The following is a 60,948-nucleotide window of genomic DNA, read 5'->3' on the forward strand; positions in this document are numbered from 1 at the left end:
CAGAGAGAGAGCAGCCTGAAAATATCTGAAGATTTTTACTTCCAAAGCCCACTCCCAGTGACATACCACATCCAGCAAGGCCACACTTCCTAAATCTCCCCAAATGGTGTCAGTCACTGAAGACCAAGCATGCGCGTGCCCTACTATGGGGGACATTTTTCATTTAAACTATGACAGGGCTGTCACTTAAAGTTAGTGTTTATTCAAACTTAAAGGAGTTGAGGAAGATTTGGGGATGAGCATGTGTGTAGGAATGAAGTCAAAGAAGAAAGGGAACAAGGCAGGCCCTGGTTGATTTATAGGTAACAACGATTTTTGTTGCCTAGAAGCTCTTTAATTAAAAAAAAACAAAATAAACAAACAACAAAAACAAAAACACCGGGCAGTGGTGACGCACACCTTTAATCCCAGCACTTGGGAGGCAGAGGCAGGCGGATTTCTGAGTTTGAGGCCAGCCTGGTCTACAGAGTGAGTTCCAGGACAGCCAGGGGAACACAGAGAAACCCTGTCTCGAAAAACAAAAACAAAAACAAACCAAAAAAAAAAAAACCAACCCCAAAACCAAAACCAAGATGTATTTATTTTTACTTTATGTGTATGGATATTTTGTCCACCTGTTTGTGTGTGCACTACATGCATGCAGTGCCTGCCAAAGCCAGAAGGGGGCATCAGATCTCCCGGATCTAGAGTTAAACAGGCAGGTGTGAGGCTCAGGTGGGTGCAGGGAGCAGAATCCTAGTCAACTGCAAGAGCAGCCAGTGCTCTTACCTGCTGAGCCATCCCTCCAGCCCCACACCTACGGGTTCTTGACAGGTGCGCTTGAGGGTGACTTTCTAAGTCATCCTTGAATCCTGAACAGGATCCTAATTGGACACGTTATCCAACAATCTGCAGATGGCACCTTATCTGTCCTGGCCTCCAACGGTCTGTCCCATGAGTCTTGCTGAGAGGTGAGAGAGCAACTGGAACACACCCTTCCCCTCCGAACATTCCGCCAGCCAACTGCTTCTGAGTCAGCACATTCAAGAGGTCCTTGCAGTCCTGGATTGTGAGCTCTGGTTTAGCCTATTAAGGACTGTCTTACTTGGCTACTTTGTGACGTCAGCCTTTGACACTCAGTTACCCATTTTGGGGTGCACCATTGGAAAATACAGTCTCATAATTACTTCAGTATTTACATTCTTCAGCGATGAACCACAGCAGTTGAATAATGCTGTTTAAGAATTAATGTTGGTAGGTAAAAATGACAGAGCACCGTGAAGAGACCCAGTGATTTGGAAAACAATTTTCAGGAATCCCCTTGTGCGTGATGACTGGGATGTGGGAGGGTGGGTGGGATAGGGGGTGAGATGAAACAGACAAGCAAAGTAGCTATTGGGTGCTCTGGGCTGCCATGCACTCCCGGAATTTTCCACTAGGTAGTAGGTATTCAGGTCACATAGACAGTGAGATTTCCTGCAGCGTCGGTACAGATAAAAAGGCTGTGCGGCTTGGTAATAATCGTGCTCCATTTAGGCAAGGCACAGAATGGTGCATTTTTACAGCGATTGTCTCCGAAGTGGTGAGAGATGCTTCCCGGCGCAGGTTTTAAGTATGGATTCATTAGTGCCCCGAGAACAACAGGAGGCATCCTGAAATGCATCTTAATGAGAAACGAGGACTGACAGCTCATTCTGAGACCACTTTAAAGCTGTTGCACGGTGGTTGTTTCTTGGTTGAATTTAGAAATAAATAAAACCTTCTTTCCCCCAATATTTTGTCTTCATTTTCTAGGAGTGGCGCTTTCGGACACTCATAACATACACTAAATATCCATCGTGTCTATCACTGATTGCTGGGCTAAAAGAGCAGCCCTCCCTTCCCTTAGAATAAGCTGAGGAGGGATTCATGCAATCCCAGTCTAATGTGTGTGGAGCGGAGGTGAACGATTGTGTCCTATCCGTGGGATGTCTGTGGTTCTTAGGCTCCTGAGCATCCGCACTGTCTAGCCATTTGTAGTTTGTCTGCTGAGTGAGCTCTTAAGCCTTTTAGGAGATACTCTCCTCACTGTGGAATGCTGTGTTTGTAGAAAGCATTTTTCTTTCACTCACTGCACATCAGCAGAACTGCCTCTGAGCTACGCAGGCAGACATACTGGGACAAGCGCAAACAGGGCTGGCTGGTGCAGCGTGGGGCCAGCCTTCGTCAGAGAAGCACATGACCAAAGGATGGAGCCACTAAGGAACTGCAGTCTCTTCCCTGACAAATAAGATAGAGGATCGATTGAGTCCAGTGGAAGCCTGATAAGCTACACCACCCTTCCTGGAAAAGGTCTTTGCAAAAATAAACAAAACAAACGGAACAAAACATGTCATTAAAAATTTTATGTAAATTTCAGAAAGCACGAGTTGGCGCAAATCTCAAACAGTTTTTTTTCTCCATCTTGCTTTGTTTGGTTTTGGGGTTTGGGGGGTTGTTGTTGTTGTTCTGTTTGCTGTTGTTTTCGTGTATTTCTCTTTGTGAGAGAAAGATGGGTCTTGGCAGCCTTAGAAGAGGCTCTAAAACAACAGGAGAGGGTTGGGCTGGGGCACAAATGGTGGAGCACTTTCCCACCATGGGTAAGACCTCAAGTTCAACTCCAGCCATGCAGGAAAGGGAAGGGAGGGCGGGATGCCAAACGGGAGAAATGGCTCTGCAACTGGATCTTCACTTTCCTCCACCCACTTCTATCAGGAACTCCATTCCCTTTGGCTGACAGTACTCGGGGCTCAGAAACCCAAGTGCAGAGGGAGCCTAGCAAGCCTAGGAAGAAAAACGACTGCAAGGCAGAGCTAGGTGGAGTCCCCTGCTGAAGCAAAGCCTGCGGGGCTCAGGGTATGTGAGCTGGGATGTCCACGTGACTGACACACACGGTCAAGATGTATCCTCTGGGATCTGGGTGGAGGTTATCATGCCCAGGGGCTTGAGTGGTAGAAGCTACAGTCTGCAGACTAATATGGTGCGTGCATGCACACTGGGAAGGCTGGGCGCCCAGGTGCACCCACGGTCTCTAGATGACAGCTGCCCGTTGCCCTGCCAGTACTAATCTTAGTGACCTGTGGGGTGGCGCCACTCTTTGGGGGGTTTTTGGTCTTTATGTAGTCAAGCTAAGAATCTTTTCCTTTCTAAATCTTGGCTCCTCCGTGGCAGTACATTTCACCTTCAGGTAATTAATCTCTTTGCTCTAGGATCTTAGCACCAACCGTGAGGAATAACCATAGAGCCTCTCCAGTGCTGCTGCTGCTTGGGTGTGCACCTCACAAGACATCCCAGATTGCCACCATTGAGGCTTGCTTTCCACAGAGCCCTGGCATGAATATAAGACCTTCATTACATCACCCCAGTGGCCTTCCATCCAATCTCCAGTAAGACAGTCTGCTTGCTACCTGAGACCGTTTTGGAATTCCCTTTCCTGTCCCAAGTTCTATCTGCACCTTTTCAAAGTCACTGAAGTCATCTCCGAGAAGTTCCAGGCTGCCCTGGTCTTCTTGTTCTCTGAGACCGCTTTGGAGTTGAACCTAGTGCCCCATTTCCACGATAAACTTCTAATAGCCTGTTCTTCACCCTCCCAACATAGCCCCCTCATGCAGCTCCAAAGCCCTTCGTACCATGTCAGCTGAAGTTCCAGTGGCACATCAGCTGTTGGTGCCAACAGTGTGCCTCGCTTCACTTTGTACTGTAACAAGACAACACCCAAGACAGTAAATTAATAAGAAGAGGCCATTTTGGACTCATGGTTCTGAAGGTTTATACAGGACAGGTTTTAGAAGCTGCAGGGTTCGGTCTCAACACTACATAACAAGCCACTATCCGGGTGATGGGGCTAGTTCCGGGAAAATGAGAAGGCAGGAGAGAAAGACAACGCAGCATTCCCACTTGTGAGACCTCTACCTGTAACCCAAACTCCCACCACGTCCTGCCTCCTAACCACCTACCCCGCTGAAGACTGAAGCTCAGCAGAAATCTTGAACAACACTCAATCCACAGCACCTCCCCTTCCCGGCCACTTCCAACAATCCTGGGTGACAGAAAGGCAATTATGGTTTTCACCTTCATGAGTGGCCAGTGGCAGCCGGAGATGCAAAGGTCACTTAGCACGCAGCCCCAATTCAGTTGTTTCCAAATTCACTCTATTTTGCCTTTGACCTGCTGACTGAAAGGTTTGTTTTCATTTCTCCTTAGAGCATAGAGATGAGAGCTGAGGAGGAATGGGAGGGAGCTGAGGTGCTAGCTCAGGCTACGGTGCTAGCTCAGGCTATGGTGCTAGCTCAGGCTATGGTGCTAGCTCAGGCTATGATGCTAGCTCAGGTTATGATGCTAGCTCAGGCTATGGTGCTAGCTCAGGCTATGGTGCTAGCTCAGGCTATGATGCTAGCTCAGGCTATGATGCTAGCTCAGGTTATGGTGCTAGCTCAGGCTATGATGCTAGCTCAGGCTATGATGCTAGCTCAGGCTACGGTGCTAGCTCAGGCTACAGTGCTAGCTCAGGCTACGGTGTTAGCTCAGGCTACGGTGTTAGCTCAGACAATGAGGCTATTTAACTAGATGCCATTCGGAACAAGGCAGGTGTGTCTTTAGACCAGTGCAGTGATTCTCATCCTGTGGGTTGTGACTCCATTGGAGTTGAACGATCCTTTCACAGGGGTCACCTAAGACAATCAGAAAACACAGACATTTCATTACAATTCATAACAGTAGCAAAAAAAAATAATTTTAGGGTTGGGGGTCACCATAGCATGAGGAACTGTATTAAAGGGTTGCAGCATTAGGAAGGGTGAGAATAACTGCTTTAGATGGTTTCCCTGGCTGTCAAAAGACAACCTAGCAAAATTTCCAGGCTCAGGGAGGAGACCTCCTCGTTCCAGTGTGGCCATGTGGTTTACATAAATTATTAATGATTAAATTTTTCTAAAACTCATCCAAAATGCTGTTACCAGAATGTTTTAGGCTTTGTGTTTATTTTATATTTTTTAAATATTTGTAAAAGCATAAGATATCTTTGCAGAAATGTATTTATTTTTGTCTGACCAGTATTTTGGTGTTATTGTTCTTACTTGAGTTATTGAGACAGGTCTTGTATCTATGTAGTGCTACCTAGCCTTGTATTCATGTTATAGCTCAGGCTGCCCTCAAACTTGGGGCAATCCTCCTGCCAGTAAGTGTCCTGGGGGTTATATGTGTGAACCACTGCATCTGGCCTGTTTATGCTCTCTACACACCCAGCACACAGCACTGGAAGTTAACTTTATATAACACGTTAGTAATTTTATGAACGAAGCAGAGTTTCATGGCATGAAAATTATTACCACCATAGGCATAATGCCAACACCTCACCAGGTTGGGGTGTTTATAGCATTTTTGGATTGGGCATTTTGGTCTGGGATGTTTAATATGTTAGTACCAACCCACTGGACAGGTGGCACCCCTTCCCCAGCAACCCCAACACATCTGCAACCTCTCATTACTACATGATGTATAACCCGAAGCCTAACGCTGGAGCAGCGTGGGTCTCCCAGGGTTCCCTCCAAGGAAAAGCCAACATCTCTGGGTATCAGTTACCATATGGTCTACTAAGCATTTTACATGCAAAGCCGCATCTGTAGACCAAGCCCAGGCACACTGCATCTCCCTCCTCAGTGAGTGCAGGCTGGCTCACTGGTTCACACGAAGACTTAATGTATTAATAAATTATCTATGGTCCCATTAGGACACAGCACGTGAGTTAAATGACCTTGTCACCACTACCCCACCCCCCAGGAGTGAAAGTGAATGCAGGGGTTGAGGCCCAGCATATGAGTGCCTCACTCTCACCCCAGATGGCAAGGAATTCTGTGAGCAAATTTACACCGTCTGCCTCGTTCTACACAAAAGGTGAGCTCTATCAGCTAATATGTTTTGATGATGGGTCACCTCTTTAAAAAATGAGGGGAAGGGATTATGACCACGGACATTTAATGCATCTCAGAATGAACTAAAATGTCTTTCTACGGCTCAATCTGTATTTCCTGAGCCAATTAATTCAACTCTTCGGGCCGACGACACTTGCAGACACAGAAGTAAAGGAGATCCAATAACATATTAATACAATTCCACTCTCCATTAATTTTAAAAGACATGTGTGTTAGCTGCTTATTCAAATATCTTTTTTTTTCCATTTTTTATTAGGTATTTAACTCATTTACATTTCCAATGCTATACCAAAAGTCCCCCATATCCACCCACCCCCACTCCCCTGCCCACCCACTCCCCCTTTTTGGCCCTGGAATTCCCCTGTACTGGGGCATATAAAGTTTGCAAGTCCAATGGGCCTCTCTTTCCAGTGATGGCCGACTAGGCCATCTTTTGATATATATGCAGCTAGAGTCAAGAGCTCCGGGGTACTGGTTAGCTCATAATGTTGTTCCACCTATAGGGTTGCAGATCCCTTTAGCTCCTTGGCTACTTTCTCTAGCTAAAGCTTGCTGTTTTTTTTTTTTTAATATTTATTTATTTATTATATGTAAGTACACTGTAGCTGTCTTCAGACACTCCAGAAGAGGGCATCAGATTTCGTTACGGATGGTTGTGAGCCACCATGTGGTTGCTGGGATTTGAACTCGGGACCTTCAGAAGAGCAGTCGGCGCTCTTAACCACTGAGCCATTTCGCCAGCCCCTTATTCAAATATCTTTCAGGCTCCCAACTGTCCTGCTAATGCCCAGGATTCAAGTCCTATGAGGATGAAAAAGACAAAACAATGATTAGATTATATGAGTGTGACTCATCGTCAGCACGAGTGTGCCCTCTAACTCTGCTTTTGCTCGACAATTGAGGGTCCCTGTTCTTTTGAGGGTGGCATTCTCTGCTGATCCACTCATTTTCCTCATGGCAGCTGGTGGCTACAGCAGCCCTTGGCATCCCATCTTCGGACAATAAGGTGAACACAGCACGGGCGTGTGCCCCAGAAGTCGTCTTATCCGGCTTGGTTATCTCATGTCAAGTTTGGGGTCTTTGCTAATTCAGGAATCAAGAATGAGCTATTTGGATAAGATGAAGCAAGGCGTCTACAGTGGGCCTCAGGCTGAGAAAACCCGGCATTTGAGCTATTGGCTTTATGGAAGTTTGTTCTATTGGAGGAAAAGAAGAAAGGAGGAGGAGGAGGAAGAGAAGGGGAGGGGAACGGAACAGGTAATTAATTATTAGCACCTGATACAGAGACACTCGGTAGGGCAGGTATTGCGGTTTTCCCCCAATTCATAGTTAAGCAGACTACAGTTTTGACATGGTCAAAACGTAGAGGGGCTGCGGTGTGCAGAGGAGCCTGCCTGGCATTTGGTGGCTGCACAGAGCAATGTGCTCTTCATCATACGCCACCTTCACTGAGGTTGGCAGCCTGTGGCTCCGCCTTCCACTCACCAGAGTCTCCCTTATCATCTAAGACAGGCTTCGGTCCTTCCTTGAGTCATCCTGCTGGTCTGAGCGCTAATGTCTAAGCCCAACTTGCAGGCAGCTCCCAAGGACTCTTCCCATCATGATTTATTGCTTGCTGCATTATGAGCGGGGGAGCCTCCTGTGTCTTGTAACTCTCATTCCTTTTGTGTTCTGAGCTTGTGGTTATCTTTAGCCATAAACCTCCTTCCTCCCTCTGGGTGGGAATGTTTCCATTCGTAAAACGTAGCTAAACACTGTTTACTCTGGGTGTATTTTAAGCTCCAGAGACTCCAACTTCAGCTATGTCTGCAAAGTCTTAGAATTCATGGAGTGGGCTGTGACTCAAACACATGTCAAGCCCTTCCTCCTCCTCCTTCCTTCCTCTTCCTCCTCCTTCTCACCTTCCTCCCCTATCTCTTCTTCCTCCTCTCTTCCTCCTCCTCCTTTCTTCCTCTTCCTCCCCTCTCTCTTCTTCCTCCCCTCCTCCTCCTCCTCCCCTATATGAGAACCCAAGGTCCAGCCTAAGGACACCAGTGGTTCTAGAACCCCATAGTTAGCACCCGCTGCGTGGGACAGGGCCATTACAGGCTTCTTGTTGGTTTCTAGAGCAGCCAACGTTTTCTTGTTTTCCAACTATGTTTCTTTAGTTTGAACCTTCTAATAAACATTTGAAAATGTATTGGTTGCAATAGGATTGTAGGATACTAATGAAATGCTATACAGTTTACATTTTAAACTGATGTAAAATATTTGGCTAAAATATTTAAATCAAAAGTAGACTGTAAAAAAAGAGCCCTTTGGGTTAAAAACCAACCATTATAGACCTCCATAGTGACAGGAAGTAATGAATGACCAGAGACAGTTAAGAGCTTGCACTTGGAAAAGTTGCAGGACAAAGAATAAAAGGATAGCAGAAGTTCTAGGTGGTCCTCTGCAAAGTAAATGTGTTCGTGGGTTGAAGTTTGAAGGCATAGACAGGCTCAAGTACAAGGCAGGTTATGTTTCCCTTGTTGGCTTACGTTGGCAAGGCAGGGACTTAGAAACTGCTGACTGTTCCCCTGTAGCAGTGGGCAGCACCTGCCAGAACATGTCCGACCATGTGTTCCTGTACAACTGAAGTTCCGCTAACTTTCTCTAACCCGAGACTGGGGATTAGATATGAAAACGAGCACTCGGTGTTTCCAAACGCATGCCACCATGGCTCGAGTTAGAGGCATCAGGTAGTTTGTCTTAGTTACGTGTACCACTTGAACTGGAATCATGCTTCTTCGATCAGGGAGAAGCACATAGACTGCCCTAATCACCACGAAAGGCTGGGGCTGTTAGCAGAACCCTTACAGCATGTGTCTAAGGAAAAGAGATGTGCTGGTTTTGGTTTAGTTTATATCGACTAGGACATCTCTTCGACAGCATCCCATCAACGGTCTTCCAGTTTGGAGTGAGGCAGAATTGTTACTGCAGATTCTGGGCTCAAAATCTAGGCTCTGGCCTCCTAGAAAGTTGATAGATTTGGCAACGTGCTCACAACACAGCAGTTAAAAAGGTAATGGACTGGAGAGGCGGCTTGCCTGATATAGTGGACGCTAAGCAAACATGAGCAGCGGAATTCAATGCCAGGACCCATATAAAGAATAAAGAGGCAGTCTGCTGGGCAGCCAGGACAGCCACTGCTGAGCTCCAGGTTCAGTGAGGGACTGAGAAAAAAATTGTAGAGGCCAATGGAGAAGTGTGTGGCTTTGATCCTAGCACTTGGGAGGCAGAGGTAGGTAGATGTCTGAGAGTTATGTCGTGTACACAGAAGTTCCAGGCTACAGGAGTATAGAGTGAGCCTGTCTCAAAACAAACAAACAAACAAACAAACAAATGTATACAGATCTACTGAGGAAAAAAGCCCAGTATAGTGGGTGCACACATATATGTGCATGCTAGTGTAACTGCATGCATGCATATATGCATGCATGCATGCGTGTGTGCGTATACAGGTTGCACAGACATGCTTGCACTTCAAGTACACACACAAGCAAGCAAGCAAGCAACAGTGAATAGAAAGCAAAGGCAGATTTATTCAGTGTGGCCACACTGGGAGAGAAACAAAGGGGTCCTTCTTCAGGAAAGTGAAGCGAGGTCTGGGTTTAATGGAGAGCAAGAGATATGCATGGCCACACTGTTCAGTCAAAGGAGCATCTCTGCCATCACTGCCTTAGCTTCTGTCTCTCCTGAAGTCAGTCTGTCAAGTGGTCAGAACTTTGTAAAATCATTTCCTGGGTGTCGAATTCCTCCCCTGACTGCCATGAGGATGCCAGCCTTTCCCTTCCCTGTCGAGGTTTGGTCTCTTGCTATGTACTGTAATGCAAAGTGCAGGCCCCCTAAGATCTGGTTGCCCCGAAGATGAGAGAGTCTGGATGCAGACCCAAGTGATGCTATGTGACCTTGCCCCCAAGTTATTTCTGATGAATAAAGATACCAACAGCCAATAACAGGGCAGAATTGAGATGGGCGGGGCTTGGTGTTCTGGGCCGTGGGGTTCGAGAAGACCAGAAAGGAAGAGAGAAGGTGGAGAGAGGATAAAGATGCCATGGGTTAATATTCAACTTAGCATGGCCCTGAGGGTTGGCCAATTGGAGTTAAGAGCAGCCCAAATGAAACAGAGTAATAGCTCTGGGGTTATCAATAGGAAATAGATCTTAATAGCATAGAGGGTAGATCTCTGCCCAACATTAGTGCTGATAAAGGCTTATGACAAATAAAAAGGATATGTGAGTCTTTTTTCCAGAAACTAAATGATCAAAGGCAGGGTAGAAAGCCTGGATTGCAATTAAATACTTTTTTTTTTTTTTTTTTTTTTTACAAAACTTCTCTCTGAGATTCCTCAGAAATGTTAATTCCTTGGGTCTATTTTTTTTCTTCAGTAGTCTAATGCAGCACACATAGCTCTTTAAAATGTCTCTTCTCCTCTTTAAAATGGCTATGGTATGATCAGGATGTTAAAAAAATTTTTTTTTTATTTATAAAACTACATAAATAGCCACTTAAGCTCTTAGGCTGAGAAAAAAAGAGAATCCTGATTTAAAATATTTGACCAGGTTTATCTAAGCACCTAGCTTCTGTTCCAGTCAAGGAAGAGGTAGAAGCCCAGGGAAGGAACAAACAATCCCATGTAACTGTGGCTGTAAATGGCAGCAGACAGTTCAGTATCTGCCCGAAGTATCCCCCGTGTCACCGGGAGGAAAGCGGAGAAACCAGGTGAAGTCTTCCACGTCCTCACAGGATTTGCCTCCATGATGAGTAGCACTTCTGGAACAAGCGCACACATGCCATCCACCATATTGGTCCATGGCTCTGGTCTTTAGGGCTTGGATGCTGTTTGAACTCTGCTCGTGGCATGTGAGCACCACACAGTCCTGTCTCGGTGTTGTGTATCTTCAGACCACACGTCTTGTTCACTGCCTGTGGAGATAATAAGATAGTCACTGAGAACTGGAAACAAGGCAAGGAAGAGAAATAAACCATGATATCTAAATCAGAGTAGAACACTGAAGTTATCAAAATAAAAATGGAGTCACTTAGACCAAACTAAAAACAAAATGGAGGGAAGCATTCGGGAAGACATCTTATGCACACATAACCTCCACAAGAGAAGACTGCCATACTACGAACATGTACAAGGACTGCAGTAGGCTTTCACAACGAACTGTGTGCTTACAGAGAGGCCAGCTTTGCAGCTACCTGCCAGGAACTGCCTTTCAAGCTGGGACTGATGTCACCCTTGCCACTAATGCTTATGCCAATGATAATTGTTACAAAATAACCCAAGCTAGTTACTTGTAACTGTCAACTTGACACAATCACTGGGAAGGAGCCTTAAGAAGGAATTCTTCAGAGAAGATTGGCCTGTGGCTATGTCTGTGGGACACTGTTCTGTGGTGACACCGTTCTGTGGGGCACCATCCTGTGAGTATGTCTGTGGTGCGCTGTCTTGGTTGTCAACTGAGGTGTGAAGACTTACACTGAGTAGGTGGCTCCTTCTGGTAATCCTGTTAGTCTTCACTCTAACAAGTGAGTTTATCTTTGTTGCTGCTGCTGCTGGTGGTGGTGGTGGTGTTGATGATGGTGATAGTGATGACACATCCAGTCCTGTGGATGGAGCAACCACCAGGTTGTCAGCCTGACTAGTGTAGGGCAGCCACTGTTGGACTATCCAACCATATCATGTAAGCCAATCTGATAAACTCTCTTTGGTATATCCTCATTCTATAAATTCTCTTCTTGAACAGAACCCTGACTACCAGGTAATTTCTGTAACCTTCCTCATTTGGTCTTTGAAATCCTTATGCCCATTTGGCTCCCTGGGGCCACCCCTCCCACTGTTCTCCATGGCACCTATCTCCTGACTGCAAAACTCTGTCACACTCTTCCCTTTGGAGAGACTCTCTCTCTGATGCTCATTTTAAGTTGACCACGTAAGCCTAAGTTATGCACTTGCAAGCAGTGGCCAGAAGTGGACTGTCATCCTCCCTGTCCAGTGTGTCCTCTTAAGCAGGTCAGTGCTGCAGGCTGCTAGTGCCGGTGTCACAATAGCCAATCACGTGACTGGCTCAGTCGTTCTTTCCTAGTCCCCAGAGAAAATGCGAACTGTGTGCTGGTCAGATCGACTGCAACGTGAGTTCTCCTCGACATTTATATTTTCTTTAAAACTTACAAGATTGCCATTCTATGTTTCTTGTCTTTTTCTTTTTTCTTTTTCTTTTTTAATTTTATTAGCATAAGGTAGCATTTCTAAGTTCAAAGAATGCTGGTTAGTGAATGGTTGGAAGTTGATTACATCATGAGAGAAGAACTCTCTTCAGAAACAGATCACTACATCCGGCTCCAGATTCAGTGAAAGAATCTATCTGATGAGGATAGGTCAGAGGTCAGGGGTCGCTGTATCCTCTGTGCATGTATGCAGCTTGCATGTACCATCATACAACATGCACATACACACACATGCAGTATTCACACTCACACATACACACACTCAAATGAGAGAGAGAGAGAGAGAGAGAGAGAGAGAGAGAGAGAGAGACCCAAGGTCAGGCACAGGACCATAATCCCAGAACGTAGCTAAGGCAGGAAGAGAATTAGTTCAAAGTCAGCTGAGCTAAATGGTAAGACTCTGTCTCAAAGGGGAGGAAAGTGGGGGAATGGGACATAGACATGGGTAATGGGGAAGAGGAACCAGAGACAGCCAACCTCCCACCAAGTGGGTACGGGCACGACAAGAAGGTGCCACTGTGAACCAGGAAATCAGCCCTCGTCACCTGCTCTCACTTCCTCTATGGGGCGAGTTTTCCATACTTCACTCTGCTCCTTGTCCACTAACATCTGTAGAGGCTCAACGCTGTGGACGGAGGGCAGCCCCAGACTACCACAACCACAGCAGATTTTGTATTTCAACAGAATGCTTAGAGAACGGAGAGAGGGGGAAGCAATGAGTTAGGCCCACGGGAGTCTTCCTCTTATAGTATTAATGCATAAACAACCTTCTCCTGGCCAATTTCAAGGATGGATAAGCTAACCTGCATGCTTTGGCTGCTTCATCTCAAAGAACTCACCAACCTCAAGATCCCCCCACACCCACGCCTGTAACCCCTGGGCTTTCTTGGCTAATGTAATTCCGTAGCTGTGACACCAAATTCATCTCCGGAGTTAAGAAAGTAGGCTCTACAGGGCCGCAGGAACCATGGTGAGTTGTCTTTATTTCATTCGAAATTGTGGTCCTGCTTCTCAACACTTCCCAGTTGACTAGGAAATATCTCAAAGCGTCAAATGTTCAAATCAGTGTCAAACTTCCGAGTCTGGGGTCCACAGTGTGCGTTCTTGTATGACTTGGGTAACTTGCAATGCAGTTAATGTTAGGTGTTAATGCAGTTAGGTGTTAGGATGTAAAAAAGGGGCGTGTTTATCTCCAGTAAAAATTTTAAAATATTTTCAATTTTAATTTAAATATTTTTAATTTTAATATTTTTAAATTTAATTAATTTTAAATAGTATTTTTTTTAAATAATGAGGCCTAGATGTGGAGGTCACCTACTAGGTGTGTAAGTCACCTAATAGTTCACCTGCGGCAGAATTCCCTCATACAGCACATTCCCTGACTTCAAAAATCTCGGCGCTGTTCCTGACCCACCAATCATTAACTGTCCTTTGAGCTGATGGGTATCAGGCTGACCTGGATTGCCGAAATGATTGATTTCAGGGTAAAGGTGGGGGATATTTGCAAAAATGTTAACTCTCCCAAGTCCAAATAAAATTACTTTGTAACGCTTTGAGACCTGGTATCTTTGCAAAGGTTATCTATGCAGATCCATCAACTATTTGAGACCTTGGGAAGACTAATGTTCAACCAGAGGGACTTGGGCTTCGCCTCTGGCCATCTGCCCTGGCCAGCATGGTGAGGTTTGCTAGCATTTTTTCAGAAAACAATGTTCACAGAGCCCAGGGACAACAGGAGGCCCACAGCTTCCAGTGCCACGGAGGTCTGCCCACCATGGAAGTTTTGCTATCAGACCAGCTCTCCTTGAGTGCTCAGTGGTTGGAGCAGACAAGTGAAGGAACGAAGATAAAGCAAAGTGTAAAAATGTTACTGCTGGCTTTTCCTGCTATGGAATAAATAAATCTCCAGCATCAGAATCTTTCCCACTATTTCTTCACAAGAGTGGCTGCGTGACCAATGGCTCAATTTCTTAGGTGTCACGGCTAGCGGCCCCTCCCTAGTGCAGCACAGGCTACCTCCCCCTCCCCTCTGCGCCACTCACTTCCGTGTGTGGACTAACCAGGTCAGCGCTCACGACTTGGTGAGCCGATTTGTCTTATAAAAATAGCCACCCCGAGCGCGTCCGCAGAAGCTACATTTCAAGGAAGATCGGCAGCGGCCTGAGTCAGCTGCTTGTGAAATGTGAGGAGGCAGGCAGCTGACAGTAAGGAAAGGGCTGATGGGAATCGAAGTGTCCCCATGTCACACTGAGGAAGTAATAAAGAAATAAACAGCTAAGCAAGAAAAAAATGTGCCAGTAGTGCTGTAACCAGAGTAATTACTGCAACTACTGATGGCTTTCTATTTTTAAAAGCGTATGTGCTTTAATATTTATCGGAACATAAATAGGTAAATTAGTTTAATGACTTCGCATATAAGTAACATGGGTTGCTAGAATAGAGTAGATACATTGTCAAAAAAAAAAAACAGCCTTATTGTTACTGTTTGTAGAACTTGCTCTTAGAATTTGATACATCTGTATCAACATTTAAATTCAAGTCTAAAGCTAAAAGAAAAGATCTCTTTTCCCATTGGGGTCTCTGTCTAGTCAGCAAAGTTTAACCAGGTGTGAGAAAGGCTTAGCCGTCTTTCACGCACTTGATTTTCATTTGGTTTCAAGGCCTGAAGATGGTGTCTTTCTTGTTTGCTTGGTGAGAAAGGGTGTGTGTGCATCCCAGGCTAGCCTTTAACTCAGATTATCCTCCTGCCTCAGCCTCCCGAGTGACTGGAGTTCCATCTTTAAAAACTGAGTCAGTTCCCTTGACTTGTAACTGCTTCCTGTTTGTACATTTCAGTCTGCTCCTGTACACACCTGCAGCTGCTTGGTGACTGCATGGGGTCAATTCCCTTATTAGTCCCAGCCAAGAAGTATGGACAGAGAACAGAGACAGAACTCTTATGCTTGGAAAGTAGCATACTGCTTACCAATATGGATGCCAGAGGCTCTTTGGGCTTTCGTCTTTATCTCTTTTGGGGTTTCTCGAGACAGGGTTTCTCTGTGTAGCCCTGGCTGTCCTGGAGCTCACTCTGTAGACCAGGCTGGCATCGAACTCAAAAATCCGTCTACCTCTGCTTCCCAAGTGCTGGGATTAAAGCTGTGCGCCACCACTGCCCGGCTCTTTGGGCTTTCAAATTGGCTTCACTGTGTAGCTGGTTGAAGAGTAACGTCATGCTCTTTTGAGTATGTTTTTTCACCAGTAACGTAAGTAGTTGTGGCTGCAGTACATGTAAAGTAGGTTTGAGAGAAGCCCCTGCCATTCCCGTTGGGAGGGAAGGAGCGTGGGGAGAAGGAGCTAGCCTCAGCTTCTTTTTATACATCTATATTTTTTTGATTATATGTTGCGTCTGCATTGTGTACCTGGATCCCCTGGAAGGGAAGTTACACGTCCTTGGGAGCCACCTGGCGTGGGTGCTGGGAGCCGCTTGGATCCTCTGAGAAAAGAACAAGTACCCTTGGCCACTGAGCCATCTTTCTAGCCCCCTGCCTCAACTTCCTTAAACCTGCTGCTGCAAGGCAGCTCTTCTTCCTGTGCTAACAGATGCCTCTGCCTCAAAGAGCAGATTCGTAGGGTTCACCAACTGTGAGGACTTCCAGGAGAGGGGACTGAAGCACCTGAACCCAAAGTGTGTCCCACGGCCAGCAAGGGTGAGCTGGAGTTTAAGCTGATGTCATCTCTACACCCCAGACACTTTCTATGGATCTCCTGGCATATGCCAGGCAGATGACCCAACGTCTCAACAAACAGAAACAATGCATACCTTGAAACAGAAGTAAAGCCTTCAGCTTCGGGCATCCTCACTGAGGGGCCCTCCTAAGACTTCAGAAAGAGCATCTTCAGACTACAGGTCAGGCAGACACCCACAGGTCTACATGGAAAGGAGCCTTTGAGAGATTAACATGGAATAATATACTTTATGCAGAATAAGAATACATTTTTGAAAGCAACGAATATATGTGAATACATACTACACACAACACATGCATGTGCACGCATAAATACATATGAAAACATTCTCAATGCTGCTTTGGGATCAGAAAGACACAAGAATATGAATTAAAGTTTGGAAAGGGGAGGGAATCTACGAGGATAAATGTTGCAGGAAATATTAAAAAAGCAAACCGGCAGATTCCCACGATGCTGTCGGCACCGGAGAGCCACAGGGCTCTAGCCAGGTAATTTCAACTCGGCGGACTCTCTGCCCACCAACTCTCGGTGGGTAACCCCCTGAGTTCCTCTCACAACCACACAAAGGCCCACACACCCCACAGTCAGCCATCTCAACGCCCATTTACCCGGTAGAATCAAAACTCTTAAAGTTTATCAAATCTTAAACCAATTTTATGTATCAATAAATTCTCAATTTACAAGAAACAATTCAATACTTTCAGAGCCAATTGATAATGATAAAAGCTTTATCCCAATTATTCTAACCTTATAATATCATAACTATGGCTGGTTAAGGCCACGCTGGTTCACGGCCGCCGCCATCTTCCCTCTTCCTCCCTCTCCTACGCTCTCTGTCTCTGCAACTCTTAGCTCCACCTTCCTTTTCCCTGTCCAATCACAGACCTCCTGCTGCCCTAATGTGATTGGACAGGGGAAATCCTGCAACATATAGAGATGTTTGGAGCCTTTGACATGAGACTGGGGAATGGTGAGTAAGACCCGTGGCCCAATCCCTTGCTTACCTGAGGAGTCAACAAATGACAGTCCAAGCGTTGTTCTGAATAGCACAAGCCCTTACCTATGGGTAGTCTTCAGAATGATTTGAAAAAACGTCTTACTTCAAAGAACAAAGAAAATTAACATCAGCTTTTCCTCAAGAGGAGACATGTGTCCTATACTCGCATGTCTGCTCAAACTGTCCTACCAGGAGACGATTTGGGAATAATCCGCTTTTTCTCTCTAAGAACCTCTGTGGTCGTGTTCCAGAGTTCACAAATCATGACGAGCACACAGCTGGCCTGCTTGACTTCTTGGAAGATGAGCAATACAGAATAGATTGAGGAGAGGCAAGAGAAGAGAGGAAAGCCAGTCAGGTGGCCATCACTGCATGCCAGCTGTCCTGGTTGAAGGCTCACTGGGGGTGGCCGGAAGAAGAGAGCACATAGCACACGCTTCTCCAGTGAGAGAAGTCATCCCCACTGGGGAGTAACTACCAAAGACACACTAGCTTCCTCCAGCCACGGCTCTCACCATAACACGGAGGGTGATTTGCTGTTCTCCTTGTTTTCCAAAGGAAACAATCCCTGCATGTAGTCAGTCAGCTTTGTGTAGGCTAATTCTTGCCTTAGAAAGATCTTCATCTCCAAGGAAGACGGGGGGGGGGGGGGGAGGAAGTCAGGAGGAAAGATGGAAGAGAGAGGGAGGAGAGAGGATGTGGCCTTCATGTATCCTGAAGGTTGATGCCTTGGCCCATTACCATGGTCTAGTTTAATGCCTTAGAAGGCCGAGTCCTGAATGAGTCAAATCTCATCTCTCAGAAACAGAAGTTTCTTCTGTACCAGTGTCAGCTCCTTTGGATATCACGGATAAATGTGAATCAGCCTTTCCTTTCCTCTGAGACTTACTCCTGTGTACAGAATTCATCACTGTTTGCTAGAATTTGCCCTCCAAAAAATTGCATTTGCCTTACCAGCTGATACATAATCATAATCGAAAGGAAGCGATGTTTACCTGCAATCCCAGTGGAGATCTTAAAGAATTAAGAAGGAATCAACTTAAGCAATTAGAAGATGGAGGGATGACTAAGGTATGCCTGGGAGTGGAGAGCACTTACTGCTCTCACAGAGGAACCCAGTTCAGTCCCCGACACTTCTCTTGACAGGTTTCCCTTTTATTTTTCCTCCCAACTGCCCAAGAAAATCTTCCCCATTACCTCTTGAGGGTCAGTGGCTGGTACAAGCAACCAACTAGAGTCAGTCAGCATTTAGGGACTGACTCCAAGGTGGAGGCTTCTGCCAAGGGCACACTGAAAGGGGTTTGCACTAAGCCATACTATGGCTCCCTGCTTCCATTTCACCATGAAACACGCAGGAGTTACATTTGACAGGTGTGCATACGGTGTTCTGGGAACTCATGTCTTTGCCTTCCCTGAGGCTGGAATGACTTAGCTCTACTATGTGGAGTGGGCTTCCTCGGTTTCATCGTGAAGCCACGTGGGCCAAGATATCATGCAGCCTCTGTGACATATCTGTCCCACTTATGTCCATGGTGGCTCTCTGTCACTCAGCATGAAGTTACAGCTGTGCCCTGCTGTGAGACCCTTTCACAGTCCAGCATCCCAGCAGTTCTGCTAGACAGCCTTTGAAAGGCAACCTAGACAGGAGCTCCAGCGCAGCCTACCTAAGAAAGCTGGATTTAAGACAGGATTCCCTCGCTGACGAGGGGCTTGCTCTGGGGAGGAAACCAAAGCTTGGAGTGGTTTTAAAATTATCCCAATACTTTAGAAAATGTCAGGGGAAGCAATATTGGAAGGGTCCACTCTGATTTTAGTTTTTATCAACCATAAATATGGATGTATTTCCAGCCAAAAACAATAAAACAAAAAAACAAACAAAAAGATACCTAACCTTTATTCGAATTTCACTGTCTCATTTGGATAGTACAATAATTGAGTCCAGAGTTTTTCTTTTGGTTAGAAAGACTGTTCTTTGTGACTAATGCCAGCCTGCAGTAATGAAAAATTACATAAGGTCATCTCTTCCGGAAGCACTCGGAGTCTGTGCGTGCAGAAGTGACGGAGAAACTGTGATGCGTGGGGGATATTTCTGTTGTGGTAACAGCAGTCCTTCAACACATGCTGACTACGTGACAGACACTTCTAGCTCAAGGCCAGCTAAGGAGAGCAGCACGCAGGGCCTGCCTTTATAGGGATAATAGGTGAACCCACGTCCAGCTCCCAGCCTGCACTCTGGGCAACGTGCACACAAGTATACAAGCTGCATGCTCTGGAAGCATGGAGTAACGGTCACCTGGTACCTGGAGAATCTAGAAACTTCTCAGCAGAGCTGTGCTGTTTCCTGTGCATTGCTGCCCAAGACATGCTCTGAAGGCAAGCCTGCCCCACCTGTGCAGAACCAAGCTGGGATAAATTCCGCCATTCGGTTCTTCCAAAGTTTCTCAGCTGAAGACAGTGGAGGAGAGTGACTCTCTCACTGTGCACCTCATGCCTCTAAGTCATGCCCTGTGCGCTCTCCACAGTCTCTGGAGTGTCTGTTTTCCCGTTTGGGTTTTGGTGGTTAGGTGTGTTATATCTGCTTTAGTCTCCTCTGCCTGTCGTGTGTTCAGGCCCTGCAATGGCCTGGTTCAAATAGGAAGTGAGCCTGGAACCTTAGGGGACTGGGGCACTACAGGGAACCCGGGCTGAGTCCTGGGTTAGTTGGCCTTTGTCCTGGAGCAGTCAAATTACTTCAGCTATTTGGGAAGCCTCTGGCAGCAGATTCTGGAAAGCCACTGGAGCCGTCAGGATGACCCTTGTAGATCTTCTAGTGGCACAGCCAGGATCCTAAATTTAGTACCCTGTACTTTGTGAGGACATCGGGCTCCTGTCAAGTGTCCAGTGTGGCAACACAGTCCGTTTGTGTAAACCGAGAACTGGCAGGTGCTCAGATGTGGAGCCTGGCTCCTGAGGGAGGGATTTGCCAAGCAGCCAGGGCTGTCTTCCTGCCAAGGACTCCTATATTATAACTTGAAGGGTTTTCACTATGGCAGGTTTGCAGTCGACTTAGTTTTCTCTGTCCACCATAAAATGTAAAAGACCGAGGAGCCTTTTGGTCACTGCACAGTCAGGAGATCTTTCTGTTCTTACTTTTATCCGGGACTTATTCTCAGTGTTCTCTTTGTTTGCAGATGGCTCATCTGACCTTCACAGTGAAAGGAGCTTGCTATGTGCAGTGTGAAGGCTGTGATGGAGGCTGAAGACCTTTATCTAATCCAGTGTGTTAAATTTCAAAGCAGCACATATGGCCGAGGTGCCTATTTAACATATCAAAGTGGACCTGGCCTTCAGGATCTCCCAGCATCCCTCAGTCCCTACCTGTTACAGGGTAGTAGGACCAATCTTCAGTCTTCAAGTGAACGGCTCATGATTTTGAGTAAAAGGGACAGAGACGTATTTTCATCTGATGCTCAAGATATTTTACTTTTATTTTATGTATATAGATATTAATCTGTGTGTATATCTGTGCACACTATGTGTGCAGTGTCTGAGAAGGCCAGAAGAGGGCGTCAGGTTCTTTGGAACTGCAGTTGCTGGGCTACCATGTAAGGCTGAGACTTGGGTCGTCCGGAAGAGCAGCAAATGCTCTTTACCAACGAGCCCTCTCTCCAGCCACTTGAGATGCAATTTCAGTATAGCCGGATGCATCCTGTTGAGCCTTTAGTCTCTTCACCCCCTGCATGGCACATGTGATTGGTCCATTGCTGCTTTGGGGACTTGTCACAGACATTCTTAGTTTGACGTGTGGAACTATAGCTTATTTTCTGGGGGAAATGTGGAGAAAGCATTTTCCAGCAAAGTGCTTATATAAAGACTCATCGGGAAAGAGTCAGAGCAGTGCAGGGCGTCTCCCTGCCATGGGTTCCACCTCAAATCAGTGCACACTCGCAAACCAGCCTTGTGATGGATGAGCTCCAACACAGCTACTACAAGCCAGCTGCTGGGGTAGACAGACAGACAGACGTGTCAAACGTATGGTATACAAACATCTAACTTTTGTGTAGCCCACAACAGCTATTTTTAAGTTCCTGTAACTACCTTAGAACCCCATTTCTCTCACCTCCTTTTCCCCCCTCTCTACCTGGATGTCAATCATTCCTGACCCCAGCTCTCTCACCTTTTCCCCCCTCTCCCCAGAGATCGCTCATTCCTGACCCATTTTCCTGCTGGACTGCTTCTGTCTCTCAGAAGACTCTCTCTGATATGGTTTTACACCAGTTTCCATTGTTTCTAGCTTAGGGGGAGAGTTTGTTTTAAGCACAAATTCCTTCTTAATTCTTTGTCCTGCTTAAAACAGACACTCACATATATTGTCTTTCTCACCAATACTATCTCCAAAAATCCATGCAGTTTGACTTGCTTCCCAAACGTGGTCCTGAAATCAGCCTGGTCGTGTAGGCTAAAGGAAGCCTGTCCCCAGTTGGCTCTGATTGGGAAATAAAGTTGCTAACGGCCAATGGCTGGGCAAGGAGAAAGAGTGGGAGTTTTAGGATTCCCGGGCAAGGGATGAAGGAAAGAAGGAATTCTGCCATGAGAGGGATGTAGTCAGGCCATGCCATGAAGGAGCAGGAGGGTGACCCGGTCTAAATGTAGATGCAATGAGAAAGCAGCCCCGTGGGAGGGTCAGCCAGAAGGAAACAGGGAAGCAACGATAAGATATAGATTCAGAAAGTGTTAACTCAGGAATACCAGAGGGGAGTGTGTGCTAGCCACGGGCAGGTTTAGAAGTGCCCGGTCATTGAGCTAGCTAAGGCAGATTAAATATAAAGTGTGTGTGTGTGTGTGTGTGTTCATTCATGAATCCAGAGCTCTGCTAGAAGCTCAGAGTGACTTAACCATTTACAGCTACACCGTGGCTTGTAAACAAATCACCTTGTGTTCAGGAAGCTGCCATCTTGTATGTAGATGGTCACGTTCTTTTAAGAGTTTCAGCTTGAAAAATTAAAACCATACATGAAAGTAGGGTGAAGATGTAATAAGCCCCCAACTGCCTTAAACCCACCTTCAATAACCATCAGTTACCCCGACTCAGCCACCCCAGACAATTTTATTCCCAGGTCTTTGCCACCCTCTCCATTGTCCCAGGATCACTTTAAATATATTTCCATGTGTAAAGTTTTCAGTGTGCATTTCTGTCTGACAAGGATCCCACTTTGAAGCAAAGACATTGCTGGGTGTTGCAGGTGTAAGGTTTTTGTCAACTGTGTAAAGATTATCTTTTTATTATTCAAATGCTGATTTCTGTGCTCCCCACCGCCACTCCCCATATCTTGCTGCCATCCGGACATGGCCTTGCCATGGCTTATTTAAAGAATCTCCAGTCTCAGTGTTGTGTAAACACTGCTCCCCATTTATTCTCTGATAGGCCAATAAAAGCTGATCAGCTAATGGGCTTCTGCCAGCCAGGAGAGAAAGAGGAAGAAAGAATTCAGCCATGAGGGTTCAGGAGATCCCATGGGAAAAACACGCGGAGCAGAGAGAAGCAGATCTAATTCGAGTTAAACCGGAATGGCCTTAGCCAGAAAACAAGATGGAGGAACCTGTGCATCATCTTGCCCTTTTATAACATAGAGTCACGTAAGTGTAGTCTCACCCTCAGATCATCTTCCTGCACCCTTCCTAATCCCGGGGATGACATGAAATGGAGCCAGACCCAGCCGAGAGCTAGGGAAGTTGCGCCACATACAGCATGTCTGGTGATAAGAGGGGGGTGGGGGGGGGTCTACAGTGCGCTGAGAAAGTTCAGGACAGAAAACCCGGGTGTCGTCAGTGGTGGGCCACAGTGCTGAAGGCTCCCAGAGCTCTGTCCACCTTGATGAAAAGTCGCACGGCTCCTCGGGAGAGTGGTAACATTCTTGTGCTAAGTGCTGGCTTCCTGGGGATTCTGCACTGGCTATTTTCTCTACCTCCATTCCGTGCGCAGGCTGAACAAGGACATCCGAGGCTCCCATGCACAGCTTGCGCTCCAAGCCCTGCAATGCCCCGCCCACACGTGAAGCTCACGGCATCACATAAGAGTACTCGGTACACCAGGAGGGCGCCCTCAGAGAGGAGAAACCACTGGTCGAGGACGGAGGCAGGGGCACCCGCGTGTGCCTGATGGTGTACCACAAACAGTGATGGGTGGTGCCAAGTGTATAGATGCCTCACTGCAGTACGACTTTGAGCACAGTAGCTGGGACAGCTTCCACCAAGGCCTGAGGCCCTGCTGGCATGTCTCAGCCCAGTAGCCTTAAATCCCACTGTCTCCAGACATGCTGTGCGGGCACATGGCTAAGTGGGCATGGCAGAGCCAGCCTGGCCTCAAGACGTGCGGTGTGTGCTGTGGCTTCCTCGGTACCACAGCGCCTGCTCTCTCCCTCCTCAGGCATTTGCTGAACAGCTTGCCTGGTCTGTTGATTTTTCTCTCAAACTCTAGTAAAATCATCCTCAAGTTTCCTTCTGAGTCTATTTTAAGTTCTTTTATTTACAAGATGGAAGAGTCAGAAAGGAAGTGCCCCTAGTCGCATCTGCTTTACCTTGCATCCCGCCACCTGCACATGAGCACTCTGTGTCCCCAGTCTCTCCGCCGTTTTCATTTTTTTTCCTAATGATAGCAGTTCTGACTGGAGTGAGATGGGACCCTAATGTAGCTTTAATTTCCAGTTCTCTGATGGCTGAGGTTGAAAACATTGGTCTCTTGTCTCTTCTGTCCCTAAGCTTGCAGTGACATGGAGGGCCAGGTTTTAGGCAAATCCATCTTGAAGTGAAAACTCATTTCTCAGTGAAGTAAAAAAAAAAAAAAAATATATATATATATATATATATATATATATATATATAAGAAGTCAGCAGTCGGTGTGGGAAAGCAACTGAACACCAACCAACGATTCGAAAGCAAGCGTTATCAGGAGAGAGGGGATTGTGACCAAAAGAATCAGGTGGGGAACTCAAGGCAGGAGAGCATTAAAATGGTGCACTCTATCAAAGAGGCCATGGCTCAGCCTTAAGTGGATGGAAAGGACGGATTGCCTTTAAAATCTGGAGAAATGATTTTCATTGCTACTTTGTAGCTGTAATTTTGCTTATTATAAACCACAATGTAAATATCTGGCATGTAGGATTTCTGACTCGTGCCTCTGTGAAAGGCTGTTCTACTCACAGAGGGGTCACCACCCACAGGTTGAGAAACACTGCCTTAAGGTAAAAGAGAGATAGCTTCCATGGGCAACATGAAAGAGGAGGCTCAGAAGACAGCCTTGATAAAAATGCCCTCATTTTCTTAGCCTTCTTGGGGGGGGGGTGGTAGTGGGGAATTTTAAACCACATGATTTAGTATGGGATAGCCTATGTGACAAGGGGAATGGAGGACAAGGAACTGCACAGGGTCATAAGTTAGGGACTGTTAAGTCATAGCACAATGTGGCTTCTTAACTTTCCCAGAGAGAAGGGGGGAGGGGGCAGAGGGAGAGGGAGGGGGAGGAAGAAGAGGAGGAAGGGAGGAAGAGAAAGGGAGGGAGGGAAGGAGGGGGAGGGGGAAGTACAGCCAGACATCTTCAGCTGAACACTTAGGGTGTTCAGTATCATAAAGGACAGATCCAGGATCTAACATAAAACAGGCGACAAGCAGACAGGGAGCCAAGAGAAGTGAGCAGGCTGTTCTTGCAGATGGAGAACTGGCTGTCTTAGCTGCAGGCCATGTCCCCAGGCTTGGTGGATCACAGCCCATAAATCTCAGCCCGGATAGCTGCTGAGGTCAGAGGTGAAAGGGAAAGGAAGATGGGGAAGCTGTCTCTGCTCCTGCTGACGTGTGCTTCCCCTGCTCTGCTAGCTCAGAAGACTGTGGGGAACGAGACTCTGGGAAGAATTGCCTCTCGACTCTCCACAGAAGTCTTCAGACAAGGAACACACTGAGTGTGAGGTTAATTACACAAATGGCCTTGCTTAACTGAGCGGTCTCATAGCTTCCCAGTGCCTGGAGCACTTCACACACAACCCTGGCAACCTCTCTGTGGCAGAGAACCTTCTAGAATGTTTAAAAGGTCGCGAGGCCCACAGTGCTCTGCGGGACAGGAAGAAGCCCGGGTTGCTCCCGGACAGACTTCCTTTCCCATCCGACCAATGCTGAGGTCTCACCTCTGGTTCTTTCCTTGGTGTAATGAACGCCTGGAAATTTTGTCTGATTTGTGTGGGAAAAGCAGAGACGCATCCACTTGGCTGTTAAGACTTCTCTGCTCTTGACCTCATGACTCGTGTCTTTCGTCTGAACCCATCCCTCCACACCATCCAAGCTTCAGCTGTTGTCTATCTGCCTGACTTTGGTCTCTCTCAATGCCCATGTAGCTCACTCCACAAACCTGCAGTGTTCTTCTGCTGCTGAATACCTCTGGGGGGGGGGGGGGACAAGACAAAGAGCTTTGGAGAAAATAGTTAAATTTGGAAAGTTGTGTAAGTGTGTGTGGCTAGGCATCGCTGTCTAAAATTGTCAGCTGAAGTGAATTTTCAGAGCTACTTTTGTACGATGCTTCTGGTTTTTGCGTTCTTGATCTAAGCCATAGATTCTAGGGCATCCACACAACCATGAGTGAGAGGTATTCTGGGTAAGACGTTCTCCCAAGCTCTCTGCTGGAGCAGCGCCTCTGTGTTACTCACAGACAACGTGAGGTAAATTCACTTACCACTCAATTACATCATCAGAGTAAGGGTTTGGGAGCAACAAATAATCTTTAATCCATGCCTACATTTTGGAAAGATACCGAGGAGATCCGTCCTCTGGAAGGAAAAAGGCAGCCACATCTCCATGAAATGAGTGGAACTGGTCCTCACGGGGAATCAACCATGACAGGCTTTGACAACAGTAGAAACTCCAGTCAAGGCTTTGGTGCAAGGGCCCTAGTGAGAGGGGGTGATCTAGTCACTTTGACTTAACCCATCTGAGCGCAGACCTCACGAAGCAAACTAGTTAGTCAGTGTGAGCCGTAGAAAGAGGAAGCCCAGGAGCGCCGAGGCAGGGATGGTTAATGTACGTCCTGTGATAACCTGACTGACAGAGATCAAAGCATTGACATGTGTGTGTGCTCGGCAGGGACCGGGAAAGTAGAGTCTCGTCTCCAGACAGTCTTTCCAACAGTCTAGAATTCCTGAAGTGACCTCCTGCCTACCTCGAAGTTCCCAGAAGTCATCCCAGACAGAAACACATTCTGGTCACTAGAGATAAAAATTCCTGGTTTAATAAAAGCAAGATTCTTGACTGGCAGGTAAATAACAAAGCAGGCACTCAGTGGGTCATGGTGAAGAGAGATGTACTCGTTGGGTTTGGCATGAGACCAGCCCCTAAAAAATCTTTGATGGTTTCCCAACTGTTTCGCCTCTCCTTGCTTCCATTCCCGTAATGACAAGAGATGCAGATTTATATTAACCAGTGGGTAGGGGCACCTGCTCAGCTCTCCGAATCTCCTGATTAATCTTTGGCTGAATCAAGTGGTCTCTATGGAATCATCTAAAGTGAGGATTTAAACTGGACAGTAACTAGCTTCCTTTCTCTCTAATAGTCGAAGAGACTGTGCACTTGAAGGTAGCTCTTACGCTGTTAGGTTGATTCCATTCAGCTGGATTAAAAATATTTTGCTTAATGGACCATTTGTAATCATAAACAGCAGGAAACAGATTAACCTTCCAAGCTGGACAAAACAGAAATCCTAACATACACCCTTCTAGTTTCTCTTGTTTATTATTTATGGCTTTTATTTTATGTGTATGAACATTTTTGCCTGTATGTATACATGCATTCTGCTTGGATGCCCTATGCCCATGGAGGTTAGAAGTTGGATCCCTTGGAACTGAAGTGAAGAGCAATTGTGTCAGAGCCACCATGTGAGTGCTGGGAACCAAATCGGGTATCCTCTGGAAGAGCAGTCAGTGCGCTTAACTGTTGAGCCATCCCTCCAGCCCCTCCTTCTAACTTCTTATTAAAATGCTCGTGAGAATATGCAAAAAGGATAAAAACTGGCCCTGATGCTGTAAGCTGAAGAGGACAGGTCAAAGTTCAGATGGACTTTCCACTGACTGATCACCAACGGAGAATGATAGAGAAACAGGTTCTGGGATGACACAACATGATCATTTGAATCAGACCAGCAAGAACAACTCCAAACCAAGAATAAGGCTGGCTACCCCACTGCCTTTAACTCCAGAACTCCGGTGGGGCTGAGCAGGAAGAACAGCTTCCCACCTCTCTGAGATGGGCTCAGCATCGGAGGCAGCCAACATCCCACCCTCTCCTCTTCTTCCCAATCAGCAGATCTATTTCTATGTCCATTCAGAGATGATGTGCCCCAGTTAAAATTCAACCAGAAGCCGGTGGGGCTGGGTAGCAGTTTAACTAGTGCCAAGGAAGAGTGGGCTAAAAGGAAGGCCTAGAAACTCTGTGTCCTCCCTGTATACAATTTCATGGAGCTTCAAGTGTACAACTGTCAGAAATCTCAATCCCTTCCTGCAGATGCTGTCTCTGAGGTATCACACATGTCGCCTGTGACCTCCTGTGGATAGGTCAGACAGGAAACCTGAACGGTCCATGAGCGTGAGGCACTGAAGGAGGCTGGGGCCATATCACTTGCCTCGCCTCTGGGAAACTCAATTCTCCACCTATGAAATTAGTTTAGAGAATTCCAGAACAAGATATTTATACTGAAGACTCAAGGGAGGGTTTATTTTTCAAATCACCACTGCAAGTGCAAATAGAATAAGCCTTTATTTATGAAGCAATTGCTTCAACATCTTTACTAATGGAAACTTCTCAGGCCGGGTAGGTATTCTAGAGCCATTTCCTGGTTGCATCTTCTTAGGGCTATTTTGATTATGGCTTTTCACAGTAATTCTCCTATATACTAGATTAACCAGCTTGACTGCATCACCTTTGATAGGTCCTGTCAACTGGAGAGCTGCAGAGGTAATTTGTCAACTGCATGATGGAATGCGTTTTTAATTTGAAAGTAAAAGCCAAGTGGAAATCCCAGCCGTGTTCCATAATGCATTAGACACAGCACGGGCTGTTACCAGAGGGCTTTGTCCTGCTTTCTCCTCCATACATCATGTTGGAAGAATGGCTGTAATTTCCTAAGCTGTTATATTTGATTGTTATAGCAATCAAAACTGGTGCTACAGAGGCCCAGGGTCTGATATTCCCTTATAACCAAGAATCTGAACAAATGAAAAGGGATTCATTGGCCATGCTTACTTTACAGGCAACAGCAGCTCAGCTACAGTGTATGTACAGTTTACACACACAGAGATACGCACACAGACACACTGAGAGAGAGACACGCAGACAAACACAGACACACATACAGAGACATACAGACAAACACACACACACAGAGACACACAGATTTATACAGATACACACACAGACACACAGATACACAGAGAGATACACAAACACAGACACACACACACATACAGAGACATACAAATATATACACACAGAGAAGCACAAACACACAAAGACACAGGCAGAATACACACAGAGATAGACACACATGAACATATATGTACACACACAGACACACATGGACACATAGATAAATAGGCACATAGACACACACACACAGACACAGATAGACACACACATACAGAGACACACAGACAAACATACACACAGAGAGGCACACAGACACACACACAGAGACACAGGCACACACACACACATAGATAGACACACATGGACACATAAAAACTTTACAAGGTGGGGAAGAGATCTGTGAGAAGTGAGCCTGTGGGCAAACTCCTTCTGCTAGAAAAAAATAAAAACCCAAGTGTTTCATAAAAATGGTCATCAGGGGATTTAATATGTTAGAACTTCAGTTCCTGGGTAGAGGGCAAACTGAGGCCCAAGTTGAACTGGTGAGACGGTTGGGTCCAGGTGATATAGAGAGTGAAGGATGGGGCAGGCTGAGCAGGACCGAACAGGTAGGGTCTGTAAACCAAAATTCCTGGAAAGAGGCTGTGCCTGCAGAAAGCCGGTGAACAGATTAAACCCCAGTGACCGTGGAGAAGTTGGAACAGTGCAACTTTAGAGCCAAACTGCAGTTTCTCTTGGATGCTCTTTAGCCACCAAATAGCTACGCCTTGCCACCTGTGTCAGATCTTGGAAGCAGTGGGTAAAGCTGAAGCTAGCATCCTGGGAAACAGATTAAAAAAACAAACAAACCAACCAACCTTTGGAATGTGATAACTTAACAAAATCCTGATCTCCATCAACCAGGTGGTTTAAAATGCCCGCAGAAGGGCTGGAGAGATGATGGCTCAACAGTTAAGAGCATTGTCTGCTCTTCCAGAGGACCAGGGTTCAATCCCACCACCTACACGGCATCTCACCACCGTCTGTAATTCCAGCTGCAAGAGTTCTGACACCTTCACACAGAGACTCTTGTAAGCAAAATGTTGATGCACATAAAATAAAAATAAATACGTGTTTTGTTTTGTTTTGTTTTTTTTAAGTACAGCAAGCTCATCAGCCTGGCTGCAAGCTGCCTCTTGGATGCACCCACCAATGTATTGTAAAATTGCCTTGAATTGTGGCTTTCTTCATTCTGCAACTATAAAACATAAAGAGTGCTCCCACACTGGTTCACGGGACCTGAGGTGACCGAGCTCCGCATTCCTGGGTCCTGGTCATTCATATTTTTTTCCTTCCATAATAAACTCTCTCTTACTCTCTTTGAGATAAGAGCTGGTTTTGTGTCAACAGGCCCAAGGATCTCTCAGAAGGATATGCCAGTGACTTTGATAAGATGATTACACGAGCCAAAGGTTTCTGGTTCCTGACTTGGTCCAATGGACAAGGGGAAGTGCTGTCACCGGAGAGCACTGGAGAAGAGGCAAGTCCAGGGAAAGAAAGCAAAGGCCTGCTCCCAGTTATCCAAAAAGGATGACAAGTGACCCTGGATGGAGCATGAGAGTTTCCAGTCTGGAATTTAGACATGTGGTTGTGGCCAGTAATATAAATTTGCAAGAAATCTAACTAATAAATTTAGAAGGCAATGTAGAAGGATGATTTCTAAAGCCCTCGTTCATAGTGACAGTTGAGTCGGCTCAACATATTAGCATAGCATTAGCCAGCAATAAAATAGAACTTACGTTTAACATTTTTGTTTAATGAACTCAGCTTGTAGGGCGTTTCAGATCCCATTCTGGGCCTTCTACAAGATGACACGATATGAAAAGAAACTGTGAGGAGGAAAGCATAGTTGGCATGGTTTTCAACACAATCACCATGGTGGAGCGGCTCATGCTCGTGGCTTTAATCACCATGTTAACCATAGAAGCGTCCCTTGTTGGCTTCGCTCGTTTGTCTCCCAGGAGAATGAGAAGCCCACATGGGAAGGACAGGTACAGGGAACAACACTGCATGTCCTCTCAGCAGAGGGTCCTTACTCTCTGTCTCTCTTTCTGAGTGTGTATGAGTGTGCATGTTTCCATGTGTGCGCGTGCCTGTGTACAGGTGGCCTGCAGAGGTGACCTGTAGAAGACAGTCAGGTGTCTTTCTCTATTGCTCTCTACCTTATGCTGTGAGGCTGAGTTTGTCACTGAAAATGGAGTTCATCAGCTCAGCCAGTGTTGCCAGGGAGCTCGCTCTGAAGGCCTTCCCATCTCTGCCGCCTCAGGGTTGGGACTGTGGGTGCGTCTGTCAGGACAGTTTTCTATGTGGGATCTGAGGAGCCAAACTCAAGACCATATGTTGCAGGCTTTCTAGTTTATGGCGCTGGCAGTCTGCTAGAGGATTCTTATCCAAAGGCTGCAGCCCAGATGGTATAGGTTGAGGTGTTGGATTTTGTTCGTTTGTTTTATGTTTTTTTTTTTTTTTTTTTTTTTTTTTTTTTTTTTTTTTTTTTTTAGTTTTGTGTCCTATCTATGCTACATTCATTTTGATAGGATGCTTTAAATACTGTGCAGTGAGGTGAGGTCGAGAAAAGACTAGGTGGAAGAGGGCTGTGGGAGAGATCTGCTTAGTTGCCATGGCTACCCAAAGTACTGACCAGCCTGCAGTTGCCATGGTTACCCAAGGTACTTGACCAGCCCGGTTGCACATACTGGACACTGGCCAGCTCACATGAATATTCCCTCTTTTGTTCCTCGTTTATATTTTCCCCCAGGGCTCCCTTCTCCCACTACAACACTCACGCAAGATGTCATGTGCTAAGCCATCTCCTAGCCCTCTGTTCTGTGTCTCTCTTGGTAAGTACACTTGTTATTGAGGTGGTCATCCATACAGAATACACAAACTCCCAGCTCATGACCAATGGTTCGTCCAATAGACACTATTGGAAGAATTTAAGTCTGGCAGCCTATTTCTTTATTCCAAACAGCTATAAAGCATTTGTCCAAAAGAACTCAGCAATTGTCTCACGGTTTACATAAGTTCAATACAGAAAAAGAATAATCTTTATCAGTTCATAAATTGAGGAACATTGCACCAATGTTGAGGGAGGGTGATGGAAATTATCACCTGCTCTCTTGCTGCGGTTTGCTCTCTTCCCTGTAGTGTCCAACATTCGGAGTTAATGGCACAATCTCATTTGACTGACTCAATGGCCATGACTGTCTTTGCTTGCTATGAAGTGAGTTTTTTCCTTCAAAATTCATATATGGAGGGCAAACCCCTAATGTTGGCCAGTAAAATATGTATGGGGTGGTTAGGTTATGTGAGGTCACATGGTGGAGTCTAGTTTGATTAGGATGATGTCTGGAGAAGACGAGGGAGGAAGAAGAGAAAGAAGAGGGGAAGAAGAGGAAGAGGAGGAAGAGGAGGAAGAAGAGGAGGATACTATTTTTTCTTTAACATTTGAAGACTAGAAAGAAGACATCCATGCAATTAAAAATCAAATCTGACTTAATTTTTGAACTTTCTAACCTCCAAATTATGAGAAACAGATTCTGTCACGTAAGCCAATCAGTCTGTGACATTCTGGTACGACAGCCCAACGAATCGGTACAACCTCTCTCCCATCTATCATGTACCCATTTTAGTGCTATCCCTCAAAGAATATGTCCTTAGTATCCGATGAATTTGCCCTTGGCCTGCCACTTGTATTTCTGACCCATGGAACAGCAATGGTGAGGGCAGGCAACAGGTATGTTTCCTAGAAATAAATACACAACACTTGGCTCATCAGACAAATTAGTCATCATCAGGCCAGACTTCCTTAACAGGACTGTTCACAGTCATAATGTCTATGGTCACGCTCCGTGGGCATCGCGTTTCCTTTTCCTGAGTAAATCCCCTGACCACCGAGGGAGAGTGAGCAGCTCAGAATTCAGCTCAGCCATGAGATGCAGCAGCTGTTCACAAGGCTCTCAGAGCCATGGGAAACTTGGCAGTTCTTAGCTGCACGGCTATGCCTGAGCTACTACTCTGTGTGACTTTCCCATAGGTCACATGCGTGCCCCAGTGTCCCACAGACTGGCATTGTTCTGCCACCTCTGCACATTTCTGCCTCTCATTCCCTCTGCCTCACATGCCCTCCAGCACGGCTCAGATACACTCCTCACATCTCCTCCCTTCACCTCCCACCTTCGTGGAAGGGCTTTGTTGGCTACTCCAGACAATCCGGGGCATTGTGATTGCACACACTCAGAGAACCTAGCAAGGGTAAATGTTTAGACGTATTTATTTACTTAGCTAAAAGTATTGAGCTTAAAGATATTGATCTAAAGGACTATTGATTCTATAATCAGGTGTGCTTAACTCATGCATGTAATTCTACCTTTTGAGTGGCTGAAGAAGAACTATATAGTGAGTTCTAGGCCTGCCTGAGCTATATAGAGAAATCCTGTCTCAAGAAATGAATGTTTTCATGAGAAATGCAGCAGGTTCTTTATAGGAACTCTGCATGTCTCTCTATATAGTGGTTCCCAACCTTCCTAATGCTGCAACCCCTTAATACAGTTCTTCACGTGTGCTGACCCTCAGCAATAAAATTATTTCCATTGCCACTTCATAACTGTGACTTTGATACCATTATGAATTGTAGTGAAGATATTTTTGGAGATAAAGGCTTACCAAAGGGGCTGGGCAGTGGTGGCACATGCCTTTTATCCCAGCATTTGGGAGGCAGAGGCAGGTGGATTTCTGAATTCGAGGCCAGCATGAGTTCGAGGTCTACATAGTGAGCCCCAGGACAGCCAGGGCAGAGAAACCCTGTCTTGCCGGGGGCGGGGGGGGGGGAGCGGGGGGGTTACCAAAGGAATGGAGACTCACAGGTTGAAAACCACTTCATTCCTAAATAAAGAAATAAGGCATGGATCTTCAGAAGATAGCTCATTAGGGCTTGGTTTCCTCTCTCTCTTTCTCCCCCCCTCTCTGTGCCCATGCAACTGATATTTATATTTTCTGTTGTTGTTTTGCTTTTTCTCTCTCAAGTGAACTAAGAAGGAAGCCTCCTGAAGAGCGCTCCCGTGGTTAAGCTACGGATATGGAGACTTAAGTTCTAACCACTGAGTAAGCCACTTACTTCATAGAAAGGTCCGTCTGCAAATGAGAATTGTGATTCCCGCCTCCTAAGATTCACGTGAAGGTTGAATGAGAGACTGCTAGCCTCCTGATGCACTTCCAACTTGAGAGATTTGTTCTGTACCTTACTCCTCCCTGTTCTTCCCACGAGGTAAGTGCTTGCGATACTCTGCCGATGCCGCTTTGTATAGAGATGAAGTGGGAAAGCAATGTCAGGATGAGATGCTGCTTCGGTGTCCCCTCTTTAGCCTGAGATGACCCGATGGCACGAATTTCCAAGTGTGTCAACACTGAACAGAAGGCGACTAGGGGATGAACAGCAATGCTCTCTGTAAGGCGGCCACTGTGTTTCCTACGTCCCTTCATTGTTCAGAGAGTGGCTTGATAAGCCCACGGGATGCCTGGGAATTCTTCCAGGTCTTGTGAGCCCACTGTTTGCAATTTTCTACTGGGCATTTTGCAGTCACATTAGACCCAAAGGAGACAACCGGGAAACGTACTAGGAATGATGGGATTTTCCACTGCTGGAGGAGAACACTCGTCATTCAGAGACAGCCCTTTCTAGCTCTGTTTCTTTCTCTTTCTCTTTCTCTTTCTTGGGCATGGAAGGGTGGAAGATAAGGTCTCACTATGTAGCTTTGGCTGTCCTAGAACTTCCTACATAGACCAGGCTGGCCTTGAATTCATAGATATCTTCCTGCCTCTCTTCCCCCCAGAGCTAGGGTTAAAGGTGTGTGCTATCAAGCCCAGCACTAGTATCTTAAAGATAGCGAAAAGCAGTTTGTCTTAGTTAGGGTTTTACTGCTGTGAACAGACACCAAGACCAAGGCAAGTCTTATAATAAACAACATTTAATTGGGGCTGGCTTACAGGTTCAGAGGTTCAGTCCATTATCATCAAGGTGGGAGCATGGCAGTATCCAGGCAGGCATGGCGCAGGAGGAGCCGAGAGTTCTTTGTCTTCATCCAAAGGCTGCTAGTGGAAGACTGACCCAGGCAACTAGGGTGAGGATCTTATACCCACACCCGTAGTGATACACCCATTCCAAACAGGTCACACCTATTCCAACAAGGCCACACCTCCAGATGGTGCCACTCCCTGGTCCAAGGATATACAAACCATCACACAGTTGTATACAAACTCAATTTTAACTGAGATGATTTTTACCCCCAAAATTGGAGACCCAAGGAATCTGATGTCTTCATTGAAATTTGAACGTGACAATGCTCTTGTTTCTCTCCTTTGCCTGTATTAACCTCACAATGGGGACAAACAGCTTTGCAGAATAGACGTGGCATCCACGTTGGACACAAAGGGAGCCTGGAAGATACGGGGACTCCAGAAAGACCCAAATCCCTGCTTCTTTCAAATATAATCTCTCCTGAGTTTGAAGAATCTACTTTTAGAATCATATTTATAGAAGGAAATGTGTTTTAAGCAGATGTACACTGGAACACAATGCAAAATCTAAAACAGATCTGGAGGTATAGGGGGCTGACATGGAAACCTGAGAGTAGAAAGGAAGAAAAAATTTTAAATACGGTTTGAAATTTTCATCTGGTGTGGATGCGTGTAAAACCCCAAATTTGCAGTCTGGAGAGATGGCTCCATGTTCAAGAGTGCTCAATGTTCTGCCAGATAATAAGAGTTTGGTTCCCAGCACCCACTACTCCAGGGAATCTAACACCCTCCAGGCCCCCAAAGGGCACACACACAGTGTAAACAGACTTACACACGAAAATAAAAACAAACCTGACCAAGCCAGCTCAGTCAGTCAACTGGGTCTCCAGGGAGGGAGTGAGGATTGAAAAGAAAAAGCCAATTAGACAACGCTATAACATGGCTCCAACCACGCTGAGGCTGAAGTGGGTTTATTTTATTTTTTTTATATTTTATTTTATTTTATTCCAGTCTGATTTTATACCATTCTAGGTACATACAAAAAATATAGTCAGTCCTAAGACATAAACAGAGTAGCTAAGGAACAAGCAAGGCATAAACAAAGGTCCCACGATTACTGTACTCAGAGTCTTAACAAGACCCATCCAGATAAAAGGACATAGACCTCAGCAGGATTCATCTTGAGCCTACTTCCTTGTGCTATCCCGATGTCAAAATTCCTGCCAAATTCCTAGAAGGCAGCCCCAAAAGCTCTTCACACAAAGCTTTGAAAAAAATCTTTTGTATCAAACTTCGTTTATGAAACCTAACCCGTTCCCTCACGGGTTTATGGGTTGTGTCAGCCTCACATGGAGTCCCCCTTTAACCTCGCTTGCCCGCTGCCTTCCTTCAACCCTATCAAAAGCCGCGAGCTCCTCCTGGTGCCCAGCCAGTTCCTTGGGATGTGGGGTGCAGATGATTGGTCTGAAACTGGAGGCAAACTGAAGCCCAGGTCTTAGCAAAATAAAAGTTCATTTCTCACTCACATAAAATCCAAAACAAGGCTTTCTGGCTGCATGGCAAAAGAGGGGTGGAGATGGAGGAAGACCCTTACCCATACTGTCATTTGAAACTCTAAAGTGGGAGTCTCTAGGACTTTCTCTATGGGGCCTCTAAGATCATCCAGGATGCCCCTGCAGCTGCAAAGGGCGAAAGCCCAGAGAGCGTGCCATTACTTCAAGTCACATTCCACTGACAAGAATTACTCAGAGCCCCATCTGGTTGTAAGGGAGGGCTGGGCTTAGAAAAACAGGTTGAGATTTGTGTGTGTTGTCAGAAAGACAGTCTGCCATCTTTGCTATAGCAAAGTACAAAGGGAGAAAGAAATGAACCACACCCAGGACAGCGAGCAGGCTTGTCGTAGTTAGAAATCACGTCTCTGGGAGAGGAAAATAGGTAGACAAAGGCAGGTAGCTATTAGAGGAAGATTCGTGCCTACTAGTTAAGAATTTTACTTTGAGTTAGCCATGAATTAGACCTTGAAAGAAGCATCAGTCCCACGTGCCTTCCTAATAAGGAAATTCATGATTTTAAAAAGGAGCCGTGGCGTCACTAAGGACTCTTCATGAAACCCTCACAGCCTTTCCAGTTCCCGTCAGTCAGTGTGCGACTGCTGTGGTGGACTTTCAGAACATTGCTGGGGATGGTGGACTGCCATCCATGTTCATTCCTGCCTGTGAAGTTCTTGATTCTTCTCCTTTCTTCTGACCCTTACCATCTGTCTCTAAATTCCCCGGCACACCCCCTGATCCCTCACCCCACCCCCTACCCCACCCCTGCCGCCATGACTGCTGGGACTCATTTTGGCACAACAGTCGGCAACTCAGTGATTATCACCCATCTATTCAGTGCAGAGAAAATGTCATTTACTTCTCTAGGCCTGTATGACATTGCACCAACCATAAATTAATCTTCACCACACAGCACTCGAGGGTGACATTTTGACACCTTTTTTAACATGTCAAAAAAAATACAATTTCCTTTCAAATAAGTCAATACAAAAGATTTGTCACTGTTCTCCATGACAATTTATTACATCTTGATCAACATTCCCTATTTTTAGGGGGCCAAGCGGGGAGGAATCTTTGACTTTATAATAGGGATCAACGGGAAAAGGAAATTTGCTTCATAGAAATTCACATCTGCAGTCAACTTTAGTCTTTAATTCTTTTATTTAGTGTGTGTGTGTGTGTGTGTGTGTGTGTGTGTGTGTGTGTGTGTGTGTGATATAGCGCACGTGTGCAAGTCAGAGGACAACTTGCAAGGTTGCTTCCCTCCTTCTGGCTTGTGGGTTCTGAGCATTGAATTCGGGTTGTCCGGTTTGGAGATGAGTGCCTTCTCCTTCTGAGCCATAATCTTGCAGGCTCCACAGTCAACCTTCCGACACTTGCACTTGCTCCGTAATAGAGATGTAGGGGCTTCGTCCTTAAAATGTTTGTGGAGCAAACAGGAAGAACTTCTGAGTTTAGAACACATAAAAACACACATACACACACACTTGTACGCATAAGCCACATTTAAAAAAATAATTTAAAAACAACATAATAGTACATTCACTCTATCTACTGTTTTAATTTTCTGTAGATTTCAAAAATTTGATTTTTGGTCCCCCCATGCTGGAGAATCACTGTTGTTAGTGCGCCATCTAGTGGGTATGTTGCATGATTTAATTTTTTATTTTTTTTATTTTTTTTATTTTTTATTTTTTCCTTAGGCTTTGTTGGGGTAGAAGAGGCTTTCAACGATCCAATGAGCTCTCTTTGGAAGGACATGGGGATCAGACTGTTGTATAACACAGACAATGGCAAAATGTGGAATCATCCAAAAATTTACCAGCGAGCCACAGAAATCCTTACTTAGTCAATATAATTGAAGAATGAAAGATCAGAACAAGTCAACGTATTCGTTGGGTGATCATACAGAAGGCACAAATCACCTGCACACCAGCAGTTTACCTAAAGCCTAAATACGGTAAAATGTGTTTGACACTACACGTAAATTATAGTTAGCTTTATTCTTGATCTGAAAGGATACTTTTAGGTCCCCACAGATCTACTCTTTAAATAGATATGCTCTATGCTAAAGAACCAAGGTGTGTCTCTGAGCTTTCTGCTTGCTTAAAGTTAAAGTTAAAAGTGATGATCTTGTATTTGTCAAGGAGCAGGGTGTGAAGGACGGTGCGTTTGTCACTTTAATTGACCCTTTGCGGATCTATACCTATTTTCACACGCTCCTATATATTGACGTTTAGTACTGAATACTCAATAAAGACAGAGATAAATGAGAGCCATTTGTGCTGCTTAGTTATAGACTGGCCTTCAGAGCCCTGCTTTTCCATCGCTACGTAAAGGGGGAGGGGCTTCCTTCCGCAGCTCCGTGGTCTTTCACAGACAGTGTATGAGGGAAGGCACAGCGGCTGTATGCGAGGACAAAACCACAAAATCGTGCGCAGCGGCCATGTAAAGATAATATGGAGAACGGGCATAAGAATGGGTGGCCGCATGCTCGCCCAGACACAGAGCAGACACTGTGTCACTCTTACCATGACAGATGTTGCAATCATGATTATGAAGGAACCATTGTCACGTATGCAATTGTTGCAGGAGACTTGCCTTTAAGTAGACGCTGAGAAAGGGAGACCAGAACCTGTCACTCACATTCTTAATATGGGGGAGGGGAAACACTCTGATGCTTTGCCCCCTTTGATCTTGTCAGCAAACTGGCAGAGAGCCTTTGACAAGTGAAGTGTCTGGAGTTAAGTAAGACCCACTCCTGAGTAAGACCTAAGTGTCTGATTCCGAAGGCCCTGTTCACAGATGTGGCCGAAAGTACCTTAAAGCCATGTACCGGATGCACACACTGTGTGTGATTCTCAATGACACGCACTCAGGAGCCGGGGAGCCAAGCGGACTTTTCCTAGTTGCAGCAATGAAGCCATCAGGTGGGCAGAGCATCCACAGCAGTTAACCTGGACATGCTATCGATTGGGTCAGTAATGGCTGACCTGCTGATGTGGCAGAAGCCAGGCTTACAATCACTGGGGAAACATGATCTTTAAATGCTGAGGTAGATACATGCTTTGCCAGGGTTTTTAAAGGATGTAGATATCACCATTCGGGCATATTTACTCCTTCAGGTTTCCTCCCAATGACCAACATCCAGAATGTCTTATAACATGCATTACCGTACAGCAGTTTTAACCAATGTCCGTTACCAATGTCCGTTAGACCAAGATATCAGGTTAGTAATTTTACCTGACACGAGCGCTGTGCCATACAATGGCCCAAGTTTGAAGGTTGAGACCTCAAGGATAAAGTTCTCTGTTGTTATCATGTACAATTTATAAAGTGTGTTCATTTGTACTGCATGCTTTTCTAAGCTACATACTAGCTCAGCACCATGCTAAGCCACTGGCTTAAAAGATCATAAATAGCCCAGAATGCATTGATACATTGCAACCAGAGAATAATTGGGTAGAGTTTGTTGAAAGTATTCTGAAGATCAAATCCTTGCAAGTAGCCAGCTGCTCAAGTCTCTTCCTCCCTGGCCAAGCAGACGCCAACCCTGGGGCCAGGGATGGATTGTCTCTGGACTAAGCCCATCCAGTATTCTTGGGTGAAGATATGCAAAAACAACAACAACAATAAAAAAATCAAAACAAACAAAAAACCCTAAAACCAAACAACAAAAAACAAACAAGCAGAAAGTTTGCCTCCTGGTTAACATGGATAAAAGCAAAGAATAAACCCTTTGTCTTTCCTACTGTTTTGCCCAGGTCAAAGGTCCCATCTCTGGAGAGCACATCGGACATTTGTGACCCTGACTCAGAGAGCATGAGAGCAAAGGTCAGCTGCGGAAGGACAGGGGTCTCTCAACGGATGCTGACTCTGGGTTCCTCCCTGTGACAGAGAGGTCTATTTCCAGGAGTTGCTGATATTACGTTTTCCTGTTAACTTGAACTTCTTTATTAGATCAGACTATATATGAGATATACAGTATGGCCGTTTTTGTAAATCAAAAATTGTAAAGATAAGCAGTTTTATACGATCGCACCGATTTTTTTTTTTTGTATTGATGCAACATTCAAAACCATTTGACTTCTCCAGTGGTCCAAACCTCGTTGTCCAATACTGCCACCCGAAAACACTTAGAGAACATGGGGAGGCGAGGTGCGGGTGGGGGGAGCCAAAGGATCCTTGATGTGCAATCAATGGCATGCTGGTAAGTAAAATCGTGTAGGGGAGGGGCAACTCTGAGGGAGCAGGGCAACTCTGACTGGTCAATGTATGTGTAATGCTTCCTCCTCCTGTGTCCAAGTCAGTGTGTCCCCTCAAGGTCACTGAACAGAGTTAGACACACATGTTTGCTGTCATGACTGGCTCCTTAACCAGCTCCAGCACACCCCTCACTGCCTGTGCCAGGGCTGTGACACTATGCTACAGTGCGCGGAAGTCAGAGATGCTTTTAGAGGGTGATCAATTACTTGTTTCAACACTTATCATTCTTGAGGTTAGACAAAGCTACGAGGAAAGAAAGACACATAATTAGGAGTTGGGGAAACTGACAAGATACGTCTATCTTTTGATCTGTTTAGACCTTATAAGAAAGAGAAATCTCTGAGCAGAGTCAAGAGTCCCCAAACTTGAATTTAAGTGAGTTTTTCAAACTATCTCTTCTGTCACCTAACTCCATCAGTTGTCTCTAAGAGAGCAATTTTCACTGGTTATTGGCTTCTTAAGCAATGAAAGTTCTGTTGCAGCCAAAGATGAAGTATTTGTCTTCCACTTGGGGCCCAAGACCTATATAAATCGTCCCACACAGGGTTACAAATAACACAAATACACACACACACACACACACACACACACACACACACACACACACATCCTGCCCCTTCCTCCCATTCCCCTGCCTCCCCCTTCCACCACTGTATCCTTTTCCCTCCTTCCACTGTTCCTAGTTTTTAAACATTCCTTCAGTCTGTGCCCTGCTGTAAGTCACTCCCTAGTGTGTATAACGTTAGCTTTCTTGCTGTACCTTGACCTGAGAGAGTCCATTTTCTAAAACAGCATCTGGCTCCATTTTGAGTGCAGATGCAAAGGCGGGATGCACCTCATTGTGCATCTACCTAGAAGCCACCCTTCATCCAGCATCACTCACAAGGCTCAGAATGAAGAGGAGTGTATTCCTAGCAGTAAAATGTTTCCACATAGACGACACCAAAGTAGACTGGGAACATGTGAGCACATGAGTGTACTAAAAACACTTGAAAACAACAAAAACTAGGCCCAGGGCTAACTAAAAACACAAGACCAACAAAGGGTACAGCAGATGCCACGGCTGGACACAGCCCACTCAAGCTTCCATCTGTCCATCTGTCTATCCATCCATCCAGATTGGTCCTGCACTTCGCCTCCACATTCTGCAACCTATTTCTCTCTAGATCATCTCAATTTGCTGCCTGACACGACCCTGAGCTTGGCCATGGTCATGCGGTGGCTCTCCAGCTAGGCTATCATTTTATCTAAACATCTGCAGTGACACTCAGCATTGCCAACATCTCTCCTCCCCCTCCCCCACAGGCCTCTTTGAATACCTTGAACTCTACTGTGGCCTCTTTCATACTTTTCTAGCTGTATTAATCCCAGCACAAGGGAGGCAGAGGCAGAGACAGGTGGATCTCTATGAGTTCAAGGTCAGCCTGATCTACAGAGCAAGTTCCAGGACATCCAGGGCTACACAGAGAAATCCTGTCTCAAAAAATAACAACAACAACAACAACAACAACAACAACAACAAAAATCCATCATGGTTGAGCAGCATGGCAGCACGCTGCAGGCATGGATACTTGGGTCAGAGCAAAGTTCTGACGATGTCCCCTATGCTGTACAAGCTCAGAGGAAACCTGTCTGGCTGTGTTCAGAAAGTGTACGGTGCCATTTCTTTTTGACGTTTTGCACTCTTTCTTTCTCAAAAAACACAAGCACACTCAAGACTGAAAAAGAACATGAGCTTCAGAAAGGAAACCAGGAGGCCAGAGTGAGGTCACCACACAGCAAAACCGCACACAGATCTCTGAGAGCAAAGGCTGGCACTGAGGACACTGGAGTCAGTGTCTCATTCCCTCTTCTCAACCTTCCTTAGGACCAAAGGCTCAGTTTGAAAATCATATGTCTTCCAGCAAGCACTTCCTGATCCCTGAACTGTGGCCTCTGTTCATCTGCCAACTGCTTGTTCTTACTGCATCTCTCTACCGTGTGTGTATGTGCATGCATGTGTACATGTTTGTGCACATATACATGTGTATGTGCACACAGGGACCAGAATATCTTATTATTGTGTGGGATGGGTGCATAGGCTCTTGTGCGTGTGTGTGTGTGTGTGTGTGTGTGTGTGTGTGTGTGTGTGTGTAGTCAGGGTCATCATGGGTTCTCTAATTGTTTTCCACCTTAGTTTGTTAATGTTTACTTTATTTTATTTTTAATTGTGTGTGCATGTGAGTGTATGCAGCTAAGTGCATTGTGTGCATGTGTGTGTATGCAGTTAAGTGCATGTGTGTGCATGTGTGTGTATGCAGCTAAGTGCATGTGTGTGCATGTGTGTGTATGCAGCATGTGATTATGGAGGCCAGAACTATTGGGTACCCCAGGAACTGGAGTTATAGACAGTTGTGAAGTGCCCAACATGGGTGCTGAGAATCAAACTTGGGTCCTTTGCAAGAAAAATAGATGCTTATCAACACTGACCAGTCTTTCCAGCCTGCACCAACCTCGCCTTTTGAGACAAGGTTTCTCGTTGAGTCCAAAGCTCTCGTTTGGCCAGATTGGCTGGCCTACAAGCCCCAGGGAGCCTCCTGTCTCCATCTGTCCTGGTCTTGTATTATAGCCAGAAGCTTCTACATCTAGCTTTCCCACGGGTGCTGGGAATCTGAACTCAAGTCTTCATGCTTGTGTGGCTTTACAGACTGAGCCATCTCCCCAGCCTGCTCCTCTTTACCTTGGACCATCAACAAAGCTCACCAAATAATCTATTCTACTCTTGGTGAAAATGAAGATTCATACAGTCAGTACCGAAGATTTTATGAAGTCTCCTCAAAACATAACAACAGCAACAGCAAAAAACTAAAAACCAATAAAATGGAAAATAAAACTGCTGTGGATCCAGCTGTCCAACTTGTCTACCTCCATCCAGCTGTCCTACTGGTCTACCTCCATCCAGCTGTCCAACTGGTCTACCTCCAAAGGAAATGAGATCAAGTTATCACAGAAATGTCTGCACTCCTGTGGTTTGTACAGCAATGTTCACAACAACTAAAACTAGAGTCAACTGAGGTCCCTTAGCAGATGACAACCAAAAATGTAGTGTGTACACAAATAAGATAGTGTTCTACATAGGGGAATGAAGTCCTGATATTGTGTCCAGATGATAGACACACTGGAGGATGTTATGTTAAGTGAAACAAGCTGGGCACAGAAAGACAAATACTACATGTTTTCATTCATATATGGAGACTTTAACAAATTGATCTCATAGGAGTAGAAAATAGAACAGTGTTCTCTGTATACTAGGAGAAGGAAGGTGAGAGGACAGAAAGGGGCTGGATAACGAATATCCAAGTGCATCTGTACAGGAATACATTCTAGTGTTCTACAACTCAGTGGGGTAACGAGGATTCAGTACGTCTTTAGACAATAAATGAGATGAGTTCAAGGTTTCCCAACATGTAGAAATGATACTTGTTTAAGGAGACAGACATGCTAACTGTCCTCATCCAACTAGTCTATGCGATGCACGTATCACATTGTTACGCTGTCTCTGAAACGATGTACCCTCACTACCTATCACTTTACAACCATGCCTATTCAGCATGTTTTTGCCTAAGCATCCTGACATAACTACTCTGTTTTGGCTGTGAGCCTTTCACAGCTGAGCCAATCTCTCCAGCCCCTGACACAGGGACACAATTAACTTATTTACTTTTTTTTTTGTAGTGTCAGAGATTGAACCTAGAGCTACACACACACACTAAGAAATGCTCCGCCACTGAGCCACATCCCCAGCCTTGCTTGTGACAGTTTATGGTGGCATTTCCTTGTTTAACCCTGCTTGATGTTATGCCAGCATCTTAACTGTGGATGGCCACTAAGAACAGAAATGGCCACTCCAATACTCAGCCTGGGTAATAAGAGGCATAGCCACTTCCCTGTCTGTATTAACAGATCTTCCTGGAGCTGCCTTGCCAGCATCAATTTGCTTTTCTGCAAATCTTCTCCCTGGGCTAGGTTGTTTTTTCCAGGAGGTTTCCCAACAGCCCATCACTTCTAAAGACACTGTCACCTGACGGCTTGGACCTAAAAGTCCTGTGCCTTGATAGTTTCACCAACCTTGGACTTCTCTACTCTGATTCTTACCCAATCCTGAGCCTTCTTTTTGAAAAGCCCAGCCAAAAATCTCCTCTCTCACACAATGCTTGATATCCCCAGTATCCACCTTACCCTCGCTGAGATGATAACAACGTTCTGAGGTGAGCAACAAACTAAGGCTTGTCTAGCCAGCAGGCTGTGTTCTTGATATCTGAGGAGCCAGCTTTTGCTAGCTCAGGAGGCTTGCGCTGAGAGAAGCCGTAAACATACTTTAGAATTGTTAGATGCCACTGGACATGTGAGGACAGTCACAGGCTGATTTCCTTCAAAACTGGGTAGCACAGAAAGTGCAAAAGCTGGAGCACAGTCTTGGATGTCAGGGTACCAAATCCCTCTATATATGCGGATCATATATATATGTGTGTGTATACATTAATATATAATATATAATAATATATATATAATGTACATATAATATATAATACATAATAGATTATTATATGTTACATGTTGTATGTTATATACATATACCCTTTTTCTTTTTCTTATAAGAATATGTATATTATATAATATATACTATCTATAATATATATTATATATATATATCCTTTCTTTTTCTTTTTCTTTTTTGTTGGTTATTTTATTTATTTACATTTCAAATGTTATCCCCTTTCCCAGTTTCCCCTCCAGAAATCCCATATCCCATCCCCTCCTCCCCCCGCTTCTATGAGGATGCTCCCCCACCCACCCATCCACTCTGCCCTGGCATTCCCCTACATTGGAGCATAGAGCCTTCCCCTGTCTGACAAGGCCATCCTCTGCTACATATGCGGCTGGAGCCATGAGTCCCTCCATGTGTACTCTTTGATTGATGGTTTAGTTTCTGGGAGCTCTGGGGGGAGGTCTGGTTGGTTGATAGTGTTGTTTTTCCCAGGGATCAATTTTTAAAATGGATTTTTTTTTTCTTTTGCTTAATGGTAACATTTAGTATTTTTATACTCAAGAAACCACAAGGATAAAAGATGCCACTAGATGGCGATAAAGCCCACCTTTACACACACACACAAGCAGACCTATAGCAGAAAAAAACTAGCCATTTGCTAATATGTAAAATCCAGGGGGAAGTTATGAAAAGGAATGAGGTCTGCTGCAGATTACTCACCTGTGTAACAGAGTGAACTTTAACCCTCAAGACAGTGGCATTCCCTTCCTGGGACCACATGGGGACATCATCAGCTTCTCTTCAACCCAAGTGGCTGACATTTCCTAGTGCAGATGCACAAGTGGCTTGTTTCCAGTGCGGATGGAATTAGGGGAACTTCTGGCTGGGCCTCCATGACAGAGGAAGGCCTTGTGAAGGAGAGATCTCTGTTCATTAGCATAAGAAGCAACACCACACGGATCCTTTCAGAACCTTGTGCCTGCATAGCACACAGTGTGTCCCTGCTCCTGTGGCCCTTCACACAGGACCACAGCACCTGCCAGTACTCTATAGGGATACCGACTATGGCTCTCCAGTTCCACCTTCTGTCTCCATCACTACTACAGTAAGTCACTCAAGTATCCTTTGCCTGACAAAGCCCAGCACAGAATAAATGCTAGGACATACTACTCACTAAGGCCGTGTTTATGGGCTGTGTGGAAGTGCTAACATGTTATGAATATTGAGTGATACAAACTGTCTAATTGGCAATGAGAGATGAATGAGGTCCTGCTGCCCTTGATCCTGTGAACACAATATTGGGAAGGGCTTAGCACACAAATGGTGAGAAATCAGACTCTTCTTAGAAGGAAGTAGAAGCTGGGAGTGTCCTGTCCATGTTGTATCCTCCCCACCTCCATCGCTTTCCCCAGCCAGAGGAAAGTCTGCTGGGAATCAGAAGAAATCTCAAAAGAAGGTATCAGGCTTTCCACAGGTGAGTATTGAAGCCAATATATTACAATCTTCTGAGGTTCAAAGACCCCCAACAGACCTAAGGTTGTTGTGTAAGCATTAAAATGCTTATGCAACGCAGAAACTGTGAAGGAACGAGGAGAGCTGACGCAGACGACAGAAAGGCTTTGGGTAATTGGCTCAGTAGCCAGCCAGGCTGAAGGAAATGGAAACTGCCACGGGCAACGGAGGAGGCAGATGAGGAAAGACAGTCCCGAGGAGTCAGGGAGAAAAACCATCCATCCCATCACCCTTTGCTGGGTCCTTTCTACCACCCCACTCCTCTCTCATTGAGGCTAATTCTATTTCAGTAAAGCTACATTGTTATTGACAGAAAAGCTCTAGTTTGTCTGTCTATTTAAAGGCTTTGCTTGTCATTATGATGCATGCAGAAATGAAGGACCTACAGTCTGCTCGTAGATCATGACTTTACCTCTACACAAGCACCCAGTTTGAAGCATATCACACCATTCTCTGATGAAACCCAACATCACCAGACTGTTAGGGCCACATCCTGGACCCTGGCAGTGTGAACACACTGGGACCGGCCATAATAGTGAAGTGCAGAAAGGGACGTGCACAGATAATACTCCTCGCCAAGGATGCATCCATAATTAAGCAGTTCTGGCCACGGCCTGGTCCTGCCCATCACTGCCTTAGCTCCAGTCTCTCAGGGGAGAGTCTAGTCAGACAAGTTGTCAGAATTCTGAGATCTCTTCCTGGGAGACAAACTCTCCCTCTGGCTGGCACCATGAGTCCAGTCAGCATGAGTCCCCGAGGAACGTCTAATTGTGAGAATTCTAAAGCTGCCAGGTAGCCAAAGGGGGGGGGGTCATGATGTCTCCTGGATTTCTTCATTCCTGGCAAGACGGTCACACCGGCACCTGGAGATGTTCAACAGCAGCGGTGACAGTCTCACCGGTCATAGCGTATCTCAGATGACACCGATACTCACTCGTCAAACATCTGTGGGAGACCCACTGTATGCCAGTGCTATAGAAATGAGCAAGCCTAGAGCCCCATCTGCAAGGAGCAGAGACCCAGCAGAGCAGAGTGGGGACCCGTGTTCATGGACACAGCGGTGTAAAGCTTTGGGCTACGTGCAAGTTCCTTAGTGAGGAGTCCACGCAAAGGCCTGGGAAACCCAAACAACAGGGACCGCAACCGTCTGTGTGTCCCCCAACACAAAGGGCAGGTAGGCAGCCCAAGCCAGGTGCATCTGCTCTGTGATGACATCCAACCTGGGCTTTGTTCTCTTCCCACTGGTCTTCCCGGCTTGGAAGGATTTGTGATCATACCTGTTTCCTGGTGATTGTTAGACGGCAGTCATGCAAGGTGGCGGGAAGGAGGATAAAGGAGGATGAAGAGGGAGGGATGCTAGCCATGCCCTCCCTCCTTCTCCCTCCCTTCATATCTCACTTTGTCCTTTTTTTCAAAATCAATCCCAGAGAACACAGGACAAGGTTGCTATCTTACATCTAATCTGTCACAGTTCTGTTATGGGTCCACCTTGACTGGTGCACTGCTAGTAAGAGGGATCTTGGGGGCTGGAGAGGTGGTTGCTCTACCAGAGATCCTGAGTTCAATTCCCGGCAACCACATGGTGGCTCACAAACATCCATAATGGGATCTGATGCCCTCTTCTGGCATGCAGGTGTACATGCAGATATGCACATTCATATGCATAAAGTAAGGAGGGATCGTGGGGTCAGAATCATGCTAGCCACTCCACAGTGTGGGGCATGCTAATACATCTCCAAGGCTTTCTTCTATCCACTGGTGAAACCCTTCCAAGCCTAGGTCTTGAGAGCCTTGGCAGGGAAGGCTTGGGCAGGGCTCCTGGTAAGTCTGTGACTACTGGTCTTCCAGTGTAGTTGTCTGGAACAAGACGAAGAGCGAGAGGGAGCTCATCTTTCAAAAGACAATCCTGTTCACTCTGTGTGTTTGTGTAGGACCAGAAATTCAAAGAAGAGGACTCACTTGCCTCCTTAAGTACATCTGCTTTTCCACTGTCCAGGATTTGGAGTCTCTTTTAGGCTGTTGAGGACCCAGTAACCCAACTTGATTTGAAAGCAGTGACTGGCACCTCACACACCCCCTTTGGCACTCCCACGACCAGATTATAAGACTGAGTAGCCCCTCGCCAAAGCCATTCACCTCAGTGAGAAGTATTGACTAACTTACGATTCCATGCGTAGAGAATGTCCTTTAGCCATTCATTGCTTGCCAGGCACTGAACTAAACTCCTCAGATCCTTCAACAGTGACCATATGACATGTAGTAGTGGCCATACGACAGTTCATCTACAAAGTAGCCAAGGTACACAAAAACTGTCACCTGTCCCAGCCCACATATTAGCATCAGAGCTGGATTTAAGCCCAGACTTTCTGCTTTGTGTTGGGAACTGAGCAGAGGCTCTTAGCCCTAAATCATCCCTCCTAATGGTAGGGAAGATAACATTTCCCTGCATCTCTTGGGAATACGGACAGTGGGAACCTTGTGGCCACTGCAGGTCTGCTTAGGTTGGAGCTAGTGATGCAAGAATATAAAGAATTTAAGGTTGTAACTGTTTGCTCCTTCACTCAGCATCTGTTGAGCCTCTGCTGTTTCTAGGTGCTGTGTCTAGGTGCTGTGTCTAGGTGCTGTGTCTAGGTGCTGTGTCTAGGTGCTGTGTCTAGGTGCTGTGTCTAGGTGCTTCAGAGCCTTGCGATTCCACACCAAGCAAGAGAACCTGGCCCCTCCCTGAGTGCTTAGTCTCCAGGGAAGGCAATCACATAACATCAATGGAATGATGCCACTGGAAACACTCAAGGTGCTGTAAAAGTACATCGTGGAGGGACTGGGGTGATAGCTCAGGGGTTAGAGAATTTACTGCACTTGGAGAGGCCCAGGGTTCGATTCCCAGGACCCACCCAGAAGCTCACCATCATCCATAACTCCAGTTCTGGGAGATCTGATCTCTTCTGACATCCATAGGCACCAGGCTTGCACATGATACACAGACATCAATGCAGGCAAATCACCCGTACAACACCAAGTATATCTAAAACAAGCAAAACAAAACAAAAAAAAACAAAATTAAAGCAAAACAACAAAAACCAGTAAGTACATCACGGAGTCACAGAGAGGAGAATCCTACTGGAGGAGGTTAAGTGGCAGAGCAGGTCAGAAAAAGGCTTCTAGGAAAAGTAGTATTGAAACACTCTGCGGGGTTAGCACTGGCTAAAACAAGCTGATAGAGAGCTGTCCCGGCTTAGTGCAGGACTGGAATGAAAGATGAAACTCTCAGGGCAGAAGCTGTAGGAGCTGAAAGATGTGGTCAGGAGAGTCATGAAGAGCTTCGACCTTCTAAGACAACTAAGGCTGAGTGCTTTGTTTACGAATTTGATTTTTTGCAAGCAGAATCACAGAATCACTAATGAGACCATGCCAAGAGTTCCTGCCATTTTGTTCCTTGGCAGCTTGTTAACTCCACGGTAGGCTGAGCATTTAAAAACGAGGAGGATTTTTTTTTCTCATTAACTTCAAAATGTTTGGCAATAAATTCCTTAATGCGCAAAGGCATTGCTCATGCTCTGAACGGAGGGAACAAGATAAATACCTGTTATCTAACAAATACTCGTTGGCCTACATCCTTATTTCAAGAACACAGACAAAAGGCACAGATTTCAACTCTTAGCCTGTTCACAGACCACCTTCAGGGAAGAGATTAGAATTCTTGCCAGGATATGAGATTTTAGACGTTGGCTTCTGGGCCAAGGAAAGACTGCTGCTTGGTCTCTCAGCCTTGTCTCCGGGCCCTGGATGTGTGTGCCCATTTCATGGGGTCAAGCGATCACTGCAAAATCCTGGGTGTAGAAAACAAGATTTCTTGTTGCCTTGGTACAGGGGGATAGGTAAGGGTGCAGAGCCCCCTTGGTGAGGGAGGAGTCAGACAGGATACATAGGTGATGCCAGAGGTTCTGAGCATGCGCTCTGAGAAGTGGCTGAAATTTGGGAAGCCCTGCCCAGACAGGAAACCTGCTTCAATCCAAGCAGCTAGGCAGATCAAAGATGGAGGTGACATGATCCTGAGAGATTAACCGTTCACTCAACAATTGCCATGAGATGCAGTGGCAACATAAACTCACCTTCTTAAACTTTGGTTCTGCTACTATATAACTATATAATATATAACTATATAATATATAACTATATTATTACTATAGGCATTAAAGAAAACAAGAATATTTTATGCCACACTGAATTCAGTCTGAGGAATGCAGATTTGAATTTGATTTTATGTGAATAAACTTATCAAATTAACAGAAAAAAAAAAGGCAAAAACACATGTCTCACCATTTGGGAGAAAGTTTTGATAAAATTCAGTGTGAGTCATAAGTTTTCGAAAAAAAAAACCACAAAATTTCACAAAGAACTTTCTTAGCATAATAAGCAATATTTATAAAACAAAACAGTCTTTGGTTAACACTATACTTAATGATAAAATGCCAGGTTTCTTTTTTGAGATTACAAGACAAACATTTTCTTGTATTACACACACAGTGGGGGTTGCACACAGATAGATATAGATAAATAGGTACATAATACATACATGCATATATACATAGATAGATACATAGATACATGTATAGATACATAGATAAACACATAGATATTTAGTGCTGAGCATAGTTCTGGCCCTCAGAAAACAAAGGCAGGAGGATCTCCCTGAGTTTGAGGCCAGTCTACAAACTGAGTTCCAAACAGCCAGGGCTGTTACACAGAAAAATCCTGTCTGAAAAAACAAACAAACAGAAAAGATAGTTAGCTAGATAGATGGACAGCTGGTACTGACCTGGGGGTGGTGGTGCTTGCCTTTAACTCCAGCACTTGGAGTTGGGATCTGGACGGTGTCTGTGAGTTCAATGTTAGCCGGGTCTATATAGTAAATTTCAGGCCGTCCAAGGCTCTGTCTCAAAAAGAAAATATATAAATCTATATACATATATATATAATGTATAAATGACACTGAGGGACCTACCCAGAGCAATATGAAGAGAAAAATGGATACATGATATAATTATTGTAAATGTAAAAATATTATTCACAAATGATATGATTATGTATGTAGACAATGAAGATGAACTTACAACCATAATGAAAGAATTAATAAGTGAATTTGAAGGCAGGACTAGGATCCAATACCCTCTTCTGGTCTCCTTGGACACCAGGCACCCATGTGGTATACAGACATGCATGCAGACAAAACACCTACACACGTTGTCTTTCTTAGAGTTTCTATTGCTGTGACAAAACGCTGTGACCAAAAGCAAGCTGGAGAGGACAGGTTTATTTCAGCTTCTACTTCTAGGTGAGAGTTCATTATTAGTCAGGGCAGGAACCTGGAGGCAGGAGCTGATACAGAGGCCATGGAGGGGTGCTGCTCACTGGCTTGCTCCTCACGGCTGGCTCAGCCTGATTCTTATACACCTCAGGACCCTCTGTCCAGGGTTTGCACCATCCTTCCTAGGCGAAGCCCGCCCACATCAATCATGAAAATGTGTTGTAGACTTCCCTTTAGGCCAATCTTAGGGAGCTACTGAATAAGGGTCCCTGGTCTCAGGTATGTCTCTATCATGTGTCAACTTGACATAAAACTAGCTAGCATATACATGAAATAATAATTAAGAAAAAAAACCTATAAAAATATGCCAGACTGCTATGTAAAAAAATAGGAAAGCATTATTAACATAAACACAATGAGGCCTAAAAATTGATAAGAAATGAATTCACGCATTGAAGATATCAAAACAGTAAACAATAATACTTTTAAATTTTCTTTTTATTGTATTTTATTTTATTTACATTCCAAATGTTACCCCCTTCCTAGTCCCCCTCTCCGAGTTCTTCATCCCATCCCCTCTCCCCTTTGCGTCTGAAAGGGTGCTCCTCACCCCCTACTCCCACCTCATCCCCACCAGCATCCCCCTTCCCTGGGATAATTCTTTCTGAATGTATCTAAATAATTCAACAAAAGCAACATTGGCTATATAGTTTCTTTTTTCATAAATACACCCTGATGAACTGTTTCTAAATACACTTCGAAATTTTAAGCTCCAGGAAGATGCAGCCAGTGTTTTAAAGCTGGACTTCTGATGATCAAGGCCCTGGAGCTGCAGTGTAAGGACCTTGGCACAGTAATGAGATGGATAGAGCAAGAGGCAAAGAGAAAGGGAAGCACGCAGACATTTGGTGCATGAGAAAGGTCATGTTACAGAGCAGTAGAGGGGAGTGTGGCTAGCCTTCCAGAGGACCTGGGTTCAATTCCCAGCACCTACGTGGCAACTCATAATTGTCTGTAACTCCAGTTCCAGGTGCCTGATGTTCCCTTCTAGTCCATGCAGGCACCAAGAGTGTACATTGTGTGTGTGTGTGTGTGTGTGTGTGTGTGTGTATCACTCATGCATATAAAGTAAAATAAATCTAATAAAATAAGTAAATAAAATCAGGAAATCTTAAGGTAAAAATGTGAAGAGAAATGAAAGAACATTAAGAAAATATGAAAAATAAAGGGGGTCTGAAGAGATGGCTCAGTGGGTAAGAGCACTGACTGCTCTTTCAGAGGTCCTGAGTTCAATTCCCAGCAACCACATGGTGGCTCACCACCATCTGTAATGAAATCCGATGGCCTCTTCTGGTGTGTCTGAAGACAGTGGAATCACATATATGAAATGAATAAACCTTTTTAAAAAAAGAAAAATATGACAGAAAAATATCTTCATAGTTTTCAATTTTTAAATAGACTATAAGAGACACCAACTCAAAAGCAGCCCCCGAAGCATAACTTACCCATTCAGCTCCAGGGACATGGGTCACGTCTGCTTGGCCACACTCATCCTTCACATGGAAGGAGACGCCCAGAGTGGAGCAGACGGTGTACAAAGCAAACGCTGAAGGTTCTGCCCCCACCAGGGGCTTTCTCACTCCTTCATACATCCATGTTCACCCTGCTCAGGAAAAAGGAGGGTGAAGAGGAGGAGAAGCTGTGTAGAAACGATGCAGAAGAAGAAGGAAGAGGAGACGAAGATAAAAAGGACAAAAAGAAGGGAAGAGGGAGGAAGGAGGAAGAAGAGGAAGAGGAGGAAGGAAGGAGAGCGAAGGAGGAGGGGGGAGGGGAGGGGCAGGAGGGGGAGGAGTCATGTAAATGGCCAATAAACGCTAGCACTGTAGCGCCACATAGACAGCTAGGAACTGAAAAGTAAACAGAGTAATGGCCTCAGGAAGACACAGCGTGGGGATGGAGAAAAGTCTGAGAGTGGTTCGTGAGACTGCGCTAGCTCAAGAATGTGGTTCAAGTTAGAAAAAAAAAAGGTCCACTGTTTATTTATTCATTCATTGTTTTGTTTTCCTGGTTTTGAGATGGAGTCTTATTGCTTCCTCCTGAATGCTTTGGGTTACAAGCGTCACTTTAGCAATTTCTAAAATTATTTTAAAAGTTTTTTTAGTTTATATTTTCAATTACATATATATGTGTATATATACATATATACATACACTACACATACACACACACATATATGCATATACATACATAGATATATAAATATACATACATGCACACATATATATAGGATGTATGTATATGCAGGAGTATATGGGAACCAGAAGAAAATATAGGGTCTCCCGGAGCTTGAGTGCCAGGTGGCTGTGAGCCACTCAAATGGGGTGCTGGGAACTAAGCATGAATCCCCTAAAAAGCAGCAACCCCTGAGCTGTCTTCCAAGTCCAACACTTAGGACGTGCATCGGTTTCCAACGGTCTTTGGCTTTCAATGGACTCCGATTATGAAACCCTTGACAGCGGCAACACATTAGCACGTGGAAATGGACAGACTCAGGGCATTTTGTCAAAAGACATTTATTTCAGCATGGTGGCGTTCCCTAACTCCAGTTCTTTCTTCCAGCCATTAGCCAGGTCCTTTGTCTGTGGCCACGTGTAAGGACAGTGATGGGAACATAAGGAAGATTCTCTACCTGCCACCCCTACTCCAGTGAATGGTAAGGAGCTCAAGAGATGTGCAGCTGATTCGCCACTGTGGAACAGGACCATGGAAATTATAAATTACAAATTGACTTTTTCTTCAGGGGACAGCTATTGACACACAATGACAGGAAATCCGTTACAATGCCGTCAAATAAATCCACCCACAGTAATGTGCATCTAAAAATTGCTTAGCTGGACCCAGTGGCACAGGCCTGAAGTCCCAGCTACTCGAGAGGGTGAGGCAGGAGAGTGAGGCAGGAGGATCACAAGGTTAAGGACGGCAGTGCTGCGGCTGAGCTGGTTCAAGGCCAGCCTGGGTAGCATAGCAAGGCCCTGTTTCAGAATTAAATTGGACAGGAGAGGTCAGGACAGAGCTAAGTAAACCCTCACCCAGCATTGCAAAACTCTGGAGTCCAATCCCCAGGACAGACAGACAGACAGACAGACAAGCAATAAAAGTATCAAACATAGGCTACCTCCACAGGCTCCTTTAACTCCTTCAGCTACCTCTGTAACTTTACATACAGGACCCCCAGTGAGAAGCCATGCAGAAACATTTTATCTGAAACCTCCTATGACATTTTCTCTGCTTAAAAAAGGGGGATGGGAGAGATAATTATAGTTTATAGTCATTCATAGACTCGTACTCTGAGGACACTTTGCATGGGAATTCTTTGGAGTGAATGAGTCTCTGTGGAAACTTTACTGTGCAATGGATTTTATTCCAAGGAGCCTGAGAGGCACTGTGTGTGTAAGGAAACCCCACACAGCTGCATGCAGTATAAGTCTAACCTTGAGTGGGGACAGAGAGCCAACTGAGGTGCACAATCACTGGGGCACTGTAATATTAAATAAAAGGCAGCCAGTTGTTCTTTCAAAATTCCAACCGAAATCGTAGAAGCTGGTGTTCATTTGTGTGTTCCAAAATCTTTTCTAAAGTAGAGATGACTTTTTTAAAAATTCATGAGAACCAATTCTGAGGGCGGTTCTGCTGAACTCCATTATAGAAGATCGATTTTCATGCATTATAAAAAATACTCACATTAATGGACCATAGTCACCCTGTCTTGAATATTGGTTTATTCATTGTATTTGACAGTTAAAAAGAAAGACACCAAGGCAAGCTAAAATAAAACCAGCATTTCCGTGGAACGGCTTTTATTCCAGTTTGGTGAATGACTGCCCCTCGAGAGCAGCAAACAGGAAGCTTATTTGAGTAACAAAACAGTTACAGAGCTCACCTATATCCTCAGAACCCGGCCGGGTGCTGTGGCTTTCTCTGGGGGAAAGTCCGAACTGTGCAACTGTGCGTTACGACAGCATAGCTGAGCAAAGAAATGGAGAAAATAGAGAGCATTGTTTGTCCTAGATGCAAATTTTAAGGGCTAGAGAAGCCACATTTGTATCTGCTGCCGCAGTCTCGAAAATCTTTTGGTTTTAACTCATTGGGGTTTTCTGTGTTTGTTTGTGGGGTTCGCTGTTTGGTTGGTTGGTTTCATCTTGCGTTTTTTGTGGAGTTTTTGTTTTGTTGGGTTTTGTTTAGAAATGCTCTTTCGGTTAAAAAGAAAATGTAATTTTACCTTTGCCGAGTATATAAGAGCCAAGAATTATCTCTATTTAACAGAAGACACAAGGTGTTTGATAGAGGATACAGACGTTTCATAACCATTTGAAAAGCACTGCAGCCTCACTGTAATCTGCAAGCTGTAAGTTAGGCCGCCTTGGGATATTGTTTTGGGATTTCCTCGGACCGGCCAGTGGAAAGACAAGAGGGCTGCTAAAAACGTTTAAAGCTCAGACATTTTTCTGAACAGTTTTCCAGTTACCGGTTAAACTTAACCCAAATATCGAGTCTATGACCCGCCACGTGGTTAGCTCTCTACCTTTCTCTGATCCTGTCCAAGTCTGTTCCTGTATGGCTCTCGGTTCTCTGGCTTCTTAAATTTTGCCCAGGCATGCCTCTGCCCGGAAGTTCCGCCCCCCTCCTTCCTGCCCTAGCTATTGGCCACCAACTCTTTATTATAACCAATCAGCAGTGACACAACCTCTGCTCTAGCTCTAGGTGGCCCCCAGGTGGTTGAGGAAGGACTAGCATTTATAAAATAGAAAAAACAGTGATGGTCCGTAGAAATGACAATACCAAAATCTTGCCATCACTTAGTTCTCTATCAGTATAGAATCAACAATTGAAAATACAGGGACGCACCATTATAAGAAGTTTTTAAAAAAAAAGTCATCCTAACAGTATGCCATTTCTCAGCTATCAGAGTGGCAAAAATTAGGGCTGATTAAAGTACCAAATGTTAGAGATCAAATGTTAGTGGTTGGGTAACCCAACCACTGAGTGTCCATTAGCATTAGAAACTTGCCACTAGATAGTGTTTTATTCTCAAAAAGAAATGTACTTGGAAGCGAAGGCCGGAAATGAACGAAGAACACTCTCACACACAGATGTACAATTGGGATGATTCTCTTTATACTGAGTTTGCATGAGCCAAATTAAACAATGTAGTATTTGGTCACAAAGATGTTACAGAAAGAAAAAAAACCAAATCATTAATAAAGGGGGCAGGGAGTAGGAATCAAATTATCAGTTGTTCCTGGAAAGAGAGTGTAGTTTTAGTGAGAGAGACACCTGTACAGAGTCTGCTTACATCCTCCAGTTTCTTAACCTAGATGGTAAGTTACAGATGTTCTTTACTGTTCTTGGTATATTTTAAGATTTATTAAGATTTATTTTTGTGTATGAGTATTTTGCCTGCAAGTGTCTGATGTACTGTGTACACACAGAAATCCGCCTGCCTATGCCTCCCACGTGCTGGGATTATAGGCGTGCGCCACCACTGCCCAGCTTATTTTCACACATCCTTTTGCAAATGTATTTTAAATGTGAACAATATCACCATTGCCCATTTTTAAAGATCAAAGAATCCTATTTTCCTTTTTCCTGTTTGTGGTATGCACATGTGTATACACATGTGTGTGGGCACATGTATGTGGGCATGCATGCACATGTGTGTACAGACATTTGGAGGTCAGAGTTTGAGGTTGGGAGTCATCTTTGGTGGCTCTTCCACTTTATTCATCGGAGCAGGGTCACTCAATCCAACCCAGAGCTCACCAATAGGTCTAGTCTTGCTAGTCAGCTTCAGACCAAGGGTTTCCTTCGATTATGTTTTATTTCTCCTTTGGCTATTTTTTTTCTTTCGCATTGACTATTGTCAGTCTATAGACAAGTCTATTTCTAAGCTCTCTGTTGAGTTTCATTGATAAACCTACGTCCTACAAGTGAGAGTTTGGTCTTTTGCTCGTGTGTTTGTGTGTGGTGTGTATGAACGTGCATATGTGTTCACATGTGTGTAAGCATGCATGTGCATCTATGTGCCTGCACGTGGAGGGCTGAAGTGGGTGAGAGGGTTCTTCCTCTGTCACTCCCAATTCCAGATAGTTTAGTCAGCTTGCTTCAGAGATTCCCTGCCTCCGCCCCTGCATCCTGAGCTCACCGGAGTCCTTCCTGCTTCTGATCCTCATACTTGTGGTAGCAAGCACTTTACCCACCAGACAAAGCCCAGCCCAAGACAAAGCATTATGGCGGTAGCTTTGTAATAAGTCCTGATACAAAACTGTGCGAAATCTCAGTTTCACCTTTGGGAAAACCCAGGTGACTCCTAATGCTTTGCTCTTTCATATAAACTTTAAGATGGGTTTGTGGCTGAGGTTTCAGAGGTGCTGCTCAGTGGCATCACTGGCTGTCTGCAGCTCTCCCCTCGGGCCTCAAGCCTAACACGAATCTCCCCATGCTTGCCCTGTAGTCAGCAGCCAGCAGGCCCCTCTGGTTACTTGTCCTTTTCTCAACCCCAAGGAAAGACCCAAGGGCCCTCACGCTAAATTTTATTCTTTGTCTTTGGCTGTAGGTACATCACACTTAAATCAACTTAGACCTGTTAGATCCAGGTCTCCCAGGTAGGGACACTCCAATCAAGCCTGATGCTCCAAGGGCTTAGATCACTTCCTAGAGCCAAAGACAAAAGGCCAGACGTCCTGAGCACATGTTTAATTATCTGCTATGGATTCAGTGAATAAATTATGCATTATATTGTTGGTCCAGTCTCCTTACATCTATGTTTATGAGTGGAACTGGTCTGTAATTTCCATGGTTTTGTTTATTAGTACTTGTTTTAAACTTATTGAGTAGATTGGGAAAATGTTCCTCTTTTTCTATGATCTAAAAGTTTTCATAAAATTGCTATTACTTATTAAATACGTACTAGAACTCGTTCTTTAATCACTAGTAGAACTTACGCTTTTTCTTAAAATTCACAGGGTTGAATTTAATGGTTTTTTTTTAATCTTGCATATTCTAAGATTAACACATAAAATTTCTTCTTACAACATTGTTAGCAATTTTACATCAATGCATTTCTAGGGCTGAACCATTCACTACTTGATTTTTTATATTGCCCAATCTGATTAGGAAATACTTGTGGGCATATGTTTATGTGTGCGCATATGTCCATGTATGTCTGGATACATATAATTATGCACACCTACTGTGGCCAGGCCTCCTCAGTTGCTCTCCATCTTTATTTTTGCATGTGTATGTGGTGTGCATCTGTGTGTGTGTGTGGATGCATATGTACATGTGAGCAAAAGCATGTGGACAGAATTAGAGGATGGCTGCTACAACTACTCAGCTTTTTAAAAAATTAGGTATTTATTTCATTTACATTTCCAATGCTATCCCAAAAGTCCCCCCCACCTGCTCCCCCACCCCCCCACCCACTCCCACTTCTTGGCCCTGGTGTTCCCCTGTACAGAGGCAGATAAAGTTTGCACAACCAATGGGCCTCTCTTCCCAGTGATGGCCCACTAGGCCATCTTCTGCTACATATGCAGCTAGAGACACGAGCTCTGTGGGGTACTGGTTAGTTCATATTGTTGTTCCACCTATAGGGTTGCAGATCCCTTTAACTCCTTGGTTACTTTCTCTAGCTCCTCCATTGGGGGCCCTGTGATCCATCCAATAGCTGACTGTGAGCATCCACTTCTGTGTTTGCTAGGCCCTGGCATAGTCTCACAAGAGACAGCTATATCTGGATCCTTTCAGCAAAATCTTGCTAGTGTATGCAATGGTGTCAGCGTTTGGAGGCTGATTATGGGATGGATTACAACTACTCAGCTTTATGTGGACTGTGCTCCTCACAGTTGTATAGCAAGGACATCATCTGCTGAGTCAGCAACCCAGCCCTCCATCTCATAGAGAGTCTCTCACTGCATCTGGAGCTCAACAATTCAGCTAGATTGACTGGCCAACAAAACCCAGGAATCCTCCTGTCTCTGCCTCCCCAGTGCTGGGATTATAGTAGACCACTGATGGAGCGATGGTTGCTCTTCTAAGAGCTCCTGAGTTCAACTCCCGAAACCACATGGTGGCCCACTACCATCTGTAATAGGATCTGATGTCCCCTTCTGGCATGCACCATATATGCACACAGATCGCACACATACACATATATGTGTATATATGCACATATGTGTTTATAATTTATATATAATATATAGATATCTAGCTATATGTTATATATATGTAATTATATAATTTAGATAGCATAGTGAACACAGATGATGGTCACCATACTTACAGAGCAAGCACTGTACTGAGAGCCATCAGCCCAGCCCTAAGATGTGCACACATTTTATAAATAGTCTCCTGAAGTGTAATACATCTGCTATTTTATCTCATTTTGCTATCAAAATTATATGTTACATAAAAATAAGCTTACTCTTCTTTTCTATAACCGTGTATGAAAAGAAGGATGGCCTTTTTGCTCACTAATAAGAATCTCGGAATTCGATGCCCGTGTAGGAGGAAACGTTTTGAGCACTGTCTATCAGTAACAGACACCTTCTTCATCCAGTATTACTGCTTACTTATATTTCTTTTCTTAAACTATTTCACCCATGTTTTTAAAATTGTTATCATTGGTTTTGTTACTCTGTACTCTTCAAAACCTTAATTGCTGTGCCTTTTTGTGTCCTGTCATTGGCTTATACCTTTGTGCTTATACCTTTCTGTCCCTTCAAATAGCCACTTTTAGCTGGGTGTGGTCTGTAACCCCAGTGTCTGGAAAACGGAGTCAGCAGGATCAGGAGTTCAAGACCAGCCTCTGCTACAGAGCAAGTTTAAGGGCTACATAAAACCCTATCTTTAAAAAAAAAAGCAGCAAAATACTAACAACTAGAAACACAGAAAAATGATCACTTTGCATAAATCATATCTATAGTTATTAAATTTATTATCTTAAGATATTTTTCCTTTATTTTAGCATTTCCAGTATGACTTACTTAAGCTCATAGAATTTTAACCGAAACACCAATGATTTATTGTTTGTTTATTACTATTTTGTTTTGTTTATGAGACATCCCTTGGACATATATTCCTGGTTATCCTAGAATGCACAGTGTAGCCCAGCTTGGTCTTGGCACTCCCTCTGTCTCTGTTTCCTGAGCACTGGGATTGCAGGCATGCACCACTATGCTCAGCTCACTTGCTCGCTTGCTTTTCCCTATGGTAGATGTCTAGTGCATACTAATGCCAAGGGCTGTGTGAGCTACAGTCCTGACATGTTGGCAGCTCACTCTTTATGAGCCACAGAACTGATCCTCTGTCTCAGGCATCATGTGTATTTCAGTATTGGGAAGGAGGACAACTTGCCTGGACCCAAAAGCAAAAGGATAAAAGATGTGGATCAGGT

The 60,948-nt window shown here is 45.0% G+C and overlaps 4 long non-coding RNA genes across 10 annotated transcripts; 2 read left to right on the top strand and 2 right to left on the bottom strand.

The window, feature by feature from the left end:
- Positions 1–10,492: 10,492 nt before the first annotated feature.
- Gm32885 (predicted gene, 32885) lies at positions 10,493–16,723 on the bottom strand. 2 transcript variants are annotated; one of them, NR_155278.1, is made up of 4 exons: positions 16,656–16,723; positions 15,982–16,089; positions 11,434–11,561; positions 10,493–10,874 (listed from the first exon to the last, which is right to left on the bottom strand). It is a non-coding gene; the product is annotated as a predicted gene, 32885 (long non-coding RNA). The 2 variants fall into 2 exon arrangements; NR_155279.1 differs by lacking the exon at positions 11,434–11,561 and having other exon boundaries at positions 15,982–16,105.
- Gm33149 lies at positions 12,029–23,382 on the top strand. Its single transcript, XR_384414.3, has 3 exons — positions 12,029–12,086; positions 22,310–22,521; positions 22,868–23,382. It is a non-coding gene; the product is annotated as a predicted gene, 33149 (long non-coding RNA).
- A 9,108-nt stretch (positions 23,383–32,490) lies between these two features.
- On the top strand, positions 32,491–40,017 carry Gm33253. The gene is made up of 4 exons (XR_003951518.1): positions 32,491–32,572; positions 33,344–33,584; positions 37,587–37,843; positions 39,648–40,017. It is a non-coding gene; the product is annotated as a predicted gene, 33253 (long non-coding RNA).
- On the bottom strand, positions 36,894–53,251 carry Gm33205. 6 transcript variants are annotated; one of them, XR_875632.1, is made up of 5 exons: positions 53,000–53,251; positions 51,006–51,119; positions 49,093–49,211; positions 48,353–48,471; positions 36,894–37,297 (listed from the first exon to the last, which is right to left on the bottom strand). It is a non-coding gene; the product is annotated as a predicted gene, 33205 (long non-coding RNA). The 6 variants fall into 6 exon arrangements; XR_875633.1 differs by having other exon boundaries at positions 51,006–51,123; XR_875635.1 differs by lacking the exon at positions 36,894–37,297 and adding an exon at positions 45,207–47,052.
- Positions 53,252–60,948: the final 7,697 nt, after the last annotated feature.

This window comes from Mus musculus, chromosome 15 (assembly GCF_000001635.26).
Source record: "Mus musculus strain C57BL/6J chromosome 15, GRCm38.p6 C57BL/6J".
NCBI lineage: Eukaryota > Metazoa > Chordata > Mammalia > Rodentia > Muridae > Mus > Mus musculus.